Source organism: Dipteris shenzhenensis, chromosome 33, assembly GCF_047967505.1.
Source record: "Dipteris shenzhenensis isolate YYH24624 ecotype China chromosome 33, Dip_SZ_1.0, whole genome shotgun sequence".
In the NCBI taxonomy this organism is placed as follows: Eukaryota; Viridiplantae; Streptophyta; class Polypodiopsida; order Gleicheniales; family Dipteridaceae; genus Dipteris; species Dipteris shenzhenensis.
Genome location: NC_141628.1, coordinates 1,534,301 through 1,606,389, shown reverse-complemented (window position 1 = coordinate 1,606,389; position 72,089 = coordinate 1,534,301). Strand labels below are relative to the sequence as shown.

Below are 72,089 nucleotides of genomic sequence, written 5' to 3'. Positions count from 1 at the left end.
ATATACTTTTCGCTATTAAAATTTGCCTATAATAATACTATATTCCACACCTCTTGTAACACCCCGTATGTCACGAGGCATGTATCCTTGTACTTTTAAGGTAATTTCTTATGGCCTTAAGTTTCCTTACTTTTAGGTATTAGAGCTTTCAGTTAATAGATCAACCAAATTAACACCTAGAGGTGCATTTGAGAAGATGGATTACCCCAACACCCACTATCTAATTGCTATGCAAAATGACTTGTTCAAATTAGATGGGCCCACAATTTGACGAGAAAAAACCAATAGTGAATCAATCCTCCACTTACAAGTCTCTCCAAAAGCTTGAACATATGAGTTGCTCAATAGCTGTGTGAGAGCACGCCTGCATGGAAGTGGCTTTGAGAAATGAGCCAGTACTTTAAGAGTTAAAGAAAATGGACAAAACCATAAGGTGGTAAGAGATAGTAGAGACTGTAGGCTAATGCCATATGCAAGTGAATTCCTCTAAATGACATTTTCACCTATGGGCGCTGTTTGACTTCACACAACTACTTGTACACTTGTGTCATGTCTTTATAGGGAGATAGAGAGGTTGGGGTCTAGCCGAACTCCCGTTTCCTCTATCACAGGGTCCCTCTGAAATATTTGAATTTCCTAATTATCTTTTTGCTCACCACTCCCTGTAATTGTCGAGCCTACATCCATCTCAAAGGGTTCTTCAAGATGATCAGCCTCAGGCGGCTATGATGTGCTCGTTACTGGTTCACATCACCACTCCTGCATTTGGTTTTTGGCAACCCACGTAGTGGGATTTTCTTTTGAGCTGCATTGAAGGCAAAATCAAAGGCTATCCTATGGTCTCTCATATGTTTTTAGATTGGACGCACATTCTTTCACACTTGGGATGGAATAGAAGAGACTCTTTAAAGGGCAACTCTTTGCGAGCTGGCAACATCCAATAGCGAGTCAAGAAAAATGAGAACGAGTCATGAGTTGTCGTTTGCAATAGGCTATTATGATTTTTCACTAGGCTTAAATATTGATCAATTTTACAATCTTTTGGAGACATTAATGAGAACTATTTTCATAACTTTTACAAAATAAGCATAGTTTCAAACTTCTTTTAAAAAATAAACATATTGTTAATTGAAAGATGAAAAAGTTTCTACTTTTCACATCAAATGACAAATTGAAAAAAAACAAGATCAATGATACAATCTAATATTCTTTGAAACTACTAATAATTCATGCATGTCTACGTAAAGTATAATACATTACTTACTTAGAATTACAAAAATGTGCTTTTTCTCCTACAAAAACTTCATCCCAATCATTAAAGTTCATCCTTATCATTGAATTAGAGAATATATGTGGTGTTAAGATAAGCAGGTATATGTCAGCCATAGACAAAGAAGAGGCTTGTTGAAAGTAAATATTTCGATAGATGTAGAAAGAAAATCAAATATTTGAACGGTCAAATTTTAGACGATTGTGAGTAGTACAATTTAGTGGTTTACTTTATTTTGATCTAAATATGAATCATGAAGATCAAAACTGTTGTCCTTTTTAAAAATGATGTAAATCTAGATTTTGGAATCCACTTTGTTGTGTGTGATAAAGTTGAACGGAGAAAAATTTTCGTCAATGAAATAAAATTTTCATCCAAACAAAGAAAAATTTCTAACATGAGTGAATGCAAATCTCATTCTAATATAAGGAAAAACAATTCATCATGTAACACTTTCATTGACAAAATTTTATTTTCGTCAATGGAAACTTTTTTCCGTTGATGAATTTTGGGATTCCATAATCCAGTGGGATTCTGGAATCCCAAATGGAATTTATTTGGGATTCCAGAATCCCATTGGATTATGGAATCCCAAAATTCAACGGAAAAAAATTTCCGTCAATGGAAATAAATTTCCGCCGACGAAAATTTTATGTTGATGAAAGTTTTACATGAGGAAGTTTTTTGAATAATATTTTTGTTCATTCATACATTGAAATTCATCTTTTTTCATTTGAAATTTTCGTTCTATTGACAAAACTTTACTTTTTTTCAAACAAAAATCATTATGTTCAGACTTGTCAACATAGTGGATTCCAAAATCCAAAACTTCATGAATTTTTCAAAAATACAATTGCTAGCATACTCATGCTTCCAAATCTAGCCTTTTTAAACTAAAAGATATATTTTTGCGAGATTTTCGCAAAGGCTAGAGCTCTGAATCGAACCAATAGATCGAAACACAATAAAATAATATTGTACTAATCAAGACCGTTTACAATTTGATCATTTGAGTCGTTGGGTTTTTATCTAAATCTAGAGGCATGCTTGCTTTGAATAAACCTCTTCTATGGTCATGGACTCCATATATACCTACCCATATTAATGTCAAAATATAATAAAATTCAACCATTTGATTAACTGTGTATAAAAAAGAAAAGTTTTTTTGTTAGACAATGCACTAAAAGTGTTTCATCAAATTGTATTAGATCTTAAAGTCGCATCATTTTACGAATTATCAATTTGTGGATAGCATGCTATGTACAACAAGGATTCTAGAAATGTGTACTTATCCATGAGGGCAATGTTGTGGGCAATGTTGTTACCTATATGGAAGTCAATTCATAAAAAATTCTTTCAACCAATGGACTTTAGGGAACATATCATCTAGAGGTGCTTAAACAATGTGATAAAAGGGGAAAAAAAAAGGAATTCATCAATGTGTGGACATGCGTGATTTATAGGATTTAGTAATCCTTGTATATGGATTTGAGTTAAAAATATATGGGCACTTGCACGAAAAACAATTGGTATTTTAAAGCAAAAGCTCTAAGGACTCTCTTAGTTGAATGAAGGAGTTTCTTCTTCTTTGTTATTTGTCATGTTTTTCAAATTAAAGAAGAGAACACATTTTTCAATTGATAATAGTAGACATTTTTGGGTTCTAAAGTCAAATGTAACTAATATTTTATGCATTCTTTAAAATGTTTGACATGAAGTGTATATTTCATCGCTCTAATTTTGACAAAGTGCACATTTTTGGGGATTTTTTTCCAAAAATGGAGTTGACTTGTCGTTTGCATGATTTTGTTATCGTTTTTTTTGACTCGGTGTTATCCATTAGTCACGGGTTTTTTCTACTCCCTTGGCTTTGCAAGAGCCTCGACACTTTTATTGCAGATGTTATCAATGATGATGGTACTCTTTTGTCCTTCCCTTTGGATGCTGCAAAATATCTAGTACCGCTTTTAGAGCTTCAAGATAGGCTTCAAGATTGGACTCTTCTTACTTTAAACTCATCTATTCATCCTTTGAAGCTATCTCATATCACAATATCTTCTTTATATAAAGTTTTGATATCACCACCTTGGGTGGCAGAGAGAACCAATCAGATTTGGGCATTGCATCATCCACTCAAATGGTGGAGAAAGAGATTGAAGCAGATTTGGCACTCTAAGGTTCCATTACGCCTGCAGGTTTTTTATGGTGTGTTCTACAAGGGGTTGTAGCATCAGGGAAGCTTTTATCTTGTAGACGTATTGCTCCTGCTACATGTCATCGGTGTTTCTCTCCCAGGGAATCTGTATCTCATATCTTTTGGCAATACTCTGAGACACAGATTTTCTTAGGTAACCTTTGGGACAGATTGAGATTACAATTCTCTCAAGCTATTTTTGGCAACTATTTATGGTTGTTTCGGATATATCCAAATCGGCCAGAATTTGATTTGTTCTTTACTTGGGTTCGCTACCGGGCACTCTGGACTCTCTGGAAAGCTAGGAATCACAGAATCTTCGATGATTCAGTTTTTTCTACTTTTGTTTTCTTCCGTCGTTCTTTGCAAGAATCGCTCTTCGATTGTTTGCAAACTTAGTGCATAGATCAGGAAGTATATTTCTCCTACATGGACATTTTTGCTTGATGTACTATTTCAGCTTTCGAGTTTTTTTTGGATAGCTAACTGATTTCTCCTCATTTTGGAAAAGTTGATTTACCTTCGCAAGAGGTTATTACAACAAGGGAAAATTTATTACAGCATGTCACTCCAATTGTCTCTCATGCACAAGCCTTGGATTTAGAAGCTCCTTTCACTGAACAAGAGCTAAGTGATGATGTCAAATCATGTGGTAGATGGAAATCTCCTGGTTGGGATGGTCTCACACTGGAATTTTACTTGGATTTTTGGGATTAGCTAAAATTCCCTTTGCTACAAATGATCACTACTGCTTGGCAAAATCAATGTATGCCGAAGGCTTGGAAGAAAGGGTTGGTTAAATTTTTTTCCAAAAAGCCCAGTCATTAGCTGATTGGAGGCTTATTACTTTAATGCCGGTGATATACAAGATAATCACCAAAATGGTGGTTGATTGAATCAAGAAAGACTTATATGATGGCTTGGCATTCAGCTCAGTATGGCCATATTATAGATAACATTGCAAATTCCTATGTTGGGATTGAGTATGCCGAGTATACAGAGCAGAATGTGCTTATCCTGCAGGTAGATATTGCGAAGGCATTTGACATCATTCAATGGGACTTTATAGCTCAGACTATGCAGGCTTTGGAATTTGGTCAAAAATTGCAGCATGTTATCTTTTGGCTTTATCAAGATAGCAAAGCAGCATGCATTTTATCTGGAGACCTATTAGAGCCCTAGACACTTAGATGTTCAGTTAGGCAAGGTTGCCCTCTCAGTGCTATTTTGTATGCTATAGCCACGCATCCAATGCTTCAATATATAAATCCTTTGGTGGTGACAAATACATTACATAAGCTGGAAATTTCTGCAAGCTCATCAGTTGCTCAGCCTTATGCACATGATTCATTCTTCATGGTAAAAAACACTCCAAGAGATCTTTCTTCGCAAATGCAAGATCTCTCTTTGTATGGATGGGCTGCTGCTGCTACTGCTGGCCTACATATTAATTTTTAAAAATCCCACCTGTTGCCATTGCATTCTAAGGATTGGCAAAGACTACTCTAGCTAGGGGAAATTGTTCCACCAAATCAATTGATTCGTCATTTGGGATATCCTTTAAGTTGGAACATTACTCGTCGTCAAAAGATTGATTGGGTTCTTGCTAAATTGAAGAAAAAACTGGAATATTGGAAGTTGGCTACTTGGCCACTGCATGTCTGCCTTCGCATTGTTCAATCTATCGTGGTGGCTTATATTCAGTTTTACATGTCATTGATTTTCTTTACTAAGAAGGATTTGTCTTCATGTCCACCATTATGGAAATTTTTTGGCGGTCAAAGCATGGGAAGAAAAGCTTGCGAATTTTTCCAATACCCAAATTGCATGGAGGGTGGAATATTCTTAATATACATGTGCACATTTTAGCTCATAAAGGCAAAATGTTGCTTCAATTTCTTCAAGATGATCAGCCTTGGGCGGCCATGATGCACTCATTATTGGTTCACATCACCACTCCTGCATTTGGTTTTTGGCAACCCACGCAGTGGGATTTTCTTTTGAGATGCATTGAAGGCAAAATCAAAGGTTGTCTGATGGTCTCTCAGATGTTTTTAGATTGGAAGCACAATGTTTCACACTTGACATGGAATGGAAGAGACTCTTCACAACGCAACTCTTTGCGAGCTAAGAGCATCCATTGGTCATGGGTTTTTTCTACTCCCTTGGCTTTGTGGCTTTGCAGGAGCCTCGATGCTCTTGTTGCAGATGTTATCAATGATGACGGTACTCTTTTGTCCTTCCCTTTGGATGCTGCAAAATATGGTTTGTGTATGCACTATCATCATGTATGGCAAGTCATTACTCGAATGGTTCAGCCATTGCAGGCAGTACTGCTTTTAGTGCTTCAAGGCAGGCTTCAGGATTGGACCCTTCTTCCTTTATACTCATCTATTCATCCTTTGAAGCTATCTCATATCACAATCTCTTCTTTATATAAAGTTTTGATATCAGCATTTGCTTTTTGGTAATGCACATAGTGGGATTTTCTTTTGAGCTGCATTGAAGGAAAAATCAAAGGCTGTCCTATGGTCTCTCATATGTTTTTAGATTGGAAGCACATTCTTCCACACGGCATGGAATGGAAGAGACTCTTTATAGGGCAACTTTTTGCGAGCTGAGAGCATTCATTGGTCACGGGTTTTTTCTACTCCCTTGGCTTTGCAAGAGCCTCGACACTCTTGCTTCAAATGTTATCAATGATGATGGTACTCTTTTGTCCTTCCCTTTGGATGCTGCAAAATATAGTTTGGGTATACACTATCATCCTATATGGCAAGTCATTACTTGAATGGTTCAGCCAGTACCACTTTTAGAGCTTCAAGACAAGCTTCAGGATTGGACCCTTCTTCCTTTATACTCATCTATTCATCCTTTGAAGCTATTTCATATCATAATATCTTCTTTATATGAAGTTTTGATATCACCACCTTGGGTGGCAGAGAGAGCCAATTAGATTTGGGCATTGCATCATCCACTCAAATGGTGGAGAAAGAGATTGAAGCAGATTTGGCACTCTAAGGTTCCATTACGCCAACATATTTTTTTATGGTGTGTTCTACTGGGGGTTGTACCATAAGGGAAGCTTTTATCTTGCAAATGTATTGCTCTTGGTACATGTCATCTGTGTTTCTCTCCCAGGGAATCTGTATCTCATATCTTTTGGCATTGCTTTGAGACACAAATTTTCTTGGGTATCCTTCGGGATAGATTGAGATTACGATTCTCTCAGGCTATTTTTGGCAAGTATTTCTGGTTGTTTGGGATATATCCAAAACGGCCAGACTTTAATTTGTTCTTGACCTAGGTTCGCTACTGGGCACTTTGGACTCTTTGGAAAACTAGGAATCACAGAGCCTTCGGTGATCCAGTTTTTTCTACTTTTGTTTTCTTCCGTCGTTCTTTGCAACAATCGCTCTTCGATTGTTTGCAAACTCAGTGCATAGATCAGGATGTATATTTCTCCTACATGGACATTTTTGCTTGATGTACTATTTCAACTTATCAGTTTTTTTTTAGATAGCTAACTTGTAATATAAAAGTGTGTGTGTGTGTGTGTGTGTTTTGGCTTTTAGAAACACACACACTTGCATTCACTTCTTCAAACAAAGACTATACTCAAAAGTATATTATAAAATAAACATGACTCAACATGTGGAGTCTACATTATACACACAAAGGCAAGGATAACTCAATTTGATAAGCTTGTAACACGCTGCAAATGAAATTAAAGGAGCTCCACTTACCTGCATCCATCCACAAAAAAGATATGTTAGAACAAGAACCTTTTACTATGGGACTACACGCCTCTATGCAAAGCTCCACTTGTTATCGATGTCACAATATCGAATTCAATTACAAATCAAATCATATCAATATATCCTTAGCACAAGGTACGCCATGGTGAAACTCAGTGTTTGAGTCACCATCTTCAAGATGTTCCAATAGAAGTCATAAATCCATTAAGTCATCCATGTATTTGGAGATACATCATTCCCATGTGTCTACGGAGATACACCATTTCCAAGAAGTCTCCATTTATTTGGAGATACATCATTCCCAATGACAAAGCAATGTGATAAGCTAATATTCATCACCAAATGATTTCACGTGTAATTTAAAGAGTCAACACAAGGCCCTTTAGAGTTTGCATCATCAGCCATATGTTCCTCCCAAGTGAGCATCCAAGACCATTTTGAATGAGCCATCCACCATATATTGAAAGTTGGGTGCTTTCATAGTTATTTTCCATAGATAGAAGTTTATAGCCTCCATAGATCTATGGTCTTACCTTTTTTTATTCTATGTAGCCATTGTTTGACTAGGCTATGAGTGTAATTAATCAATTGAAGGCTCTATTACTATAAACATTCCCTAAAAAAAAAAAAACATAAGAAGCTTAGGGTGGTTACTTTGTTTATATCAAATAGCCGCGTACAAATGCAAGGCATCGCAAAGAACTGAATAGGACGAATATCAGCCATAGCCTGTATATTTAGCCGTGTAGGTTAATTATACAATAATACATCCTCTGACCTCACAACATGCTCTATTCCATATGCATGATCCCTGTAGTACCGTGTACTTGCATTTGAGCCTTTTTTAAAAAAATCTTTATGAAGCGTTGCTTAGCTCATGAGCCATTATGACGTTTTGAGCATCCCCAATCAACCACAATAGTGTGATGTTACCAAAAGTATCTGATAGATGGGATTGATTTCCATAATCATGACCTTGTTCTCACTTTTCACCACCATCAAGGGTTTTCAACTATTGTCGATTAGCCTGTCAGTACCCACGTATATGTGATGGTGCCTCCTTACTATATGTCGACATTAGAGATCCTCCAAGCCAGGGTCATGTCCTATTATCCATACAAAGAGTACCTTGGCATCACGCTTTTTTTTGCTTTTAATGGAACAATTTATGCACTTGTCAATGTGCATGTACCTCATTTTCACTTGCGCAAGGAACATTTTTGGCACAAGTAATTGTGCTAGTACCCCATCAAAATTTCCAGACGTGTGCGTGCATGCGTGCGTATGTGTGTGTGTGTGTGTGTGTGTGTTTCTATTGGCTTAGAAGTTAACTTCTGTGCATTTGAATTGACCTATAGGTTGTTTACATGAAAATTTCATTCACATATCTGAACATATCTAATGTCAAAGTAGATGCTCACAGAGATAATTGATTGATTCTACCAACCAAAAATTAATAACCATGCACCCCCACAATTTCCCTTTTGTTTTTTATTTGCTTTGACTTTTTCTTTCTTTGATCCAACTTCCAAGGTATGTTGCATCCCCTCCTCCTTGGAAATGAGGATACCTCATCTTGAAATGTTGGATACTCCCTTTTTACTTTTCTTACGTTAACCATGTTGCTTCCTCTAGGGGTACATTTTCCATTTAAGAAAAAAGTCTCATATGGCATGGTCCTTTAATGGTGTTTCTTTTGCTTCCAAGATTTCTTCGGGTTGCAATATTAAAAATACAGTCAACATTTATAATTTCATTTTCCTTTAATACACGACTCAAATTTGGAATGTATTTCTTTAGCAAACTCATATGAAACACATTGTGAATTTTATAACCATTGGGTAATTCAAGATGATAGACTTCATTGTTGATCCTTCATGACAAAAGGTCCACAATAACAGCGTTTCAATTTCTTTTTCCCTTCAAATTTAATCAAAGTCTTACTTGGTCTAACTCTCACAAAGGGTCCAATCCCTCTTAAATTATCTCACTTTTATGCTTATCCTCGTATTTCTTTTTTAGGTCAATGGACACTTTAACGTGTTCCTTAATTATCACGGTCTCTTCTTCCATTTTGTCTGGCATGTTCTTCGAGATTCAACCCTACTCATTGTATCACACCATCTATGGGTAAAATAAAATCCTAACCATAGAGGCCTCTAAAAGGTCGCATTTTAATGGAATCCTAGGAAGTACTATTATAGGTGGACACTACGTCAATAGGAGTGGGGCAAGAGAGCGGATAGGACACAAGGGATGCAAGTAAGGGGTGAGGTAAGGTTAAAAATGAGGGATTCTTTAGGTGCAAATGTGCATAATTTGAAGAGGGCAATCGCTTCGCATAAGTCTCCTCACATGTACAAATGATTGTTGCCTTAAAGGTTAAGCCAACCCCAATTCGTGAGTGAAGCATCTCTGTAGTACTTCAAAAACCAATGACTAAATAAATGAGAAATTATTATCAATACTTCATCAAATATTAGTTTCCGGAGCCTATCTCAAACAGTAAAATGTTGAAAAATGGCTATACTAGTCGAATGTGTTGCAATTCCAAGACTAAGGCTCTAACCTTTTGGGATGGAATCCAATTTCACTTCATGAATGAAGAAAAATGCAATAACTTTAGATTGAGTCTTAGTGCAAGGAGCCTCTTGCAATAAGAGCCAATTGACCCTAAGATCACATACTAGAGTCTGTAACTGATAACTGAGGGATGAATACATGAAAATGCTTCCCATGGAAAATAAATAAAGTTGGAACTAGGCATGTTTTTTTTGTAAAAATACCATTGTTGATAATACACCAAATGCCATCAATTCTTTTAATATTACCATATATAATATTGAATTATTGAAAATATATATTCCACCAATTGTGGACACAATTATGGTGGAGGTAAGGGATTTAACTGATGCTCAAACGTCGAGAAAAATGGGTTATATCATTATGAGAAGACTTTACAAATTGACAATGGATGCCAATGGTTTTTTCACTAACTTATTTACCAATAAAGGTTCATATATCGATAAATTGTTTTTAATCAATAAATTTCCTCAAAATTCATTGATAAACTTAAGGTGTAATTTATGTTTCTTCGATGTAACTTGTTAGTCAACCCAAACTCTAAATACAATTTATTTTGTATTTTTTTGCATTTTTATGACCATATCATGATGACATTGTGATTAACGAGGAAAACATGTGATTAAGCAATCCATGTTGGCTAGATGGCCCAACTCTCTTCATATGAGAGACTACTTGGTAGCTTGACCAAACCTTCTTGTTGAAACTCCACACCACTTAGAGTCTTCATGAAAGATAGTCGATATTTGAGACCAACTCTTAAGTTTCAAATCCGTCCTCCATAAGAAACAAGGCTGCTAACAATGTAGCTCATGTAACATGTTACCAAGCACCCTTGAGGAGCCACCTATTGGACTATGTAGGGCCTAATCCTTGGTCTCCTCTTGCTCTCATGGAAAGTAAGGTCCACTGTGCTTCACCTCCATGTCCACGACCATGAGACAACTATGTACACACAAAGTCTAGATGAGAACTTAGGCAAACTAGGCTATATTGGAGCAAGAGCTAGTGGTGTGCATAGAAGTTGGAATAAAACATTCCTCCCACAGATGGTGACCTTCTACATGTGGCTCTCCTCAAGGAAAAGATGACATGTATCTTGTAGTGTGATCTTCTTGTGAAGTTTATCGACAAGAGACTCAAAGAAGTTCCCATGTGAGATTGAGACCTCATGGCCAACTCAAGATCTTGTTCCAAAGGACCAAGCCGTGGGTCTCAGAGAGCTAAGATGGAAGATGGAGAGACATAAGGGCCAAGGGAGGGTGACAGGGATAAGTTAGCAAAATGACAAATGGGGAGTCATTGTAGATAGAACACGGCCTACACATAAAAAGAGAGAATCCAATAAGGACTATAGAATGCTAATCTGAAGCCTTAATACAGAAGGTAGATACACATTGGACACAAAGAGCTCATGAGTAAAGAAGATTCATGCTCCACCAATATCAACTTGAGTGTGAATGAGGCAAACATATCCAAATAAACGAGGACACTAGATCTTGTAAGCCACTATATATAAACAATAAGACAACTCTTCAAGAAAAGAGAGAATCCCAAAGAAGAGAGCCTAGGATATGCACCCACCTAGAAATCCAAAATAACGTCTCAATTAGGCAAGGATAGAAGAGCAATCAAGTCTACTCTTCTTCTTATAACTCCCTAACACCACCTCATTATATATTGTCCCCCCCAAGAACACCAAAGCTTACCCTCAAGATCAGTTCTTTTAAGTAATCTAGCACACAGACATGATGGTATAGCAGTCAATATGCATGTTGGATCGCATGATTAAGTGAGTAAGAACTGACAAAAGTATGCAGCTCCAAGAGCTGGCAATTGATTTAGAAGCTCAAAGCCTATGATAATGGAATCAACGCCTCATAAAGATGATATAAATAACCATGGATCGCTATGAAAGGAGAAAACCGTAGAACTTGAGGGAGTGGGAAGGGGAGCACGCAATGGGAAGAGGACAATTGTCATATCCATGTTATTTGGCCCACTTTATCGTGATTAAGAGTTTGCAAAGATTTCACTGATTGCTGATGCATCACAATATGCAGATTTAGCTTTAGAAGATTGATGATTAGGTCGGTTCTTTGGCTTTTGAAATTATATCTTTTCCTTAGGAATCCTGGAGGGTTATGCCTGAAGAGCAACTACGCTAGAAGCCATGCAATGATATCACTGACAGCCTACCTCAATGCTGTGACACCGTCTCATGGGCTCAGAAGCGGACATGGAGAGCACCTGATTCTTTCATATAGACCCGTTACCATGTTTCTAAATTTTTAACGTTTCTCTCAATGTCCAGAGCCTCAATCTCATACCATTCTTCCCTGTGTAAGAATTTTGAATGTTATTGACTACTCTGGCGGACATATGGCAGTCAAATAAGTATAGTTGCCTAACTCAATGCTGTGACATCAACATGAGCTCAATAGGGGGTATGGAGGGCCCCTAACTCTGATATATAGACCTTTCACCATGTTTTCTCTATGCTCTTTAAATTTGCCTCCATTTGCACTTATATTCCCCCCATGTACCAGCAATTTCCAGAGCTTCAATTTGATATCATTTTTTGTTGCGTAAGAGTTTCCAATCTTATCAACAGCCTGAACCAGCCAGACTTATATGAGCAACTTTTCATTGCTTCACCTAAGGATTTACAATTTTTCCCTGCCACAAATGGGCAGACTATAAATAATGGCCCCTTTAGTAACTTGACTAACTTACATTAACCGGTTACCAAACCATCCAACTCATACATGGTCTGAATATGTGGAAATTGCCTCAAGAACTGCTTCGGATTGAATCTCCTGCTGATAATCAGCAGGTGTTTCTTTAACATCCAAAGGATTGTCATCGAGCTGAGCCCACCTTTGATAGTCATTTAGCAAGTGTTCTATAAAAATGGGCACCATCCGATCCACCATTGCTTGCAATATTCTGCAAGAAAATATTGCAAGAAACTCTTTTAAGTGTCAAAGCCAGAAAGACTGGATGTCATACATAACTGTGCTTGCTTCTGAATTTTCCATTGATCATGCTACAGACCATTTTCTGTTCTCAAAACTGTGATTAAACCACATTCTCGAAACAAAGATTGATGTATAAAACATACACATTGCCTGGGGTCTCCACAGCAGACAAGGGAAGAAGTGTAAAAGGAAGCGTGTAGACCTGCAGAAAACAGAAAAGTTAAGCCAGTAATATGAAACCATATGACTGAATTTTGTGTCCACAATAAACTGTCCAGCGATAGTGACTTCTTGTAATTGCATCAGATAATGCCTCTTGCAAAGTAATCATTATATAATTCTCAGAACACAAAATCTCTATCTGTGGAGGGATGCCCATATTACTCCAATAATGACACCCTAAGAGTGCAAATGTTCATGTCTGCTTATATCCAAATAGAAACACAATCCAGATATTTCCTTGATAAATTAACGTCATTTGATAAGACACAAAATGACACACTAATGGATGAGATCTATTCGCTCAAACTATGCCAAAAAAAAACTCAAGTTAATTCCAACCTTGCCATTACCAAAACCTCCATCTAATCACTTCAATATGACTAGTTTGAAAGATATTCAAAAGGGATTTTACATTTAGACCCCATTCAGGTTCTAGACGACCACGTAAGTTGACACTGTAGTCAATTCTTCTACCCGGAACGCATCCGCAAATCTAGTGGTGGAAAGCCAGATCATAGAAGAGAGAGTTCATTGTCAGTGCTTCCCAGGTCATCTTGAAATAACATTGCAGCTCGACCAAAGCACATGCATTTAGCAAAATCAAGACAACTTTGGCTGCTCAGGATGCTGCGTCTGCTCCAAGCTAGTTCCCCCTCTCCCCTTTCTGCCTTCTTTCCTCCTCCATGCCCTTCCCTTCCCTGCTTGTTCCGTCTTCCGCACCCCCCTCTGCCCTTCCTCTCTTCCCTTTCTGCTTTCCCCCCATCAGCACATTTGTAGGACTGTTAGCAGCCCATTTCTTGGGCCATCGATCTGTGCTCACCGGCTTCCAACCCTTCCCTGGCCTTGGCGGCTGTTTGCGCCTGAGCGGTGCTGCCTGGGGGCCATTTCGCCTCGCCTGCACCTCTACAAGGGGTTTCCAGCCCATTCCATTGCTCCTACGAGCTGGTTCCAGCTCTGGTAACCCCCCTAGAGTCCTGCAAAGGCTTATACATCCCCTTTGAAACCTGCAACCTTTGAGTAGCCCGCCTAGGGCATCTCATCCTTGTTTTTCAAACCCTTTAGGCTGCCCCTTGACAGTCAATGAAGTCCTTTTCGGGTTCTTGTAGCCTGCTGACCCCCCTTTTGTATCCTCTTTCCATCCCTCATTTACCTTTTTCCATCCCCCTTCATCGCTTCCTCTTGCCTTCTTCCCCTTCAGGCTGCCTTAACAGCCAAGGCATTTTCTTTGTCCTCCCCTTTTTAACTTCTATGCTCTGGTTCCACTTTGGGGATTGCAATCTTGCTGGTGACTTTTTTGGTCTGGCCAAAGGGGCTCTCATGGCAACTCCCTCGACTCTCCCAACTATTCGGATCTCCCTTCCTCCTTCCTTCTGACTCCCTAAAAGGTCTTTTTTCATCTGCATATGTCTAAGCCCTATCCATAGCCTAGCGGATATTAGCTCTCACAAGCGCTAGCATCTCTTGCATCTGAACAACATAGATAATGGGACTAGGCACTTTCTGAGATACTCCAATCGTAGTTGAATTACTCGTCTATATCCATAGTTCCACTTAAATGGATTCAAATGTTTTCTATCATTTGTAGGCAAACTCCAACAATGACAACCACTTGTTCTACGTATGTTGCCTCAATGATGCATATCATATCGTCTAAAGTCTAGTTGACTCTCTTGAAGACATCTGAAAATTTTGAAATCATACACAGAAGATTAGCATGGCTCCTATGCAAGGATGAAAAGAACAAATCGAGAAATGGTCCAAAATTCTTTTGGATGTTAGTATTCTTTCTTTCTTTCCTTTTTTCTTTTTTCCTTCGTCTGACCATTCTCCTTTGGACAATCCCCACTACTTATTCCCAACTCAATCCTTAGTGCATCAAACACTGCAGTCCAAAAATATCTGGTAAATCTAGTATCCCTGTCTCGACACTATGGATCTGGATAATCCATGCAGACGAAATATATTATTAATAAACAAATCTGCTACTTGAGGGACACTAATAAACTCCCTAGTTGGAATGAAGTGCAACTTGGTAAGACGGTCAACCACCACAAGGATAGAATCATATCAACCTTGTGTTGTAGGTAGATTTTAACTATAAAGTCTCTAGAAATGATCTTGCATCTTCTTGATGGTATCTCCAAGGGCTGCAAAAGACCGAGTGACTTCACTGGCTCTACCTTACTCACTTGACACGAGAAACACCATGTCACATATTCATGAATATGCTTTTTCATATTTGACGAAAGGAAATCTCATTTCACGAGATCGTAAGCCTTCTCAATACCTAGATGTCCCACACGAGCTATCCTGGCACTGTTGAATGAACCTCTGCCAGAGATTGTTTTAGCATATCATCATCTATGTATATCGTGCATAAGTAGACATTTTTCCTATTTGATCACAATAGCCTTAGGCCAAAGGCTCTATATAAACTCACCCAATTTTTAAGTCTCTCTTATCTCGGTCATTAAAGCAGCCCCTAATACTATGAAACACATATTATGCATAATGTGTGACAACACATCAGCAATATGATTTTCCTTCCTTCTCTGGTACCGAATCTTTATATTAAACCCTTACATGAGCTCTGCCCACCTAGCTTGGCAGCCACTCAAATCAGGTTGTTTAGAAAAATACTTCAGAGTATTGTTGTCCACATAAACTCTAAACCATACACATCATGCCTTCATGCTTTTAAAGCATGCATAATAGCCTACAACTCTTGAACATGTACGTTGAGAGGGAGAAAGCATGTTGCTTTCAAAGGCAACTAGCCTTTCCCCTTGGAGAAGAACCACTCCTACCACATTGCCACTTGCACATCGATTTCTAGCAAAAAAGTTTCTAGGAATCAACAATTTTAAAAACCGGATTTGAGGCCAATGCCCTTTTTATAGTGTCAAAACTCTCTTGTTTAATCTGTCCCCATACAAAAGATACTTTATCTCAGTTACCTCAATCAAAGGTGGTACTACCTCACAACATGCTTTGATATGCCTTTGATAAAACTAGACAAATCCTAAGAATGATTGTAATACAGTCAAATTTTAAGAAATTGGCCACACTAATATTGTAACCACCTTCTTTTAGACCCCATCGAAGTAATAATGAACCCTAGATACTCAAGTTTAACTATCCACAACAAGGTTTTCTTTCTATTAACAAATAGATTGGCTTCCCTGAAAGGATTGAATACTTTCTTTAAATATTCATGATACTTAGCAATACTTTTGCTATAAAATAAGAATATCGTCATTAAATTTTACTATGAACTTTCCGATGTAAATCATTCATAAGCATGACAAACATAGCCAGAGCATTGGTAAGCTGAAATGGCATTAGGAAACACTCGTAATGTCCAAACCTACTCCTGAAAGTGGTTTTATGCACATCCTCAACTCTAATTTGAATCTCATGATAACCACTTAAGATTTATCTTGCTAAAAGTTATGGCTTCATGTAATGTGCCTAGCAAATCATCAATCAGAGCCGCGGATACCTGTGCTTAGTGGTGATATTGTTCAATCCTCTATGATCTATAAAAAGACGAAAGGTATCATCTTTTTTCTTTTGCAATATCACTTGCAAAGTGAAAGTTGAGAAACTATTACTCTATGAACTTTAGGGTGCAGGCTTAAGCTTGTGAAGACTCAAGACTGGTATTCACCTAAATGAGGCTGAACTTGCCGCAATTGTCTTAGCACCTTAACTTCTTTAGTAAAGATTAACTTATAAGGAGGCCTATTTATAAGATCTGCGTCGAGATAAGTTCAACATAACCTATAAGGAGGCCTATTTATAAGTTCTTCCTCGAGATAAGTTCTACATAACCTATAAGGAGGCCTATTTATAAGTTCTACCTATTTATAAGTTTAACCTTATGTTGAACAGTTCGCTCTTAGAGATAACCCATAAGGCAACTCATCCCTAGAGGAATCTGAGAAGTTCTTTGCAATCTCATCAGCCAACTTTGCCATTTTTCCGCCAAAGCATTGATCATGGTACCAAGGGGAGGTGTTGAGGGATATGGTGCCATGAGCACATCTGTAAGGGCAAAGGTATGGTGTAAGAATGTATTAAAGTAGCCACCCTAGGATGTGGACTACGTGATGTGAGGATGTAGATCGAGGACATCCACAAGGAAAGATGTGGATCAGAGGACCCCACAAGTGTTGACTATTCTAAAGGATCTCTCTATATAAGAAGCCCATCTTTGTATTGTTCAAGCACACATTGCAATACATTGAGTATGTCTACTTCTGTCTCCCTCTCATGTCTTGTTTAGTGTACTTTGAGCCTCCTTAGTTCTTCCAATGATCTGGTGTAGACTAGGCTTAGCACGATTCATATCTTTCTCAAGAGGTTGTGATCAAAGTGTATGTCGCGGTAGGTGGTGTAGGTGGGTGGTGTCTCGAGGCGAGGAGTGGTGATGCTAAACAAGAGATAAATGTGATCAACCCCAAAGGGAGGTGGTGACATTAAGACGCTCCGAACCTTGAAATGAAGATTGATTCTATAGAGAGAAGGAGAAAACTGAAATACAATAGAAGGAGACTTTCTATTGAATCAAAATCGTTTACAATCAATCCTGGAGTCACAATACTACCTCTGAAATCCTGAAGCTTCTGAAATATGCTACCTCTGCGTATTCTGAGTTTTCGACTTAATAGATCATAGAATTAGATCTCGACCTCTTCTATAAAGTTGTAGATCGCAATCTCAGCTTTCCAACAAAAAAAAGTGCTCCTCAATCCGAGTTCGGAATCAAAAATTATGGTCGAAATAGTGACTGATGTTTTTATCCAAGAAAGGTGCGACCTGCTTTTCCCCACTTTTAGCTAGCTTTTCCACTTTATCCTACTTTTCTTCCCCTTCACGACCAATTTACTCCATCCCTGGACCATTCTAGCAATAACTTTAGTTCTTTTTAAATCAATCACTCCTTTCCAAGTTCACCTTTAGAATCCGCAAAGTTGGACCCTCCTTTAAACCTGCAAACTCTCGATACAACTCCCATGCATATATATATATATTTTTGGATTTGTTAAATCTCAAATCACTTATTAGTATTTTCAAAACTTAAAATTGACCTGAAAATAAATTTCACAAATAACTACTACTAATAAAACTAGAAAGAAATTTATACACAAAATATGGAGTGTCACACAAAAATGTGGAGCGTCACAGACACCGAGAAGTTCGTGACGTGTGGTGTGAAGGTAGGAGATCCCAAGATATAGTCAACTATACTAAACCCTCCTCCATGTGCAAAATAGGTAAACCCACCCGAGGAGGGCCACCACTCAAGACCATTGTAGAGAATGAGATCATGTGCCATACCTAGATCAAGAAGTGCAGGTCCATAAGAGGTGATGGAAGCCCGCCTGTCAGCAGCGAACACTTGTGATATGCCTGCGTCAACAAGATCCATATTGAGTAGCAATACCGCATCCTCTCGAACGTCTGGAAGCGATACCTAGCGTGTTCTCGTCCTCGTGTTGAAGTCTCCAACTAGAAGGACTTCTCCGCGACTCAAGACATCAATGATATCCTAGTGGAGAGGTGCATATGGTGAAATATCGGCCTCCTCTCGCACTCCCCTAGCGAATGTGACGTCTCTAGTGGAAAGTAGCAGATAGATAGAGAGATCTCGACTAGCCATGCGTCGTATCTGGATCCAAAGGAATCTAGAGTGTGGGTCCCTCCTCTCAACTGAGATCGCCCCAATAAGGGATGATTTATATACTACTACCACTCCACCGGATCCGCATACTCATGTCTCCTTCGTCTCCTCCTTATAGGCTGATCCCCAAGTGTATCTGCTAACTATTGATAGGGGTCGCTCTGGGCACAGATGTGTCTGTGTATAAAAAGCTATGTCTCATCCTGTGTAGGACTCTGAGAAATTTGTAGGCTCTCACCATAATGTACCATTAACCCGTCCCTCTATGCGGAAAGGCGGTTAGATGTCCGAGGAGGGCCAGTGATGAGTCATCCGTCCTGCACTACCGCCCACTTCTCCTCCTTGCGGGCCACATCCCCCTATTGCAAGAGAATACGTCTCTCCTCTATTTGTAGAGATGTCAGGTCCTCATCCATGGATATCGAGGGGTAATCCTGCAAAGTTAATCTACGACGCAATGCTGTCAGGCGTGCCCGAGTGTCTCTGAACCATATAATGAGGGGTTGCTCTCTATCGGAATGTCTCCCAACTCGCCATGCTCCCACAATAGCATGGTCAAGGATCCCTAAAGTGGTAGCACAAAGGTCGCGTGCCATCCACTGGTATGGTCTCTATCCGTGTGATCCCGTGGACCCTGATGTTGAGAGCCGTATTGGCCCTCTGCTGCCGTTCCAAAAGGGTAGCCAAAACGATTGCTTTTGCAGGTTCCTGCTTCACCTCTGGATCTCGAATTGGAAGGGGACAGGTACAAAGGTGGGGGGGTGGGGCTGGATGGTGAGTGGCGATCGAGTGAGCTGAGCGGAGAGAGAGGAGATGTCTGAGACAATGATGAGGTGACCTCGGTTGAGTACTAGAACGGAGGCTTGCTAAGGGAGAGGGTGGAGAGAAAAGAGGACTACTGTGGGCCGATGTAGGTCCTTGGAGACTGCGAGGTAGGCGGTGAGCCTGGTGTACCAACTATACTAAGGATGGATGTGGATGTCGAAGTCAAGGACCCTGAGGGAGGTTAGCAGGCAGTGGAGCACGTTGCAGCAACAAGCGGAGAAAGGATTAGCAGCAAGCGGTGCTGCAGTTGTTGTAGCTGCTTTTTTTCACCCTATGGGGCTGGTGCATCCACTTGGATGCAGTGTCTCTTACTTCCTTCAAGTGTCACTCTTCCTCCATTGACTCGCATGGGAGATAACTGTGAGGTTGATAGCTGGTAGATTTGGAGATCCAAATGCACATATATTATTGATGGGTCTCAACCTTACCCAACCCAGCCTCTTAGTAGCATTGGGCATGACATTGTACACACTGTCATGAGTGATCTACGCTGCCCAAGAACCTGGCTAGGGTCGACAATGGAAGTCACGTTGCCTCTGAAACATGTTTGAGGTCTACCATCATTATTTTCTGCTTTCCTTCGTACAGTACTGCTCTCCTCTCTTTAGCAATCTCCATGATCAATTATATGCTTGATACAAATAGCTTAAGTTGGGAAAGTTCTTTGAGATATATACCTTTGTAAGACTAGAATCAGTCCAATCATATAAATTTAGATTTTTTTGTTGTTCTAAAGATCAAAAGTCTACACAGAAAATAAAAGAGAAAATGAAAGAGAAGAAAAAAAGAGGTAAACAAAAACTTTTATGAAAAACAAAAGGAAGACATACTTAGCAAGCAAAGCAACACTTATGTCGTCACGTCAGTGCCCAAGCATAAGCAGCTATACTGCGTTTCTAAAGACCCACGGAGTCTCTTGGGCAAACCCAGTGCTTACTAAAATACGTCAAATAAACAAAAGAGAAAGAAAACAAGAAATAAAGAAGAAAGAAAGCAGGTGACTAAGCTAAAATAAACAAGCAAGTCAAGAAACAAAATCTTCCAAAAAACTGGAATAACTCTCTCTCTCTCTCTCTCTCTCTCTCTCTCTCTCTCTCTCTCACTCTTATTTAAAAGATAAAAAGCTAAATGTCCCTTTACACCTACGTATCGTTTACTACAAAGAGGCAAAAATACATTTCTAACTTAGAAAGCACAAGCATACTCAAACAAACTCTCTTTTAAAAACGGGCTATTCAGCTCCCCGCTTTTTGTTTTCAGCTTATGTTCAATCATTCTAAACATGCCTAAGGCCGATACACCATAGATAAAAGACTTCATATCTAAGATTGTGCGTACTTTTTTCATTATTTTCCTTGGATTATACCTCTTGTGTAATAGTAAAGTGATCAAATTACTACATTGAGTGATAAAAGACTCCTTAGTTGTACAAAGGCGGGAAAATCTATGGAATTGGGAAGAAACGACTCCATATTTTGCCAAATCAGAAATGTTTGAGTCAATGTGAGGCATTTTTATAATGTGTAAACCACTATATTCAGGTTGTTCACGTTTATCGTATATATCAACCTCTAATCCTATGGTAGATTGAGAAAGTCTAAGATCTAAGAAAACACAAGAATCCCCTCTTGAAGTGCAGTTCAGTTCACAAGAGTCACGAGGATAGATTCCTTCTCCAAAAGCACTAGCGTCTTTGTACGTAAAGTCTTGAAAGTTAGAAATATCTGGTACAAATAAGTCATCTATAAGACGCCTAACTTATGTAAAATGATAGGGCAGGTATTGATAGAAATAAGACGTTGCATAAACTCAAATTCATAAGTTAAAAGATAAAAGTTTGCTAAAAAGACGGCACAATTAGTGCCCATGGGAATTCCTATAATTTGTTGAAACAAAGAATCACCTATTGTGATGTAAAGATTATCTAAAAGAAAATCTATCCAAGAGCAAACATCTTCCACACTTACTACCTTTGTGTATCTTGCCTTTTTAGAACCTATGTCATGATCTTTATTTTTTAGCCACAAAAAGTCAAAGCATAAGGCTGTTTTCTCAACTTTTAGCACTTTGAAAGATAGGTGGACTACATGCCTGTCATGGAACCACTGAAAAGCAGTCAGTAGGGAAGACATATAGATTAAACTAAGCTGCTAACTATTGAATATTTGCTCAAATTGGGTTTCATGTGTTTCAGTATTTATCTTGGTGAGATGAGCTTGTAATTTTCTTTTTGCATATCTTGTTCAACAAGACAAAGATTTCAAATCTGGGGCCAAGGACAGGAAAATAGTTGGAATACTATGCGAGAGACCACAAGCTACTTGGAAAGACCCAGTGGACGAGTTTACCAATCAGAAAGGAAAGGGGGAAGGTTAATACAACAGATTTTTCATCCAAAAAAGCTTTGCATAAATAAATTTCCTTTTCTCGTTTCTCATGTTATTTGTAGCAACACTCCCGATTCTCTGCAAATGCAATGCACGATTTTTATTAGTCCACTACGATCATCATCCCAGATGCAACTTATTTTTGTGCTCACTTTCTTAGGTCAGATGGATTCATTCAGCATTGCATGGCCATTTTCCCTATGTTTATGTTGCCTTTATTCAATGCTAGAGAAAGAAACAAAGAAGGCAGAGCACAGGAAAGGAATGACACCTCAAGGGAAACATTTAGCTCCACATTTGCCTCCAAACTATTAGTTTCAGAGCTTCTGTCCCAAACCAGCTGATTTCGCATACTTGCTGCAAATAAATAACATGATGTGCTCTTGATCTCAAAACAATTTACATGACCACTTTAATATTCAAATTTAAGAGCACTTTGCTGACATGGACATAATTGCCATTATATGGAAGGCTACCCACTAACTCGCAATTAGACAGCTAAGTTCACTATGCAAAATGCTATATTTCTAAGCAACTTCATTTGCTAGAAGTAGAATAATACATAAATCTTCCCATAGTAATGGATTGGATAAAACTGGGTAATAATTTTAGCCACAAAGATGCACAAATGGAACACGGACTAGATAAAATATTGCCTCCACAAAACTAATCACCAAGCTTACTTTAGAAATGAACAGAAATAGGGAAAGTCAATATCTTCATACCCAGTTTTCCGGAGGCATGAAAATGTGATTGCATTAGTCAAAATCTAAAGAATGTAGCCTAAGAATCTCTCAAGAAACCCAAAGTTTCATCCATTGAGCCTGTTGCCCAGAGCAAGACCAATGCAAGGCTCAAATTGCCTATAGATCTTTTCTGAGGAACGTTAACCTAGCTAATAGATAAACCATGGGTGTTGATGTCCAGCCTCAAAGCTACCTTGCTGTCTTGTTTGCAGACCCTGGCAAGCATATGACATATATGCCTACAGCCTATTTTTGACAGCAGCTTCAAACTCCTGGATCAAATTGACACGACCACGATCGCTCCTAGGAATCCAGACCTGCACACAAGCACAAACAACTGATCAAAGAACCACAAAGAGAGGCGCAGGCATGCTCACCACCCAACCATGATTCTCAGGGTCTAGGACCTAAAGGATCCGAGCATCCCCCGAGCCACAGGCTGCGCTGCTGGCACGAACATCTACATCCAACCAGTCCACAATCTCCTGGCGTCCCATACCACCAAAAGCCTCAAGACTACATTGGGAATCCAGGCGATGCTAGAAAGCAGGTGCGCATCCGCAACACGATCCAGGATCCAGACCAGCAAGGCAGAGCCAGACCTGTTCGGACTTGCATGAATGAAAGCTGAACCCCTAGGCCCTTTATATAGGCTCTAGCCCAGTGCCACTAGAAATAGCAAAAAACCTAACTCGTCCATTGCCCTTGCAAACCAATCTGAGAATCGCCTGCCTAGCCCCTAGCCTCCCCAGGCTATCAAAGTCCTATGCACCTAAGCACACGTCAGATACAACCCATGCACATTACATACTCCCTTCCTCTAAGAACTCACTCCTGACTTCAAAAGAAAGTCCAAAAACTCTTTTGAAAGTTTAATCAATGTCTCCCATGTACAGTCCTCCTCGACACAATCCTTCCACTTAATCTTGTATTCCGTGATCGTATGACGTTTCTAACTTGACGTTCACAAAATCCAAGAATACTCTCAGGCTCGTGCGGTATAAAGGTTAAATCTTCAACCTCTATAATTTCATGAGACGTAACTACCTGATCCTCAGCACCCAATACTTCTTTCAGTGTACTAACATGAAAGACTAGATGAATCCTTACATTAGGAGGCAAATCCAGTTCATATGCAGCTTGGCCAATTCTTTGAATAACCTTGAATGGACCACAGTATCTGGGGGATAATTTCCTAACCTGTCCAGTACTAAGACTCTTGGCTCTGATACCAACTGACACGACCACAATCGCTCTTGGGAGTCCGGACCTGCATACAAGCACAAACAACCGATCATAGAACCACCTAGGACCCATAGAATCCAGGCGTCTGCCCGAGCCACAGGCTGAGCTGCTGGCACGAATATCTACATCCAACCAATCCAGAACGTCTTGGCATCCCATACCACCAGAAGGCACCCATAGGGCCTCAGGACTGAGTTGGGAATTCCGGCTACGCTAGAAAGCATGTGCGTGTCCGCAATACGATCCAGACTAGCAAGGAAGAGCTAGACCTACTCTGACTTGTGTGAATGAAAAATAAACCCTTAGGACCCTTATATAGGCTCTGGCCCAGTGCCGCTAAAAATAGCAAAAATCCTAACTCGTATGTTGCCCTTGCAACCCAACCTGAGAATTGCCTGCCTAGCCCCTAGCCTCCCCAGGCTATCAAAGCTAGTCATGTGTGCTTAGGCACACGTTAGATACGATCCATGCACATGACACAAATATCTACATTTCGTTAAGAAGCACTGGTTTCTAAGCTCAAATTGGAATGTCTCTTGTATACATCTGTGCATATGCTTGCCAGGGTCTCCATGCAAACTTGGAAACAAACAAGACAACAAGGTAGCTTTGGAGGCTGGACATCAACACCTAGGACATAAGCTCCAAAACAATTGTATACATCTAGTTCCACAATGGCTTCTTGTGATTAGACTTCAAGGATTGTGATGTACATAAAGTAGTATACTCCCTTGAGTACATTTAACAGCATGCCAGACCTACCATATTTGGCTTACACTTTATTGCCGATTCAGAACAAGATTATGGACCAGTAGAGCCTTAAACCCTTTGATGAGTCGTAAGATGAGAGGATAGGCATTTGGAAACCAAGATCTACAGTGCTTGCTCCCTGAGCTCCTTTCCACCTACTAGCATCTCCGCCTCCCGCCAGCCAGACTAACTCTTCTCAGCTCCCCTCCTTCCGTTGCCTTCTTTTATTTCTAGCCTGGCTTTCCTTTCCCACCCACTATCACCTTCTGCCTCCATTTCCGCTCTCTCTTCCCTCCCCAGAACATTTTGGCTGCTTCTTTCTACCACATCATCCTTGCCTAGCCCACCCTACCTTCATTAGGTAGTCCACAGGCTGGCCATGAAATGGTTCAACAGCCTTGAGGCTGCCCCTGTACACAAGGTTCCACCGGGCTGCCCGCGGCCCCTACCTTCCTTTGTTTATGGTCCCTTTTTGGCTCTTCCTTGTCTCATAGCACCCCATAAGGCTCTTCCTTTGTCCACGGTCCCTTCTAGTTCTTCATTATCTCACACCATCCCGTAAGGCATCCCTTGCTGCACATTGTCAGCCAATGGACTGTCCTCTGGCATGCTCAGGAAGGTTTGGGGGTCTTATTGGCAGCCCCAACGCCCTTGCCTCAGCTCCTCTTTCACCTTCTCCCCTTGTCAGGTTTACCACTTCTTCCTTCCTCGTCCTCCCTTCATTCTTTGCCTGTTCACTAACCTCTCACTCCCTTTCTATAAAACTCATCTTCAGTCACCTTCCCCTCTCCTTCTTTCCCAGCTGTCTTCCTTTCCACCTTTCTTCCTTGTCCTAGTGCTAGAAAAGGCCACATCATCATATTTCTTTTACACCCATCTCTCTCCAAAAACTTCGCTCTCTCTCCCCTATAAAAATATGCATTTCCCAACTTGTTCAATTTCCCAATTTCTTCCGCAGTAGATTGCGATTGAGAGGAAGAGATCCAAGAAAGAAAGAATGAATGTTCACTAATGTCTACGAAAAACCGAAGGGTCTATAAGACTTAAAAAACCCAAATACAATCAAAGCTAAGGGGTGGGGCTACCCAAGCCCACGGTTGATGTCTATCGCTATGAGAGAAAGAAACCCAATCTTCACTGAGGATCATCAGTTCCAAAAGGATATATGGTGTTTGCAAAACAAAGATAGTAGCTTCACATAAACTAGTCCATGTCTATTTCCATAGGCTTCAGTATATCTCTCTCTTTCTCTTTCAGTTAGCATTCCATTAAGCGAGAGACTCTTAGCCCTCATTCCCAATACGATATGACGGTAAAACAAACCCCATAGTGTTGATTTTCTAGCTCAGTCAATTCGAAAGTTATTATTCAATGTAGCAACAGAAGACAACAAGAAGTGTATCCTTGCATCAATGCACCTCAGAAGAGAGGTAGTTATCTACTGGCATAAGATCATTATCGTGCAAAGCATGAGCAGCCACACTATGAGCGGACAGAGTTTTTGAAGGCATCAACGCACGTTTCCTTCCACCTCAGTACTTGGATTGGTTAGAGGTGCAGCTCTTTGAGCTTGACCCGGGACCCACAGAGCCAATCAACATGACTAGTTTATCCCAGTCCCTCCCTCGTCCTCCAAGCTAATCATATGAAAAGTGCTACCATCACTCCAGTGGTCTATCTTCCCATGTCAACTAATAGAGAGGAGATATTTGTGATGAGAGTCCAGCCGCGGTCGGGTCTGTCTAGTCATGCTCACCGAGTTTCTATTGTGTCTCGTCCCCTGCTCATGGCTTTGGTCACCGAAGATCGTTCTCCTACTAGGCTTTTATGGTTCCTCTTGTGCTCTCCTCTGCGCTTGCAAGAGTTGATCTCCACATCTCTGGGACTCCAAAAGAAAGTTGGCCACATGTCACTGATCAGGGTGTGCCAAGAAAGCTATGAGTCGGCTGAAACCGCTCCTAAATACACAGTGGTGTTGTCCGTGGATTTCATACTACATAAGACATCTGAATTCAAATTGCTTCTCTATCTCGATCTCGTGCGCATCACATAAAGTGCAAATCCTTTTCAAACATGGAATACCTCTGTCAATTCTGTCTCAACCCGTAGCCTATGAGAAGATACTCGAAACTGCCTAGGCGAGATCCTCGGTGCATGCGAAAGGGCACCAAATCAATTCCAAAATTGAATTGCAAGATCTCAAATAAACAATAGGGAACTAGACATTGCATTATTATTTCTTAGATAAAGATCGTTTCTAGGAAAAGCTTATTTCATGATGACGAATGGAGCAAGAAAAGGCTAATCAAAGAAAGTGAGGAAAGGCCTAGGAATAGAAAAAGTGAAGAGGATAAACATGAAAAGCCTGTGAACTTGGACGAATATATTATGGCAATTATGAAATTCCTTATTCTCAATTCATAAAATTAGAAAACCGAACTCTTAATATAGAAACTCAGTTGGAGTCTATTAATTGTTCATTAAAAATTCTAACTAAAGCCATCTCTAAGCTGCTAGATTCTCAATCTGTAACTCCAGTTGTAAAATTGTCAAGTCCTCCACATCAAATTGAGGCGTTCACCTCTCAACTTAGAAAAACCTCAAATAGTTTAGAAGACCTATTGATACCAATTTAAACGGGGAAGAAAAAGAAAGGAACAAGAATCTATAAATTTGCTCTTCCAAAAAATGGAAAGATTTCCACAGACTTAGGAATACTACTCCTTGAAAATCAAGTCATGGAATCCAATCTTTTCCCTGGCAATAAAGCTAAATGGTCGAGCCTTAGAGAGACTGATAAAATCCCAAATTATTAGACTTAGTTTAAACAAGTCTTTCTAAAATAATCTTCACCTAAAACCGAGCTTGAAAGGGAATCGGAAGTGTAATATGCTTAAAAATTCTCTAGTCCATAAAGAGACAATGCTCAGATTAAACGACATTGATGAGAGATTTTGGGAGGCGATTAAAAGACAATTATAAGGTCGAGGTGAGAAGAAATTCTCCCAAAACCTTTGAAGAAGCTAGCAAGTATCCCAAATACAATGGGGAGATCAAGAAGTGGAACTGTGGAACAAACTAGTTTTGTTCCTCAATTCAATAGGTTTTCCAATTTAAAAAGAAAGGGGCAGTTGAAAAAGATGGTTTCTCATGTCCAGCCTAAGAAACTCCAAACTCAAAGATATCCACTTTTGAAAAAAGATGATTATAAAAAAATTAAGTATTACCAGTTAAAGGTACTAAAAGTACACTGAAGTAGAGGTTTATCAAGAGGATAGCACCCATATGTGTTGCCTATCATCGGTAATGTGGCCGCCCACTTTTAATCCTCATCATGATTTAATGAAAATGGATGGAAATATTAAGGGATAAAAAGTGACGATAATGGTTAATGATTGTGTCACACATAATTTATTAAACTATTCGTTAGTTAAGAAATTGAAGTTACCTAAGAATCCAAGTCCCCATAAATATGTGGTCTCTCTTACAAAGGGCCGTGATAAGAAAGTTTAGGATGCCATGATAGGTGGATATTCAAGGCTATCTAAAAAGTACACTGAAGTAGAGGTTTATCATGAGGATAGTACCCATATGTGTTGCCTACCCTCGGTAATGTGGTAGCCCACTTTTAATCATCATGATTTAATGAAAATGGATGGAAATATTAAGGGATAAAAAAAGACGATAATGGTCAATGATTGTGCCACACATAATTTACTAAACTATTCGTTAGTTAAGAAATTGATGTTACCTGAGAATCCAAGTGCCCATAAATATGTGGTCTCTCTTACAAAGGGCCGTGATAAGAAAGTTTAGGATGCCATGATAGGTAGATATTCAAGGCTATCAAGATGCTTTGGATTTCTGAATTATGCATCTCGATAGAACAACTATTATTCTAGGTCAAGAATGGATGTATAGTCTTGGGCATAATGAGTGTATAGTCTTGGGCATAGCTTACGGAGAGTTATCTAAATAACTCCATCCTCTTCCAAATACATGGGGAACATGATGTATCTATTTCTCCACTTATTTGTTCAATGTAATTAAAACAACTTCTACACCAACGAGAATGCAAGTTATATATTTGTTAACTTGTTCTCATGATGATTTTATTTCTTCTACACTTGAAAACCATAATGACACGATTTTCCTACTTACTACGGCAGATCACAGGAGTTGCACCATCTAAATTCCACCCAGCCAATTCCTGTTGAAGCGTAAGAACACACAGAGAAGTCAAAATCCTAAATCACAATCCATACGTGAAGCTCATCTTCTCTCTCTTACTTACCTCAACAGCCCCATCTCCCTAGATGGATCTAGATGCCACATGTCATCATCATAGGGCCTTTCCTAATGCATCTTTTCACCCCTCTCTTGGGATACCTTAATTTCCTTTGCCCCTAGGCACATTGCTTGCATTAGGCCCTTAGCCTTAGATCCACCTAGTCTGGTGCTATCAGCCCTCACCTAGGACCTTGACATTAATTCCCTCCCGATCATTTACATGAAGCGCAAACAAATATATTACAAACGTAGATCCTTAAGGGAAATGTCGATTGATTCTTCCAAGGTCATGCTACCTTGGCTAGAGCATAACATTCCTTCCCTCTTCAGACATCAGCGTCCTCGATGATAAAGTCTGGGAACACTCTCTGCAACTGCTATACAGATTTCCATGTAGCTTTTGACAGAGGCTGACCATGCCATGCAACCAACACCGTGGGTATCTTCCGATTTCGCACTTGCATTGTTCCTCGGTCCACGATTATTGTTGGTTTGCGCCTTGCATTATCCTCTATCTTCTGAAACAAAACCACACCTTCGATTAGTGAGTCACCAGTATGCAAAAATTTATTTAAATCAGAAACATGAAATACTGAGTGCACCTTGCAACCTGTGGCAATTCTAATTTATAGGCTACCTTGCCTATTCTCTTTAGAATTAACCACGGCCCACAGTATCGAGGTGATAACTTAGCACACTCTCCTGAAGTTAATGACTTCGAGTGCGAAGGAACTCTGAGAAAAACTTTTTCTCCTTCATTAAATTCTCTTATAGATTGGTTTTCATCCGCATACGCCTTGGCTCTAATTATAGCCTAGCGGATATTAGCTCTCGCAAGTGCTAGCATCTCCCACATTTGAACCACAAAGTTCGCGGCACTAGGCACTCTCTGAGGTATTCCAACTGTAGTTGGATTTGCTGGTCTATAACCATAATTCAATTCAAACAGACTAAACTCCATAGAGGAATGTTTTCTATCATTGTAGGCAAACTCTAACAATGGCAACCACTTGTCCCATGTATGTTGCCTCAATGACACATATGCCCTCAGCATATCCTCTAAAATCTAGTTGACTCTCTCCGTCTGACCATCCGTTTCAGGATGATTCCCACTACTCATTCCCAACTCAGTCCTTAGTGTCTCAAATACCGCTGTCCAAAAATGATCGGTAAATCTGACATCTCTGTCTGACACTATGGATCTAGGCAATCAATGAGACGAAATATATGTCTAATAAACAAATCCGCCACTTGCGGGCACTAACAGACTCCCTAGTTGGAATGAAGTGAGTCATCTTGGTTAGATGATCAACCACCATAAGGATGGAATCATACCATCCTTGTATCATAGGCAGACCCACAATAAAGTCCATGGAAATGCTCTCCCACTTACCTAGTGGTACTTCCAAGGGCTGCAAAAGTCCGGAGGCTTCACCCGTTCTGCCTTACTTACCTAACACGAGAAACACCGTGTCACATATTCATGAATATGCTTTTTCATCTTTGGCCAAAAGAAATCCCGCTTCACGAGATCATATGCCTTCTCGACTCCTGGATGTCCCGCACATGGGCTATCATGGCACTATCGAATGACTATCTGCATGAGATCATTCTGATTAGGTACTACTACCTTGCCATTTCTTTTCAGCATACCATCCCTTATGGTATATCTTGCATAAGTTTGGCCTTTTCTGGATGCCAAGTCATCCTTTTCGTTTTTCCCGGGTTTTAACACATGAGCCTTAGGCCAAAGGCTCTGGACAAACTCGTCCACCTTTTGAGTTTCTCTAATCTCGGTCATTAGAGCACTCTCTAATACCGTGAAACTCATGTTATGCATAATGCATGACAACGCATCAGCAACTTTATTGTCTTTTCCTCTTCGGTACCGAATCGTCAAACTAAACTCCTGCATGAGTTCTGCCCACCTAGCTTGGCGGCCTCTCAAGTCAGGTTGTTTACAAAAATGTTTCAGAGTATCATGATCAACATCTACATAAAACTCTGATCCATACAAATAATGTCGCCATGTTTTCAAAGCATCGATAACAGCATACAACTCTAATTCATGAGGGAGAAAGCTTCTTGCTTTCAAAGGCTACTGGCCTTCCCTCTTGAAGGAGAACTGCTCCTACTGCAATGTCACTTGCATCGGTTTCCAAGAACAACGGTTTCTGGGGATCAACTATTTTTAACACCGGTCCTGTGACCACAGCTTGTTTTATGGTGTTAAAACTTTCTTGTTGATTCTGTCCCCATATAAAAGATACTTATCTGAGGTCAGATCAGTCAATGGCGATACTATTTTGGAATATCCTTTGATATGCCTTCTATAAAATTGAATAAATCCCAAGAATGATCGCAAAAGCGGTCAGACTCTGAGGGATTGGCCAAGTTAGTATCGCAGCCACTTTCTTTGGATCCATTTCTACCCCCTCAGGAGTAATTATGAATCCTAAATATTCAAGCCTAACCATACACAATGTAGTTTTCTTTTTATTTACATAAAGACTGGCTTTCCTCAAAGTACTGAACACTATTTTTAAGTGTTCACGATGCTCAGTAATACTTTTACTGAACACTAGAATATCGTCAATAAAATGTACTATACAGACATAGTAAATCGTTTATAAGCATGACGAATGTAGCTGGAGTATTGGTAAGTCCGAAGGGCATTACCAAAAACTCATAATGACCAAACCTGCTTCTGAAAGCGGTTTTATGAACATCCTCGGCTCTAATCCGGATCTGATGGTAGCCACACTTAAGATCTATCTTGCTGAAAATCACGGCTCCATGTAATGCATCTAGCAAATCATCAATCCGAGCCATCGGATACCTGTGCTTAGCAGTGATATTATTCAATGCTCTGTAATCTATACAGAGGCGAAACGTATCATCCTTTTTCTTCTTTAATATCACTGGCAAAGCAAAGGGTGAGAAACTTGGTTGAATCTGCCCCAACTTGAGGTATTCTTCCAGTTGTCTACGCACCTCCGCCTCTTCAGTAAAACTCATTCCATAGGGAGGTCTATTTACAGGTTCTGCACCCGGGATCAGTTCAATCTTATGCTAAACATTCTGCTCTAGAGGTAACCCATAAGGTAGCTCATCCCTAAAACAGTCAGAGAACTCCTCTGCTATAAGATTAGCCAGCTTGGCCATCTCACTACTTTGCACAACATCAGTGCTAGCCGAAGAATCATCAACTGGCTCTACCGATGCTGTACAAAGGAATAAAAACACTTCTTGAGCTTTTCAGATTTCCATCACGAAAACCAACGGTCCCTGAGGTACATCTTTCTCACCTCATAAGACATATAATACATCATTCATCTTGAATTGATATACGTGTTTTTTCCAATCAATGGCTGGATTCTTCCTAGAATGCCACGCCATACCCAGGGCTATATCTGCATGAGCAAGCTTGATCATTTCAAAATCAAGCTTCTCAGCATAGTCCTGAATACGAAGCTCCAACTCAGTAACCCTTTTGTCCCATACTTCAGTTGAACTTCCATCTGCCATCCTGACTGTATACGCATAGTCAGACGCCATACCCAGGGCTATATCTGCATGAGCAAGCTTGATCATTTCAAAATCAAGCTTCTCAGCATAGTCCTGAATACGAAGCTCCAACTCAGTAACCCTTTTGTCCCATACTTCAGTTGAACTTCCATCTGCCATCCTGACTGTATACGCATAGTCAGATGGGCTAGTCTTTAACTTCAGCCTCTTCACGAGCTTGGAGTTAATTACATTGTGAGTTGACGCCGAGTCAAACAACACAATGACATCATGATTGGCCACTTGCCCTTTCATCTTAATTAACTCCGTATCATTAAAGGCTGTATACCCCGTTGCTGCGGGCCTAGATAGGATGTTATCAGGTGCACTCATTACTACCTTAGCAACAGACACACATAACAAACAAGGTACTGACCTCTGAGAAGATCCCGCTTGCTGAATCTGCATCTGTTCCGCTCTAGGACTTCCCTCCATTTCCACATCGCATTCTGAGACTACCATCTCAGCCATCTGACGATCCTTATTTCGTGGACAATCCTTCCACTGATGAGGCTGAAGGCAACCAAAACACAGGCCTTCTCTCCTCGCTTTTTCTCTTTGCTCTGGGTTTAAGGGAGACTTTGACCAAGCCCGCGCTGCCATTGGTGTTACTTTTCTCTTCACTCCAATGGTGGTACTTGATTTAGGAGTTTCAGTTGGTTTCGCCTGCTTGGCTTGACCACTCGGCTGAGAATCACTCCCTTTACTAATCCACTTCTTCTTAAACCTAGATTTCTTCTGGTACCCATACTGGGTTCCGACCTGCGCAAACCCACTTGGCCTGCTGCCCTTGGCATCTTCATAGTTCAAGGCTATGGCTATTGCATCATCCAACGTGTTCGCATACTTAGCCTAAACTTCCATCTTAATCCGATCATTCAATCCAAATATGAAATCTTTCACTTGGATTGATTGAGGTAAGGGTTCATCAACCTTCATTACGCTCTCTCGAAACTTATCAGTGTATTCTGCTACTGACAAATTTCTCTGACGAAGGTTTCTATACTGATCCCAAGCTCAGGATGCTTCGTGAGGAGGTAAGAAGTGTTTTCTGAATTCTCTTTTAAGCCTCTCCCAGGTAGTGGATGCTATACCATCTTTCTGTTTCTTAATCTACCACCTATCCACTGCCTCACTAAACATGTGGGTGGCCTCGTGGATTTTCTTGATATCATTTCTAATTTCACAAATGGCGAACGCCTCGTCCCATTTGTGTAACCAGGTCTCAATGACAACAAAACTACGGTCATTCATCCGACCAGAATACTTTTCCGTCCTATAATTGGCAATATTAGGTACTTTAGCCTTCCTAGGCTCGACCGTATGGACACTAGACTCCGGTTCCATTGGAGCCTTTCCTTTTTCATCTCGAGAAGGTTTGGCAGACATACTGTGTATCACTCTTCTAATTTCAGACTGCCCTGCATTTGCCTGTAACTGTTGCGCTAATAACTGCACCAAGGCATCCTCAAGTAATGCAATCCTACCAGATAAGGTGTGAACTACTGGGCGCAACACCTGCTGGGTCGGCCGGACTCCTGACTCTACAGGGTCCATCCTGGAAGCTCCTTCTTCTGCTTCCATTCAGGTCAATGGGTGTTTTTCTTTTTTTCTTTTTTTAAATAAATAAACACCGCTAGAACACTGTATTTACAAACTAACACAATTCCCTATACTAGGGAATACCTGCAATCTGACAACTATACTGACTAGGTAATTGACACAGGCATATATCCAAATACCGCTTTTCCCTATACTAGGAAAATTCTTGCAAACAAACTGACTTTATCACAAAGGCATATGCACAAGTATAATCTCCCAGATTGCCCACAGGAATTTCAAGAAGTCAAAAAAAATCCCAAGTCTGCTATGTACCCTGCTATGGCATTGAACCTTCATGCAGACTAAATATTCTCGAGAACCTCTTCATGCAAGCGGAGCATCAACAAAGACTAAGGTCGGGAAAAAGAACATAGAATTGACGAATGCCAAAGAAAGCTCCCTATTTGTTCGCTCCTACCACCCGATTTGATACTGTGCCAGATCACGACGTCGGATATCAGCACTCGCAAAATCTGCAACCCCTAGAGTCTTCACGTAGCACAGATGTCCCGCTCTTCAAAATAGTCATGACGCGATACCAACGTGACTACGAAGTTGTGCCATCACCACGAACTCCTGCGCTGAAACGTGCCTTCATCGACGAAGCTTTCTCTTCTGATACGCTTGACACCGCCACCTCGCTCACGAGCTATTCGCGTCGAAGGGCCTCCTCGTTCACGAGCCACTGTTAAGCCCACGAACAGTCACCTAACACACAGCAAAATCCTAATAGCCAATGCAGGAGGACCACCGAATATCGGTTCGTCACCCTTTGACACGATCGCTTCAGATTAAGCTGCCATCACTAGTAGCTTGCGCTCTACATATGCAATTCTCCGCCCTCCATGAACCATTCGTGCTCCTGCTCTCCGCTCATGATCACTTAGATCAGACCCACGTCATGCCTCACGTCAATTCCCGCTCATGCTACGCTTCACGTTCCGTCCGATCACACAGATCCCCTCTCTCACCTAACCTGAGCTCTGATACCAAATGACACGATTTTCCTACTTACTACAGAAGATCACCAGAGTAGCACCATCTAAATTCCACCCAGCCAATTCCTATTGAAGCGTAAGAACACACAGAGAAGTCGAAATCCTAAATCACAATCCATACGTGAAGCTCATCTTCTCTCTCTTACTTACCTCAACAGCCCCATCTCCTAGATGGATCTAGATGCCACATGTCATCATGATAGGGCCTTTCCTAATGCATCTTTTCACCCCTCTCTTGGGATACCTTAATTTCCTTTGCCCCTAGGCACATTGCTTGCATTAGGTCCTTAGCCTTAGATCCACCTAGTCTAGTGCTATCAGCCCTCACCTAGGACCTTGACATTAATTCCCTCCCGATCATTTACATGAAGCGCAAACAAATATATTACAAACGTAGATCCTTAAGGGAAATGTCGACTGACTCTTCCGAGGTCATGCTACCTCGGCTAGAGCGTAACACGTAAACTTTTACTTGAAAAGATGAAAAGCTTCTTTTAATAAAATAATGGTTAAATTTAAAGATGCTTTTCCATCTGACTTGCTTGAAGCTTTGTGAGGGAAGTAGATCATAAAATGGATATACTTCCTAGATCTACCCATGTTTGTCTTTAGTGGCTGCACTTTGGAGCGACTATTGTGGTTTGTTTCGACTGTTGTGGTTTGTTATACCCCAATGCAATTTGTCAACTTGGCCTATCATCTGTCTTGCATGACCTTGTTTGTGTTGTGCTGGCCCTTTGTGCATGATCGTATACACTTTTGAAAAGACAATTCCTTTGACCTGGAATAGATAAGGACTTTCAAGATTATGTATTAAAATGCCAAAAAAACTAGGTCAATAAAGCTAAACTTTAAGGTAAGCAATCTGCAACATCTTTTGGAAATCCTATCTAGAATTGGCATATTTCCATGGATTTTATTATTGGATTACCTAGAACACAAGGGGGCCATGACTCTGTGTGAGTTATCATGGATCGGTTGACAAGATGACTCAATTTATTCCAAACAATGAAGAGGTTAAAACTCTTGAATTACTTGTGGAGCATAGTTATAGCTTATAGGAGCTACCAGCTAGTATTGTTAGTGACTGGGTTAACAGACATTTTTAGAGGGCTATATTTATGACGTTGGAAACTACTTTGAATGTGAGACTACGGATCATCCACAACGTAATGGTCAAACTAAAGGGTCAATTAGGTTATTCAGGGATATGCTTCAAGAATATAGATGCAAAAGGCAAACAAGGGGCCCCTTTTGTAGGGCCAAAGCGCCTTCCTGATATCCGACCAGGCTGGCCAACTTTTCCTGCCCCTACCCGCCGACTGGACGGGGAGGGCTATAAGTAGGCCCTCATGGTTCATTTGCTTGCTTCGGATGGCCCTGCATAGCGACATGGTTTCTAGCCATTGGCCCACGTAGTCCCACCCTTTATCCTTTGCCCCAAACCTGCCCGTAGGCCCCAAAACCTTTGTTGAACTGGTTTCCCTGTGCATTTCTATCATTTTAATGTATAGACAGCAACTGGATCCAGGTCAGCCCTCCATGGTGGATCTCCTCTGCCAGATACTTCCACACTCTCTCCGCTGCCCCCCTGACAGCCCATGTGCTGCCCATGTGGCAGCCCCATGCCTATTACTATTCTCTGTCCACCCCCCCCTGATGCAGTCCTCATTAGGAGGATCACATGTGGGGAGGTGACCAATCCTATTCCAACACGGGTAGCAGGTGCACCTGGCCTCACCTGAGCTTGTTGTCTATCACGGGATTACCTCCTTACTGAGGTGTACCAGAAGCAACAACTGCATCTCCGAGACGAGCATCCTCAAGATGTAAGGAAAACCCCATAGACTCTGTAAAGCTCCACAGGGAATAATTGCTGCCATCCAATTTATCCTCCTAGGCCAAAACTCCAAAGACATCTTTCAGGATTTGATTCCATTCTGAGTCACCTTCAAATATGAATGCACGAATAGTCCAAACAATTGATATGCTGTGATGAGCCTGCAATAGGTCAATTGGCCTGTACAGCTCCAAAATGCAAAACAGCTCTCAAAAACAGCAGAAAGGTTGGTGAAAATGCTTCCAGATGCTGCACCTGACAAGTACAACTGTATGGACTGCTTCAATACCTACACAAATCCCAAACTTCGTAAAAACGTTTGCTCCAGCAAACTTGAAACCCTAAAAACGGTCAAAAACTGTGAAAACACCTCCAGAGAAATTTGAAACTGTAGTAGAAATTGGAGAGCAGCTGTTGTGCAGTTTTCAACGCCAGAACTTCTACAAATAGCCTTGAAATCTGTAGGAAACCCCCAAAACAGCAGCAGAAACAACTGAACAGCTCATCCAATTGTCTATCTCCCCAAGTCAAAGAGTAAGAAGAAGAATCTCTTAGGTACCATAGTGTCCCCCTTTGCCCCACAGTATTCTACCTTTCCACTGCCTCTTCCCCTTAGCACACATGCCAGATTCCTTTGGATTCGGATCCAATGCATCTCTTGACAGGAGCTTTTCATTGCAATGTGTTGTTTCCCCCTAGAGGGCTCACATTTTGCTAGAGATCTCCATGAGGACCCTCACCATACATGGCCTATAGATCTAAACATCATGGGTTTCTCAAGCCACCGGGAACTATTTCTTGTTGGGGACCTCAACGTGCCAATGGCTAGGCAACATGTATCGCTTCTTGATTGTCGTAGTGATTATATTCTACTACTTGATGTTGATTTGGATGAGGCAGGGATATCCTGAGACTCTGCAGACAGGCGAGCTTTGGTCACCTCATATGGACACTCTTTCTTAGAATGTGCAGGATACATTATCTAATCATTTACAATGGTCTAGACCGATGGCCCTCCTCAAGTGATTCACATGTCTTTCACACGGAGGAGATCCAAACAAATTACTAACTCATGGGATCTCCTACCTTAGCTCCACACATCACTGACTTCTATGTTCCTCGTTGTCACCTGGAGCTGATCATAATCTTTTCTTTAGCATATCTATCTCCTAACACACGACACCGTCTACATACACCACATACCATGACATTCCATGCCTGGAAGATCGAGCCGCTCTAATCACCCGTTTCCTCCATACGGTCGTCCTCCACACTTTTCCACCACACATTCCATTCGTCCACCACCTATTGGCTCAGTCCCCTACAATAGGTGATACAATGATGAGTTCAAGGCATTAAGTTGCCAACTCAAATTTGAAACTAAGGATCATCTTTCGAGTGAGATGGAGACTATGCGCAAGTGTTGCTATCTGGTTTGTCGAAAGAAGCAAGCATTCGATCATCAAAACGAAGAGTTACTAAACATCTTGTTTGGCTACAAGTCCAAAGACTTCTAGCATAATATTCTCGAGTGACAAGCCCCAACTTTGGCACTCCTATGCATGCCCGCTATATAACATTGCTCACTAGCCGCCACCACCTGATCTCCCACAACTACCTCGCCACACCTCATGTGCACTATTCACCACCAGTAACGTCAGACATGCAGCTCTGAAGCTACATAATGGCCGAGCCAAAGATCACGAGGGGCTATGTACTGAATACATTGCACATGGACTAACCCTAGCCCTAATCTTGGCAAAGTTTTTAACAAAGTAGTTCCAATTTTTACCAGAGCTAGTTTCCTTAACACTATCATTTCTAATCACAAGGCAAGGGATTCCACGAGTCCAAAAAACTACAGGATCATCATCATTGAGCACGTCATGTCCAAGATCCATGCATCACTGCTCGATACACAAGTTAGCCAATTTGTAAATCAAAGTTGCTTGACACCCAGGCTTCTGCACTGATCATGCGACTCTAGATCAAATCCTCACGCTCAGAGGTGTAATTGAGGAGGCTAGAGCATGGAGACAGAGGTTTCATTATTGCTTTATGGATTGTCACAAGGCTTTTGACAATGTACCGAGGGCTTGTCTCATCAGAGGCCTGTAGGATTTGGGATATGCTTAGGAGATTACTTGGGCAATCATGGCACGTTATGAGAGGGTGTTAGATAGGGATCGTATGGCTATAGGATGGCCGAAGGAGATCAGGAGTATGATTAGGTCAAACAAAGTTGTCCATTGTCACCAATTTTGTTTGGCCTCTATATCAATGAGCTTAAGACTTTCATCGAGACACTACCCTCCTCTTCCATTGAGGGCCTCCACGACACTTGGATGCTCTTCACACCTTCTGTGAGACACATGGACTGAAGGTTGATATATGACTAGGACCTCATCGGACCGACACGGGCCTGTTACACCATATGGACACGCACTCCTTGACTTGGGCAGGATGCATGATCTCATCATCTACAACGAGCTCGACCTATGTCCCTCCTCAGGTGGTTTTACTTGCTTCCCACACGGGGGGGGCAGTAGTGTAGTAGATTACATCATGGGATCCCCTACCTTCACTTCATGTATCACCGACTTCACTGTAGCACCACTCCCTCCAGGAGCTGATCACACATACCTATTCTTTACTATCGCCACCCCATGCTTAGCCACACCACACACACCACATAGGAAGCACGACACCTACCACGACATACACTTTGATCACAGCCTCTCACCGGCCTACTCTGGACGCCTAAACAGACTCCTAACCTACATCGATCACATGCCACTCATAGAGGACCGTGCTGCCCTGATTAGTCGCACACTCCACAAGACTGCCCTCCAAATCTTTCCCCACACCACACAGTCCACTAGACCACCACCTCTTGGTTCTGTCCCCTTCAACAATTGGTACGATGCGGAGTGCAAGGCTTATCACCGACAGCTCCGACTTGAAACCAGATGTCACCTCCTGACTACACCAGACACGGTACGCAAGTACCGACGTCTCCTACGTCGGAAGAAGCAAGCTTTTCTTCGTCAAAATGAGGAGCTGCTGCACATCTTGTACAGCAGCAACTCTGAGGATTTTTTGCGGAGATTCCTTGAGCGTAGGTCCCCATCACCCCTCACCAACACAAGAGTCTGGCACACGTATGCACACCATCTATATGATGTCCCACACCAGCCCACTCCAGACCTCATACACACACCTCGTCCCACCACTTGCACGTTGTTCACCAGAGGGGGAGTCAAGGACGCAACATTGAAACGGCACAATGGCCGAGCTAAGGATCACGAGGGGCTATGCACTGAGTTTATCGAATATGGAATCGACACATTAGCCCCGATCCTAGCAAAGCTATTCAATGACGCTGTTTGCCTTGGCTTCCCCCGCACTTGGACACTCAACACCATCACCCCCATCCACAAGGAAGGGGATCCCATGGACCCGAGTAACTACAGGACTATCATGATTGGACATGTGATGTCCAAGATCTATGCAGCCGTATTGGATGCATCGGTCGGCCTATTCGCAGAGATGAGAGGGCTCAGACCAGAGGGTCAAACCGGTTTCAGGCGAGACCATGGGACTATGGATCACATACTCACACTCAGGAGTGTCATTGAGGCCAGATCACGGAAGGAGAGGGTATACACTTGCTTTGTGGATTTTCGCAAAGCCTTTGACACAGTACCTCGAGCTCGTCTTATCACACGCCTACAGACACTGGGATTTGATCAGGAGATCATCTGGGCAGTCATGGCACTGTATGAGAGAGTCTCAGGCCGAGTTCGTATAGGCGCAGGTTGGACAGATGAGATCCTGAGTACCATAGGTCAAACAGGGTTGTCCCTTATCACCGACCCTGTTTGGCCTCTACATCGATGAGCTTGAGACTTTCATGGGGATGTTCGAAGGGACCGTTGCTCACTTACCGGGATCATCATCAGGATTCTTCTTTACACCCGTGGGGCTCCAGCGACACCTGGATGCACTGCAAGCTTTTTGTTTATCCCATGATTTGAAGGTCAACCTTGGCAAGACCAAGGTCATGATCTTTAACACCTCTCGAGCAAACATGCAACGGAAATAGTTTACTTTTACTTTGGATGGGTCACCAGTTGAGATCGTATCCTCATACACTTACTTGGGGGTCATCTTCTCCAGCCCGATCTTCACAATGAGACCAGCGATGCAGGCCAGACTGAGCAGGGGATACGCCTCACTGGCTCGGCTAGAGAGAGAGTGCTTTCACTCCCACTTCCAGGACCCTTGGACCAAGGCTCTTCTCTCGACTCCTTGGTCCAACCTGCCGGCATGTATGGCAGCCCTTGTTGGGGGCCTGACATGTCAGTGATAGAGTGGACACGGGTGGAGTGCTTGCAGATCCTCATGCTCTCACGGATGATCCGGGAGAAACCGTCTGTACCACATCACATCATTCAGACCGAGTTTGGTGCCTCTCCACTCCAGCTAGATGCAGCCTTTCAGACCATCACATATCTACACCGGGTTAGATCATATGGGGACGGCACATCAGGGAGACAGACGTTGCCATGGTTGGCTCTCAATTCCTCCATGAGGTTGGCAGCAGAGGGAGACGAGCGATGCTGGTATGCGGACTCATAGGTGGTTTGTGAGACTAGGGTTCCACATCGATAGGATACCTCCTGTTCAATATAGTTTAGATGCCCCTGCGGTACTCCCAGCCACCATCTCGATTGGGCCACATACCAACCAGGTCATTCGAGAGGATCTCCTGCAGCTACACACCTTTAGGACCTGGTTGGAGTCGAGGGAGCTTCCAGTGAAGCTAAGTTTCTACAGAGATTACTGTCTTCGCATTTCGGAGGAGGGATTCATCACACCACCGGGGTACACTGAGCTTCATATGCCTCACTCACTAGGGATCTCCATCGGATAGTTTCGAGTATCATCACACCGCCTCTGCATAGAGAGTGGCAAAGCAGAGGGGATTCCTGGGGAGCATCGTTTATGCATATTGTGCGACTGTCAGGAGGTTGAGTCGGAGGAGCATTTTATTTTCAGGTGCCTAGTGTACTACGATATCCAAGGTCGCTACCACTGCCTCTTCAGAGACGGCTCCGGGCTCCTTTCCAGATTCCTCGCCTACCCAGATCAGAGATGCCTCACGGCCTTCATTCAGGAGGGAATCCGACATAGAGAGTACTTACTCAGGGGACAGGGCTTGGCCACATCATCAGACACCTCTCAGAGCAGGATCACAGAGTTCTTCCCATCGAGTGACATTGATCATCCAGTCTCTAGCCGCCGACGTGATAGAGACCTCGACCCGACGATCGCAGCACGACACACGAGACATCGAGGGGACACACAGATCACTCTGGGGGACCTCCCGTCATTGTTTAGACCCGGGATACGTCCCACGGAAGTCATGGTGGCTCTGGTCTTGCGTCGAGCCTCGTCCAGGAGATCGAGATGCACGGCACCCCTTGACGGGCACCAGCGTCCCATCACCGGCTATGCACCAGCTAGGGGGACATGACATACGGAGGATTCCACTCCGCTCCAGTCCTTTTCTTTTCATTGTTACATCTAGATGTATTTGATTATGTATGATCTCGTTTCAGTAGCTCCACCCTTACTGTGATTTGTATCAGGTTTTCTTTCAGTCTCATAGACCCATCGGTCTTCCGAAGACTCTAATAAAATTTCTTTCTTTCTTTCTTTCTATCCTCTTGGTTCATCCAGATCAGAGACGAGTAGCGATCTTCCTTCACGAGACCATACTACAGCTGTTCAGAACAAAGAGACGAGATCGTGAGACCCAGCCCGAGTCCACTTAGAAGGTGATTACTGATTTTTTTCGGTCAGCTAGCATGGACTAGCAGTTCCCAAGGAGCCAACGCAGCCAAGACTCAGAACGAGAGACAGGATGGACCCGCGAGCGGGTTGACACATAGATGAGGCTGACAGTGTTTATTGGACCACGAACGTAGTCGACAGGGCTGACAGTGGCACTTGTTAGACAGAGAGCTACTGCGAAGAGACCACGCATGTTGATCGGTATCAGCACTCTATCACGGGTTTTATCCCTCTGCAGCACCAATCCCAACTGGAGCCTCTGACTGTGAAGATCCTCCTATCCATCAAAGTTGCCCAATGGACCTAGTTCCTCAGACAACATACAGAGAATCGCCACTGAGATACCTTGTTGCTGATCTATCTTTCTTCGTATGGGTCTTTATCTATTTTTTTTAGTTAAATTTTAGAGACAACACAGATACCAATGTGGATCTGTAGGTTTTGCGTAAAGATCCAATCTCTACTTCTGTGTCATGTATGCCTTCTGGTGGTTTTGCCCATTTCCTGGTTAAAGAGGCTCATACTCCCTGGATGGTGTGCTTAAAATACCAAAGGTTGTGTGAGTTTCTTGCTGCTTTGGTGATTTGGGCCTCCCTTTTTACCAGTGACATTCTGAAAACAATGCAAGGGTCCTGCTCCTGTCCTATAGCTGCTTCTGCATATAGTGGACCTCCTTTCGAGCTATCCTACATCTTTGGAACCTGTCCACCATGATGCTGTGGCCTTCTATTGCCTACAGGTAGACCTTTGAAGGATGACTTTAAAGAGTTCCATTCACATGTGGGAGTCGGTGCTTGCATGGTTGATAACCACAGCTGATAGGTTTGCGTGGTAGAGAGTTGGGGCTGCTAAGTTTGAGATGGGCTAGAAGGGGTGAATACTTGCTGGTCAAGTGTCAAATTTTCTAAGGATTAGACAGGCTGGAAACTAGATGGTGTGAATATGTGCTCGACTTTGCACATATTCATGCAATACTAGGGACATTTGTCACTTGTTTGCTGACTTGCCCTAGTTTGTATTACGTCACTTGTAGACTCTCTCTTCTTGTATTAGTCTATACTAGTCATCGGAGGCCTTGGGGTATCTCCCTTTCTCTTCATATTTGATTGCCACTATTAAAAGGTCCTTTCGGGGAGAAAAAATGTCAGCTAGCACCTGCGCTGGAAAAATTATTTTCTTGTGTCCCTGACTGTTTCAGACCCTTGCATTCAGGTTGATTTCAAATTTTATTGATATGAGCTCAGCAGTAAATCATGATGATGAGTGTTAGGTACCTGAAAAGCGTTCATTTTGTCTCTCAACTGCTTCAGATCCTTGGAACTGTAATATCAATCCCCGGCATAGATATGAGAACTAAACATATGCTTTTATGGGTTGACAGAATAAAAGCTTTAAAAACATATGAAATATGCTTACAGAAAACATAATCTGTCAAAGCTTTTATCACCTTTCAAAATCCAGTATTGAGGAGGCTTTACATCTTCTTTTGACTTGTAATTAGGCCTCATTTCTTTCCTCTATCACAAGTTTAATTTAGATAAAAAGTGATCTTCTGCACTATTTCTTAAGCGATCTAAAAACACAAACAACTTGAATAGGAAGGCAAAGGGAAGTTAAGAAGAAGAAGGAAGGAAGAAAACGAAAACAGGAGTGAGGAGGCAAGGCTGCTTATAGGCAGCCAAGAAAAGGGGGGAACCTGGGCAGGAGAGGAGAAAGAAGGGGGTGACAAGGGCACTGTGATGGCCAAATGCCTTCAAGAGGCCACCGGATTGGGATCATGGGGGAAGGAGCCCAGAAGGAGCTGTGGGCTGGGAGACGGAGGAAGAAAAGGGTAGACAAAGGGGGCCTGAGAAAGTCCCCCTACTAAACCAAGAGTGGTAGGGGGATGCGGGGGACTAGAATCCCTATGGGATGCTCTCAGCAAGCCCACGTGGCAGGAGACACCAGGGTTAGGCAGGCAAACAGCAAGGCAGCCTATGGGGGTAGAAAGGAGCCAACAGGGGGAAAGAGACGCGAATTGTGAAGGCAAAAAACAGGAGCAAAGCAGCAGAGGGAAAGGAGATAGAATGGTGGGGTAGAAATGGGGAAGAGAAGGAAGGCAGTCAGGTGGAAGACGCAAAGCAAACATAGGGAGAAGAAGAACAACGGGAGGAGGGAAGGCCATGGCAGCAGAAGCAAGCCCAGGAGGAGGAGGCTGCTGACGAGGAGGTCGCGAGGCCAAAGGAGGAAATGAGGGAGGATCCATGAGCTAGCATGCAGGCAAGGTCTCAAAGTCAAGCTCGAGCAACAACAGCAGGCTCGTTATCACATAAGCCACTAGATTTTGATTGGATCATCTCCTGAAATTTGAGTTGCTTCCTCTTTGGAAATTGAACACTCCTCTTCCTCTTTTTTGTGGTTCAAACCCCACAAGAATGGATTTCTATTAGTTAAAAGCTGGCCAAATTGCTTTCTCTATTATATCTCTCTCAACTTTACCTTGGTATTACTGCTTCATAAAGGGGAATGCCTGACACATGTTCCTAATGGTCTAGTGCCTCGCGTTCCAACACACATGCCAATGGATAGAATCCATCTCTCTAGTAGCCTCATCCTGTTATCGCTCAAGTTGAGATCTAAGACTGGACAGCTTTCTGTCCATGCAGCCTTTGCCTTATTCCTCTCTTGCTTTAACTGGGCCCCAAATAGTGGATACCTGCCCTCCAGAAGACCCTAGAATAAAAGACAGGCACAGCTTGACTCAATTTATCAGCCAAACTTGGGCAGCCATCACCTTCTAATGAGTAAAATTTTGCATCATCTTCTCAATCTCTTGGCCAAATCCTCCTCTTTGTCAGTCCAAACTTCAGCAGCCATCAACTTGGACTACAATGAGTAAATTTTTGCATCATCCTCTGATCTAGGTGCAGTAATCGTGTGAACTATGCAAAGCAATCATATATCGTCATCTCATCTATATGCTGAATTGCTTGCGATGTGCCCCCCATGGCTGATTGAAGAGCAGGGAAAATTTCATGAACAGGTGGAATTGGCTTCTCGATGGTAAGTTTGTTGTGTGGCTTTCATCCCATAATCTCTTCAACTCATATATGAAATAACTTTGTGAAGTAGATATCCAGATCCTATCCCACCTCTGCATCTTCCACACTAGGTCAAGATTGGCTCATCATAGGTACATAAGTCTCACCTTGGAAGGGTGAATATGTCATGTATGCTTCCATTTCACCTTTCTCTTCCAAGCCTACTTGATGTTGTTTCCCCATAGCCAAGTTTATGATAAGCCAAGCGGCAGCCAATGGCTATGCCAAAATGTCTCTCTCCCACCCTTGAACCACACAAGTAGCTCAAAGCCGTGGTCAGCTTAGCAAAGGCGGATAGGAGCATTCAGAGTTATGCCCACCATGAAAAATTTGGCAAGCATTGTGACTCCACCAAATGGCACAGAATACGGATGTACTTGAAGGGTGCACCAACCATGAAAACAGCCAGCAAGTATCCCCAAGCTCACAGGCTATTCAAGAACTCCTCCCAGTACCAAGCATATTCATGGGTGAGCACATGACGATTCTTCCCCCATGCTGAACATTTTCATATAGGATAAGACATTGGTCTCCTCGAAGACTTGAAACCTACAATATAGACACTTGAAATACCATTGGTCACTGGTCCTCAGCCCCCTCCATGAAAGGCTTCTACTACAACCAGCAAAAAGATGAAGGTCGATTAAAATGAGGAGTCCAAGCACAAATCAGAGTCACCAAAAGCAGTAACAAATATGACAGCGAAACCAAAAGAGCTTTTCTTGGTGACGACTCGTAGGGTTGCTGAAATAAAGTATGGAAATCTAGGTGGAGCTGCATTCATGTCTGACATCGAGAGATGTTCTAATAAACCAGGAGGACAAGAAGCCTTTGTGAAGGTGGATGACAGCATTGGTTGCACTTATTGTTGTTCTGAAAATAAGGTTGACACCACTTGCTCGAATTTTTGTTCTAAGAACAAGGCTAACACCACTTGCATGAAGGAGGTCTTTTTGGAGAGACTTCCAAGATCGGGATCAGAGGAATATAGAGACACTAAAGATGGCAGTATAGAGTTACACGTGGATGCTGTGACTCAAGGTGGTAGCTCGCTTGTTTTCAAAGAAAGCGATGTACAAGTGGATCCAGCTGTGTAGATATTCTCTATGCATACGTAGTTTGTTTCCTGAGTCTTCCTTGCAAAATGTTTGCCTTCTCTTTCTCAAGTGTTGAGAAATGGAGGATGAAAGCCTTCCTTGCAAGCAGAGGGGAAAGTATTGTTTTGCAGAAGCCATCAAGGACAGCACTGACTGCTTTGAGGAGCGCAATTTGCTAATATGGACAAGTGTTTCAGAGGCTTCTTCAAGGCTTAGCACTGCAGGATACTAAAAGTAGAAAGATGAGCCTGTTGAACCCTTTATGGTGGAGATAGGGACATCAATAGATCTAGAGAGTATATTGTTGCTGGTGGATTACTCAGGTGTGGGCTCATTTGGAGCTTGTGGTCCAGATGGTGCCAGAATGATAATAGGTTGACACAAACATTGGAAGCATGTCCTTGGCAAGAACCAGGATGTCCTTAGATTCTAAGGGGGCTTGGCACGAACCAAGATGCCCCTGGATCTAAGCGGGATAAGTGGGATGTACCTGATGTGGGGACAACTAGATGTATGTGATGTTTGTACCAACATTGCTCAAGAACGCTAGGGTGTTTGTGATCAAGCATGGTGACACCATGGACGGTTGGTGCTACCTCAATTGTACCTATGTTTCGGGATGGCTTACCTTGGTGGAGCTGGACCTAGAGGAAACAAAAGTTGCGGAATCGAAGACTGAAGATCGAAGACGTCCATGACTTGTTCCTCTATGGAAGCCGATGGAGCAAGCGACACAATGGTTGTTGGCCCATAGTGGAATGGTGAGAGGGAGCATTGGGTTTATAGGAGTCACCTCCCACTCGTGAGCCCCCCCATGAGGTGGACACGGGGGGACATAGACCAGTAGCATGTTTGGTATAACACAGTGGCCACGTGGACAAATCTGAGTGTGCATGGAGCCTCAGATGTAGGACAGCAAGCACTGGTCCATTCAGAGACCTACATCTAATCAACAGCAACCTGGACATATGGCTGGAGTAGCCACATGGCTGCAACATGGAGCAGGCCATGCAGGCAGCACACGGAATGATGGGATATCTCAAGGTGTATGCCCCAGGCACACCTTGGTTTCTATGTGTGTGTGCTAAAGGCACAGTTAGGTGTCCATAAGCACTGTTAGGTGGTGGTAGAAGCCACATAGGATGATTGAGAGAATCTAGGAGCAGATTGAGGAGATGATTGAAGCTCAGAGGTCATCAGTGATGTCAATGATCATGTAAGAGGTGCCTACTTAAGGACCTCACCTTTCTTCATTCCATAAGCAAGAATTCTCAGTTTGTGTTCACTCCATGCTTTCCTTTCAGTTTACCAACATGGTATTAGAGCACTTTGATCCTCCTTGAGCCCACTTGTGCCACATCATCTTCTTCTTCTCCATCTTCTTCTTCTTCATCTTCACCATTTCTTCCCTTTCTTCCCAAATCTTGCTAAAGCTTGTTCTCCCTCAGTTCTCCGCCATTCTCCAAGCCCTTCCTACTGGAGATACCCCTCGTTTGGACGAACTTTCACCTGCAAGCAATTGAAAAAAAAACGTCTCTACTGGCTGCCATTCTCCAAACAGCGCATTTTTTCGTCATTCTTCTGTTGCAAAATACTCCCTGCCTGCTGCACCATTGCTCGAGCCCTCTTAGGAGTAGATGGGCGACCTCAAGACGAACGTTTTGAGTCACTTTGCAGCCCATTTGATTCAGTAACGAAGGAGAAAATGTCAAAACACAGGTTCAGCCTGTAGCAACTCCCCCGGGCAATATCGTGCGCCATTTCGCCCAACCTCTGTGTGCTGGATCTTCTCTGATATATGAGCTTTCTTTTGCTTCAGAAAGCCCTCTTTTCTTTGCTTTGAAGAGTGAGATACAAGCCCTCCAAGGTTCAGGCCTCTGTTTTGGACAGTTTTGACAAGGTTGTGAGTGTGATGCTACATTAGATGATACTTTAGCATTTCTGAGGTTTAAAGTTTTGAAAAGCATCAGTACAACTGTGGCTACAACTTTCTTTTAAGTTGCTATACCTGGATTTGCTTGAAATACTTTCATTTAGTCACCTCTATGAAGCATGCAAGTGAAAACATCATTGATTTGTAGTATGAATTTTGGTTGCAAGCCTTTGCTACTCTGAATGCTTGTATTTTGAAGCTCTTCAACTCTTTCTAGCCTTGTAAGAGAGTAGACACTGCCCATTCTGGGTTAGACCCTCTCATGGCTAATTCTGGGTTAGACCCTCTCATGGCTACCATCTTGAATATGGATAAGTTCAATGGTAAGGGCTTTCACACATGGCAGATGAAGGTTAAATTTGCATTGATGAGGGAAAACCTCTGGGGGCTTGTCACCGGCTTCAACTTCTTCTTCAACAGCCTCCAATGCTGGAGAATCCTCAGCTCCCACACACCCGGCAAGAGATCCTGCTAGAGAAAGCCTATGGCATCATTGCTCTTGCCTTAGGAGATGACTATATTCATCACATCTCTGACTTAGAGTCTCCTTCAGAAGCTTGGCAGAAGCTTGACATTATTTTTGATACTAGCTCTCACATCTCAAAATTGTCACTTAAGATTGCTTTCTTTGAATTGAAGATGGTTAGTGGCACTCCTTTGGCTACCCACGTCAATTACATGCAGAGTCTCATGACTCAACTTGCTTCTATCAACTCTCCTATCACTACAGATAGAAGCAAAACATAGGGCATCCACTAATACAACCTATAAGGCTATTTGGGTGAGGAGGATCTTGAATGCAAGTGGACGTATTCAAAAAGATCCAACTCACCTATTGACCGATAATGAAAGCTCTATTAAATTGGCCAAGGATCCTGTATTTCATGCTCAGACAAAGCACATTGAGGTGCAATATCAATTTATACCTGAAAAGGTACAGCAATGAAATTGAGCTTATCTACTGTTCGACAAAAGATCACCTGGCTGATATATTTACCAAACCTCTTGCAGAATTAAGCAAGGGAAGTTCTCCAACCTAATGGGCATGAAGTCCATTATTCATCAAGGGATATGGAGTTACTTTACTAAAGTACCCTTGGGTTGAACTTGGGTTACGATCAATTAAAGGTCAAAAAGAGTTGTACGTAAACCTTAGGTCCTAGGTTAGGGCATCTCTTGTAGCCTTGCCACTTGTCACACAGCCATGCACTTACCATCTTGCTTAATTTAGGGCAGCCAATCAGATGCAAGCATTGCATGTCATGTGTTTGATGCATTCTAATTGGGCACACTGTGTGAAATGTGCCACATAGGATGGACCAAGGAAGCAGACCCATCAAGCTTATAGATGAAGCTCCAAGAGTAGAACGAAGTGACTGCCAGATTGCATGAAGGGAGCAAAGAAAAAACAAGGCATGCCACTGCAGAAGTTTACTATTGAGAAGAAGTGCAAAAGCAAGGAAAACTCAGTCACAATACATAGAGGTAAAGAAACTTCCCTAAGGAGCACGAATGGGGAGGTCCACTATCTGATAGGAAGAAAGGGATAATTGGAGACTTGATAGGTGTTAATGATTGTGGAAAAAAACTTTAGCTGTCCAATTACACTATGGGGTTCTCCTTTTTCCTTGAAATGCATATAAATATACTGTCCAATATGCTGTCATTTTTAAACAGTTGATCCTGCCTACCTTACAGGATAGCATCTCAACTATGCATTCATGTTCATTCGTAACAACACACAGGTCAACCACGGGAGCAACTGCAAAGTTCAAAATCTCCAACTTTGGCAGAGTGCACCTGGACACAGAGCAACAATGAAAAAAAGAAATCAATGCTATCCCCTGCTAAAGTATTATAAATTAAAAAGGACAATCCAGCTGCCTTCATGACAAGTCAATATTGAGTATGTTCACAAGGGCTGGAATCTGTAGTTTGATCATCATTACGTTTCACCAAGACAAACTGCAACAACTATAAAGGAGTTATTCAGCACATTCAAAAGTGAGTAGATTATTGAGGTTAAAAGCAATATACCATACATGATGTTTGCAAGACAATAATCCTTTTCTAGAAACAGCCATACACAGATTCCTCTTGTTCAATATGTTGCCCCCTGCCCACCCCCTTCTGTGAGAAATCACTCAAATAGCATAAATTAGATCTGCAAGGCTGAATATTCTTCAAAGACCGGATTTCAAAACATGCACAAAGTACAAAGAAAGTCGGACAAGATGGACACTCAAAGCTGAATGCATACAGCAGGAAAAACTCAAGTAAATTGAGGAAAACTCTCCGACACGTAGACTCATTTGGAGGACTCAGGAGTTGAATTACTGACATTAAAAACCCCTCCTAATGCCCAAACCAAAGATTTGGCTTTAGGTATACATATAGCATCCTTGTTGGTATGCCTGAGATATAGCAGCCCAATTCAAACTTACATGAGGGGTGTGTTCTTGAAAAGCTGCACTGTTTTCCCTTTCCAAAGTATGAAGGATTCTGATAATGTCATTTTCATTTGACTCTTCCCATTTTCCAGGATCTTTGTCATAAAGAAAATGTCAAAAAAGTGCTCATATTTTCGTAAGTTTATAAATCTTGGCTGAAAACCAAATTGGTGTTAGTTAGAAACACTCGAAACTGACACAGGGGAAGAGTACATGTCATGTTTCAATCATGTTTGAAAGAGCATGGGATCAGGAAGCAGATATTGGTGTTTGACACTGCGTAACAAATGGTGTTGCTGAAAGAAAAAAACTCATTTTCGTAGTAATCACCAGTATATGCTTAAGAATAAGCAATTGTCAAAGGTTGTTATTGAAGCCATGCATATCATAGCCAGGTGTCCTACAAAAGCTTGGTGAATTTCACTCTGTTTAGGTGTGTTTTTGGTCATAAGCCCAAGGTCATCCGCATTAAACTGTTTGAACCAGTGGCAAATGCTTTGGCTTGTAAGCACACCTCAAAGCTTGATGGAAAACAAATGCTCTCTTGTTGGATATGCTAGCGAGAGTATTTTTAGACTCGTGAATTGCAATACTAGACAATTATAATCAATCGGGATTTTGTCTTTCAGAAGAGTGACAGCACAATAGCACACAGCGCACTCTTGGGATGGAGAGTGGGCAGAATCCTTATCGACGATTGGAGACTCTCCATCCCAAATAGTGGTACCCGTCCTATGAGAGCGTTAGCAATTTATGAGTTGCTTTGTGAAATGGAAATGGAACTTTTTGGTCCTCACCAGGCAATTTCCACTAAGACTTTCCAGGGGAAAGATCTTGTATCACCGAGACACACAAAAGCCTAGACAGGGTCGATAGGAGTGGGAACACTATACCACTCACATCTCCAGAGTCAAATCATAGTCACAAGCGCATATGAGCATGCTCAATATCTGTGGATTCAAGTTAGGAGACCGTCGTCATAGACATAAATATGGCAGCATGCTACTTCCCTCCTTCAAGCAATATCATCGAGCTCAATCAAGGTATGTGATGATTTGGAATGTGGTGTTAGTGTTTAGAGGTCGTGGTGTGAACTCCGTGAGTATGATATTATGTGGGATGCACTTCTTCCCTCGGATTATCATGCAAGAGAACGTCATAACTTCTAGCATCTCAAAACCAATCCACTCATTCTCTTTGAGACTCTATTGCCCGGTAGCTGGTCAGAATAGAAAGTCGAAAAGGAGGGACTTAGTATTGACATGCTGAATGTTTGAAGTGTACCTAGAACCTTGGGCCCAAGAAAATGGACCTCAACATACATAGGATCTAACTGCAGAACCGTGACTATGCTACCTGAAAATATTGTGACCCAAATGTTCGTGGCTTTGCAGAGAGTTCGTATTCAGCATTGATTCCATTCCTGCTGGCTGACACAGAAAATCACGTAATGGTTTTGGTCTTCCAGTTTTATCAACATGCGTTGGAAGTGGAACTTTTTGCCTTCGTTGCACACAAAGGTTGGCCATTCTTTTTTGTGAGCCATTCTGATCTCCAGCATTCCGGATTTGATATCTCCATCCTGCTCTCCTGCAAGTAAGCGCAATAAATAGCAGTTCAACGGATATACTGATCATAATTGGACAAAAGTACGGCCAGCTCCAAACTAGCATGGTACACAGGAGAGTAACCTTTTAGGTGTACGCAGCAAACTGCTTGAAAACAGCGAGTCATTGGAAACCATTAAAGGCAAGGAGCACATCCTATCATCGACGGATTTTTCTGGCAGCTGCATGCACCCAACTTCAGTAAACTTTGTCCATCCATTAGTTTGAGAACTCTACCACTAATGCAAGGCAGAAAGCACAATAAATGAGCCCTTGAAAGGGTGCAATAGTATTTGATATCGCTGACAAGGCGAAGGTCATCCTCTCCGTATTAAAGGATTACTACCGAACTGATCGGACATGCTACAACGCTGGCTACTGGTGTGGGTTTCGACTATGTAGTAGTTTTGCAACCGACAGCCAAGGAATTTTAAAAAAAATCCATGGACACAGGACTGGCGAAGAAGCACAGCAGCAGCAAAAGGCAAGGCCATCGGACGTCGAATTCAGGGGCATTACCTGAGGAGGACGAGACGAGGAATCCAGGTGAGAAAATGAAGATCGAAAGGATTCCTGGGAAGAAGGTAGAAAATTCGCGGACAGAGCCATGAGGAAGCTACTGAAAAATCCTCTCACATGCGCCGAGGGAGAAGAAAATCCCCAACACCTCAGCTGGTACTTTGAATCCGCATTGCGGATGCAGTGAAAAGGCAAGAGCACTGACGAGAACTGAGGACTGTTTGATTTGGGAAAGCAATACTTGGGTGTTGCTTAGCGGCCTACATATACTCGAGTAGATTCCCTCGAATCTTGGTTACGGCCAATCATCCACCTGTTACAGATCCGTTACGGAATCCATTTCCTGCCACGTGGCAGCCTCTTATCTAATAATTCTGATCGCCGTTTCCCCAGCCTTTTGTGGTGCCTGTTTTGTTTCCACCGGTCGCCAATGCGCGCACCCACCGCTCCACTGCCTGCGTGACGGTGTTGAAAGATGGTGGTGGCGGTTCGAGCAAACGCGTATCGCATCTCGTATTTCGTGAAATGGTCGACTCATTCCAGCACCCAGGTCGTTGAACTTTGAAAGAGACAACTCGGGCTTTCGAGATGCCTGATGAGCCTACCTCTGCTCCCTCGGTCGGCTCCTGCTGTTGAAACGTTTTGGGTGCCTCTGCTCCCTTTCCACCCAAATACTCAGCAACCTGCTCAGCCCGCGTCGATCAACTGTGGAAACAGGCCCTGCCCGCACTACTGGGACTGCTCAAATTTTAGCAGACCTCTTGCCCTGCTAGCATTTGCAAAAAATGTAGCCCCATGAAGGTTTACCTTTTTCCAGCGTCTTCTTTAATGAGGCTCAATGGAAGTTTTGCGAAGTGTGACATCCAATCCCGTGGCCGTCTGAATGTTTGGGCACTGCAAGGCTAGGCCAGCATGCTCAGCCAGTCCTGGCCCTGCATTGGGCTGTAAGACTTGCCCCTGCTAGTGGGGCTAGTCTAGTAGCCTACATGGGGAAGCTCTCTAAGGGCCTTAGGCCAATTACACATTCACTCGGTATCCTCGGGGTTGACTGTCCACCAGTTTGAGCAGATTGTTAACATCGTCGTCCCATGCTTGCTTTCACAAATGGCGGACAGTTTGTGATATTAAAGAGTTGAAGATTCAAGCTAGGATTACCACAGATAGTACGTTTACCTGGTCAGTGTCAGACTTGTAAATTGCCTTTATAAATCGGGAGACCTAGGTTTGAACCCTTCGACAAAAGGTAATTCGTTGCAATCACGTGAAAATACTCTTGGGTGGGGGGCCCGACTTTTGCTATCTTCCGAGACATGACTCAACTTGCCACCTATTTTTTGGACTTTGGGCGGGGGAATGAATGTGAAATAGACTTTTGCTTACCACACTATTTCATTGGCCTATTAGTCCCCCGATCCATGAATGTGAAACCTATCTTATGTCATGGAGGGTAAAATGGGGGGAAGTAAGAATGGCTATTTGGATGTTTTTCCCATGGAAGAGTATAGTTCGGACACTTTCCCTTGGTGCATGCTATAATGATACAATGGAAAATGAGCTATAAAGAGATGTCACGTCAATAATTCTCAAGGGTGTGGAAAATAGCACCCTGAGGTCTAGAGCCATGGGCCCTCCTATTTTCGATGTATTTCCCCTGTACTTCCCATGGTACATTTTGCATAGCATAACGAAAATAGCTATTTTCCCTCTTTTTCTTCTCAAATGACATAAGATCCTAATGTTGCCTCCATAAGCCCTCTCCCCCTTTGATTGTAAATTTGTAAAAAACTTCCTTGGCCCTCCTAAGGTTATTAACTTTTTGCTAAGCAGAGCTGAAACCCCCTTTTTCTTTGCTTTTCGTCAAGCTAACCCACTTAAGAAAGTGGTTAGCAAATAATGCCATGTTAAGAGTTACTAGTTTTTAAGCATTTGTGTGGCATCTACCACTCTTACTTTCATTAAAATCAAGTAGGCACAAGTTCCTCCACTTAACGAAAGTGGTTAGCAATAATGCCATGTTGAGATTTGATTGTTTTTAAGCATTTGTGGCATCTCAACTACTTTTGGGCCATAGTGGTTGTGCCAGCTTGTTTTAATAGATATAACTCTCTTTTTCATTCCCACTCACACACACATGGCAAACTTGCATATTCTCTTTAGTGTGAGCCATTCTTGTGCCAATCTCCATGTGGACACCCCTTTGAGATTGTCACCAGTGCCATTCTCCACAAACTCACATGGGTTAGAATGGCACTACTGCCAATCTCCATTTGAGTTTGTGGAGGATGGAATTGGTGCCATTCAGATGAGAATGGCACTGGTGCCATTCTCATCTGAATGGCACCAATTCCATCCTCCACAATCTCTAATGGCACTAAATTAGATTGGCATTGGACCCAATCTCTATTTTGAATTTCAAGAGAATTGCACATGTGTGATTGTCATATGGAGAATGGCACCAGTCCCAATCTAATTCAGATTCTAGTGAGTGGCAGTGCTGTCATTCTCCATATGTGTCAATCTCCATGTGAGTTTGTGTAGAATGGCAGTTGTATCATTGTCCACATCCGTCACATGGAGAATGGCACCAATGCGGTTCTTATTTCAGATTTTCTAGTGCCATTCTCATTGCTATCTTTAGAGAGGTGATAGCACTCTTTTCAATCTCATTTGAAGACCAGAAGCATGGCACTAATCTCATCTGAGGAGAGAATGGCACTGGTGCCGATCTCCATTTGAGTCTGTGGAGAATAACACTTCTGCCATCATCCATGTAAGTCATATGGAGATCTTTAGAGAGGTGATAGCACTCTTTTCAATCTCATTTGAAGACTAGAAGCATGGCACTAATCTCATCTGAGGAGAGAATGGCACTGGTGCCGATCTCCATTTGAGTCTGTGGAGAATAACACTTCTGCCATCATCCATGTAAGTCATATGGAGATCGGCACATTGTTTTGGGACAGGTTTGTACTAGTATTAGTCTCTAGAATATGGTTTTCAAATTTATAAGACAATTGTTTGATGTAGAGTGGCATTGGTGCCAATCTCCATATGACTTACATGGACGATGGCAAAAGTGTCATTCTCCACAGACTCAAATGGAGATCGGCACCAGTGCCATTCTCTATTTCCTCAGATGATATTTAGTGCCATTCTTCTGGTCTTCACATGAGATTGGATATAGTGCTATCACCTCTCTAGATCCTCACAAGATAGCAACCAGAATGGCACCAATGCCCCTCTCCAAAATCTGAAATAAGAACAGCATTGGTGCCATTCTCCATGTGGCTGATGTGGACAATGGAACAAGTGCCATTCTACACAAATTCACATGGAGATTGACTCATATGGAGAATGACAGCACTGCCACTCTCTAGAATCTGAATTATAATGGCATTGGTGCCATTCTCCATATAACTGACTCAGACAATCACACATGTGCAATTCTCTTGAAATTCACAATAGAGATTGGGACCAGTGCCATTAGAGATTGTGGAGGATGGAATTGGTGCCATTCAAATGAGTATGGCACCAGTCCCATTCTCCACAAACTTAAATGGAGATTGGCATCGAGCCATTCTAATCCATGTGAGTTTGTGGAGAATGGCACTGGTGACAATTTCATGGGTGTCCACATGGAGATTGGCACTAGTGCCATTATAATCCATGTGAGTTGGTGGAGAATGGAACTGGTGCCAAATCTCCATGTACTTGATACCAGCAAGATTGGCACAAGTGGCCTTCTCCACAAACTCACATGGAGGATGTGCTTGATACCAAAGAGATTGGTACCAGTGCCATTCTCGACAAACTCACATGGGGATTGGCACTGGTGCCAATCTATACATGTAAGTTTGTGGAGAATGGCACTAGCACCCATCTCCATGTCACATGAAGATTGCATTCTCCACAAGCTTACATGGCGATTGGCACCAGTGCCATTCTCCACGTGGTAGTGCCATAATCCTCTAGAATCTGAATTAGAATGGCACCATGTGACTAATAAGAACAATGGCACAAATGATGCTCTCCACAAATTCACATGGAGTTTGGCACCAGTGCCATTCTCCAAATCCTTGAATGAGATTGGTACCAGTGTCAATCTAATCCTCCACAAAGTCACATGGAGATTTGCATTGGTACCATTCTAATCCATATGATTTGTGTAGATGGCACTGGTTCCAATCTCCATGTGGTTGACATCAATGACATTGTTACCAATGCCAATCTCCATGTCACATGAAGATTGTATTAGTGCCATCTGCATGTGATAGTGCCATTATCCATGTCCAGTCTCTAAAATTAGATGTAGAATGGCACTAGGGCCATTATCCATTGATATTCTCCATAAATTCACATGGAGATTGGCACCAGTGCCAATGTCCATTCTGTAGGTCCTCAAATGAGATTGGTATCATTGCCAATCACGTGAGTTTGTTGGAAATGGTATTGGTGCCAATCTCCATGTGACATATAGGGAGAATGGCACCAACCCCATTTTTCACAAACTGGCATGGAGCTTGGCACCAATGCCATTCTCCATGTGAGCTTGGCACCAGTGCCATTCTCCAATGCAATTCTAATCCATGTGAGTTTGTGGAGAATGGCACACGTGCCATTCTAATCCATGTGACTGACGTCATTGAGCTTGGCACTAGTGACATAAGTGAGCTTGGCATTAGTTTCATTACAATCCATGTGAGTTTTCGGAGAACAGCACTAGTGCCAATATCCATGTGACTAGCACTAGTGAGATTGGCACAAGTGCCATTTTCCATAAAGTCACAACGAGATCGGCACCAGCGACATTCTCCATGTGATAGTGCCATTATCCATGTAGACAATGGCAAAAGTGAAATTCTCAAGAAACTCACATGGAGATTAGCACCAATGCCATTCTCCAGATCCTAAAATGAGATTGGTACCAGTGCCAATCTAATTGAGAGGAGAATGACATTGGTGCCATTCAGATGAGAATGGCACTAGTGCCATTCTCCACAAACTCACATGGATTAGAATGGCACTGGTGCCAATCTAATCCATGCGAGTTTGTGGAAAATGGCACTAGTGCAAATCTCCATGTGACTAACACCATTGAGATTGGCACAAGTGCCATTATCCACACTGAAGCTCACATGGATTGGAATGGCACGAGTGCTAATGGAACTGGTGCCATTCTCCATGTGACTGACAATAGTGAGCTTGGCACCAATGCCATTCTCCAGAATCTTAATTAGAATGGCATTGGTGTCATTCTCCATGTTATTGGTAAGGACAATGGCACAAGTGATATTGTCCACAAAAACATCAACCATGGGTTGATCTATTTTCTCTTTTCCCTTTCATCATACTTGCATACCACTATCTGCATCGCTTTGAGGAGATTCTCCTGATCCCAATCTGCCTGTGTCCATGGCGAAGTATGTGAACCACTGCTAGAGGACACTACAGGTCCACTAATATTTTGTGATTGCTGCTGTGAATTCTGTGCAGCATTACCATTTGGTGCATCTACATCATCAAACACATTTACTGGTTTATACCAGCTGCTCATCTCATCAAAAACAACATCTCTGCTCATTGTAAACTTACGAGTAGAAGGGTTATAGCATCTATATCCTTTCTGTTGTAGAGAATAACCAATAAAGATGCACTTCTCAGCTTTTGGATCCAACTTGGATCTCAACTCATCTAGCACATGAACATAGGCAATGCAACCAAAAACTTTCAAATGAGAAATATCTGGTTTCCTACCAATATACCTCTCCTCTGGCGTCATGCCATGTATTGCTGCAGTGGGAGTCCTGTTCATTATGTAGACTGCTGTAGCAACTGCTTCAGCCCAATAATAATCTGGCAGGTCTTTTTCGTTGAGCATGGCACAAGATACCTCTCCACTATGCCTATTTTTCCTTTCTGCAAGTCCATTTTGCTGTGGGGTATGACTGCATGAATATTGCTGCTTTATGCCATGCTCCTGCAGGAACCTTGCAAGCTCATTTGAGAGGTACTATCCCCCTCCATCTGACCTTAGGCATTTTATTTGCAGGCCTATTTCTTTCTCAACCATAGCTTTAAAATCTTTGAAATGCCCAAACACTTCACTTTTCTTTTTCATAAAATACACCCAAACTTTTCTGCTGTAGTCATCAATAAAAGTGATAAAATAATGACAGCCTCCAATAGATGCGGCTTTAGTAATCCACACATTAGAGTGGATTAATTCCAATGGCCTCTTACTCTCTTAAACATGTCTAGGAAATGGTTTCCTTGCCTGTTTTCCAAATTGACAGGCTTCACATACCTTATGCATTTCTACAACCTTGAACTTAGGCAATCCTGCAACAATATTTTGGGCCTGCATTAATTTAAGTCACTGTACATTAACATGAACAATGCGTTTATGCCAGATATCAATATCTACAACTACACCGGTCCCATGTGCAAACATTGCTGCACTCAATTCAGGCATGTTCGCATCCAACATAAACATCCTGCCTTTCTTCTTCCCTTTTGCTATCAAGCGACCTTTATTTTTCATATCCTCAACAAAGCATCCATGAGGATTAAATCTGACCTGCAAGCCCTGCTCAACCATTTGACCAATAGAAACCAGGTTCTTGGTGATATTCAGGACATGAAATACATCAGACAGATATTTCTTTGTCCCATCCTGCATAGACAAATAAATTTTACCAATCTGCACAATAGGATGTGCAGTATCATCACCAGTCTCCACAAATCCTGGTCTTTCCATTTTCCTTGCATCCTGCATCCACTCTGCATGACCTGTCATGTGGTTTGACACACCTGAGTCAACATACCACACATCATCATCTCTCTTCTGCACTTGTCATAGAATTGGTCATGTGTTGCACCATAAACAAATGCTCATTTCTGTCATCACCCTGTCTACTAGAGGATGCATAATTGCCTTGCTGCAATTTTCCATTCATGATGTCATTCTGCTTTTTACAGTAGTCTTTAGCCATATGACCCATTTTTCCCTAGTAGTAGCATTCAACATTGCTGTTTGCATTTTGGCCTCTCTGGCATCCACCACGACCTCTTTGGCTCCCCCTGCCTCTAAGGTTACCACGTCCTCCTCCATAGGACTGGTTTTCTTGAATTTGCTGCATATTCTGATTTCTGCCACGGCCTCCAGATCGGCCTACTCTACCTCTGCCTCTACCTCTTCTAGCATTTGAGTAGAAGACAGCCTCTTTTGAAGTTCCTCCTGAAAAAGATGCACCACCATTTCTCTGCTCTTCATAAATTAGAAGAGCAATCAACTTCCCAAAATCAGGAAAATTCTCACGGACGGCAATGGATGTCCGAAACGGTGCATAATCCTTTCCTAGACCATGCAAGGTCACAGAAACTAAATCATCATCTTCCACTGGCGACCCAATGGAAGCAAGTGCATTTGCAATCTTCTTCACCTTCATGTGGTAGTCATTGATGCTCATATTTTCTCTTTGCACATTATGCAACTCCTGCTTGAACTACATTTTCCTGGCTTGCGTATTTGTGCTATACATTTTTGTCAAAGTATCCCACGCCTCCTTCGGCATGCTTGCATCCTGAATATGCACAATCATAGAATCTGAAAGACTGATAGACAGCCAGTACATAACTTTTCTGGCTCTCCCATGCCAGCCTTTAAATGCCTGCAACTCCTATTGATTGGGAACTGAGAGTGCTCTCAACGAAAGCAAGAACGGAAGAGGGAGAGAGAGAAACAGAGAGCCACACAAGTTTTGGTTGGTGCAGAACACCCTAATCTTCTTTTTCATTCATTTATATATGTGTTTGAGTATTGTACATAACCGGGGTAAAGGCACAGTGACCTTTAACCCCCACAACCTCCCACTTAAAGGACAATGTGCCTTTAAGGGAGAACAACCAATGAGCATACTATCCAATGCCCATCAATACATGACAATACTCAAACCGCTGACTAGGTAGACTCTTCGTCAGCATATCTGTAGGGTTATCATCTGTATGAACCTTGACAAGCTCTATGCGCTTGTCCTCAAGTACCTCCCTGATGAAATGGTACTTGACCTCAATGTGTTTGGTCTTTGCACGAAAGACCGGATTCCGTGCTAGCTGAATAGCACTCATGGAATCACTATGCAATGTCGGTACACCTGTATGAATCCCCAAATCTCCCACTAGCCGATCAAGCCATATAGCCTCCTTGCAACCCTCTGTGGCTACAACATACTCAGCCTCTGTGGTAGACAAAGTAACGCACTTCTGTGTGCAAGACATCCACGACACTGTACCACCTGCAAAGGTGAACACATAACCAGAAGTGGATCTCCTACTATCCACATAACCAGAAGTGGATCTCCTGCAAAGGTGAACACATAACCAGAAGTGGATCTCCTACTATCCACATGCCCTGCATAGTCTGAATCTGTGTACCCAAGTACACGCATGTCTCCTCTACCAAAGCAGATGCACATCTCCTTGTACCCTTCATGTACCTCATGATGCACTTAACTGCCTCCCAATGCCTCTTTCCTGGATTAGCCTTATACCGGCTAACAACTCCCACTGCAAATGCAATGTCTGGTCTAATACTATCATAGCATACATAAGACTCCCAACTGCTGATGCATAAGAAACCTTGGCCATCATGGCCCTTTCCTCATCTAATTTGGGACTATCTGTATGACTCAGTTTCACATATGGAGGCAATGGAGTACTCATTGCCTTCCCCCCCTCCATATTGAAACGCTGCAATACTTTTGTAACATTCTCTTTTTGTGAAAGCCAAAGGAGTTTCCTACTCCGATCACACGTGATGCGCATACCAACAATATGACGTGCAAGTCCCAAATCCTTCATATCAAAGGCCTCATGCAACTTGGCCTTTAATGCATCTAGCTCACAAGTATTCTTGCTAGCCAATAGCATATCATCCACTTATAGTGCCAAGATTATCAGGCTATTATCCTTAGCCCTTTTAGTGTAGAGGTAGTGATCAATTTCACTCCTCCTAAAACCCTGGGACCGAATGAAAGCATTAAACTTCTGATACCATTCTCTAGGCGCTTGCTTAAGACCATAGAGACTCTTCTTCAGCTTGCAAACTAAATGCTCTTTGCCCTTTTCTTGAAAGCCTTCCGGCTGTACCATGTAAATTTCCTCATGCAAATCCCCATGCAAGAAAGCTGTCTTGACATCCATCTGCATAAGCTCCATATCCTCTGATGCCACTAGTCCAAGCATGCATCTAAGTTGGTCATCTTCACAACCCGGAGAGAATATCTCATCAAAGTCCACACCCTTCTCTTGCTTTAACCCTTTAGTGACCAAACGGTCCTTGTACCTAGGCACATCATCACCTGGGACCTTCATTTTGTAGACCCATTTACATGGCAATGCTTTCTTTCCATGTGGCAAAGAAACCAAGTCCCAAGTCTTATTCTTCATAAGTAAACTCATCTTTGATTGCATAGCATACTCCCACTTGCATTGATCCTCATGCATCATAGCCTCTCTATAGCAAGAAGGCTCCCCGCAATCAGTAAGCATCGCATAGTCTACTCCTGGAACAAACCTATCAGGCGGCCTAGACACTCTAGATGATCTTCTCAAGGGCATTTCAGCTTGCTGTCCCACCTGCATATCAACCACATTTGGCTCATCATTTCCACCAATAGATGATCCATCATCTACCCTTGATTGTATACATGTGGGAGTACTTGGTGGTACCATTTCTTGCACATTTGGTGCATGGACAGCTTGATGTCTATCAACATATGTAGGTGGTTTCACATCCTAGAAAGTGATTCTCCTCATTTCCACATCCCTCATGGGTGCCTTATGCATCTTCTTCTCATTGAAGACTACATCATGGCTGCGTATGATCTTCTTTGCTTCTGGATCCCAGAGACGATAGCCCATCTCTCCACTTTCACCATAACCCGAGAAAGATGCATTTCCTAGACTTAGGATCTAGCTTCTTTCGAAGCTCTTTTGGCACATGTGCATATGCCTCACACCCAAATATACGCAAATGAGAGTAAGAGGGCTTCTTGCCACTCCATGCCTCTTCAGGAATACCACCATCCAAGCTCTTACTAGGTGATCTATTGATCACATGCACTGCAGTCTTCATTGCCTCAGCCCAAAAACCACCAGAAAGACTTGCATTGGAAAGCATGCATTGCAACCTTTCTTGAATGGTACGGTTCATTTTTTCTGCAACTAGATTTTGCTCTGGAGTACGAGGGGATGTGAGCTCCCTCTTAATCCCACGTGTATCATAGAAATGTTGAAAGTCATGAGAGAGATACTCTCCACCATTGTCAGTCCGTAGGCATTTAAGCGTTCTACCTGACTGATTCTCAACCAAGGCCAGCCATTTCTGAAATACTTGGAACACATCACTCTTCCGAGCTATACATAAGCCCACACTTTCCTTGCATCATCAATGAATGTCACATAGTATTCAGCCCCGCCTAATGACCATGTAGGCATGGGACCACATACGTTTGAATGCACCAAATAAAGCTTTTCAAACTCTTTCTTTCCCCTTCTTTTATGGGCTGATTTAGTCTGCTTCCCATAGAGATAGTGTTCACAAAATTCAAAATCAGAGAAACTCAAATGCGGTACATAACCCAAATGGCATAAGAGTTTCATTCCATTCTGGCTCATGTGCCCCAACCTACAATGCCACAAAGAAGTGCTTGGCTGCTCGGTTATTGCAACAACATGATCAAATACCCCTGATACATGTAAGGGATACAAAGTCCCACACTTGGCACCCCTGGCCAAAAGCATAGAGCCCTTCTGAATTTTCCAACGTTGAAAGCCAAAAGTGGTGTGAAAACCAGCATCATCTAGCTGACCCACTGAAATAAGACTCTTGGTCAACTTAGGCACATGTCTCACATGTTTCAAAATAAATGCAGACCCATTTGCAAAAGAAAACTTTATGTCACCTACTCCCACTATGTGACATGCATAGTCATTTCCAAGATGCACACAACCTATCTTTCCACTGTCATAAGTGGAGAACCATTCCCTATGGGGAGTAACATGGAATGAAGCACCAGAATCCAAAATCCAATCCTGGGAATATGCATCATCTGAAGTGGTAAGCAACTCTGCAGATAAACTAGACATGAAGAGAATGTCATTGTCACTATCATGTGTGACTGCATTGATCTCCTCGATCTTCACTTTTCCTTTGTCCTCCCTTGGACTCTCTTCCTTGATTTGCACCCCAATTTGCATTCTTTTTCTTATCCTTTTGCTCTCTTTTTAGCTTGTAGCAATCCTTTTTCATATGGCCCTTCTTGCCACAGTGGTAACACTCAATGTTTTGTGCCCTGGATTTGCTACGAGACTTCCCTCTTTCTTGGGACTTCCCCCTAAACTGTGATCTGCCCCTTTGCACATTTAAGGCTGCATCCTGCTTGTTGCCATCCATAGACTTCCATCTAATCTCCTCGGCCAACAAGCTACCCACAACATCATCAAATTTCAGTACTCCACTAGGTGCAGAGTTACTGACAGCTGTATGGAAGGTATCCCATGAGGATGGCAATGAACATAAGAGAAATATTGCCTTAGTCTCCGCATCAAAATTCATCTTCTGAGCCTAAAGCTGGCTGAAAATAATATTGAATTCATTCAAGTGAGAAGCAATGGAGACCCCTTCCTTCATCTGCAGCTCAAACAACGCTCAAACAACCTCTTCATGAGGTAAACTTTATTAGAGGCAGTTTCCTTCTCATAAGTGGCAGACAGTTTCTTCCACAAATCTTCCGTAGTCTGCTCATTTACTACTGTCAAATAAACTGACTCTGCAAGATGAAGTCTAATAGTAGATTTTGCTAATGCATCCAACTCATTCCAATCATCCTCAGACATATTTGCAGGCTTAGCTTCAATCCCTGCCAAGGGTTTAATCTACTTCTTTTGAATAAGAACATCCCTTATTTGTTCTTTCCACAAAGAAAAGTTTGTCCCATCAAACTTTTTAATGCTGAAAAACTCCTTTTCAGATATGGAAGAGGATGCCATGATGCAATGAAGCAAAATCCCAAATGCTAGTGCCTGTAAGAGAGAATCACACCAAATACCAAGTGCACCCAAATGTGTATGCCACAATAGAGTGAAATATCACCAAAACTCATGTCTCAAAGCATCTGACTCATGTGCATATACTATGCATCCATATGAGCAAATCTGGCCCAAAAGAAAATGCCAACTGCAATGGCAATCCAAAATGCTAATAAGTGCCAAATGACTCAAGCATAAACACCGTCCACTGGCATATGCATTAATAATATCTCATCCAAGAGAGCATAGCACTATCAGTGCATCGCCTGCAATGTGTCATAGCTGTCCCTCATCATAAAATAGCATCCATGTGCAAAGCGTTCATAAAAATAGCATCCCACAAGGCAATTTGGGCCTATCAGCGCATCCAATAAGGACCGCAATGCATCCAAATGGCCTATAAATCATCCACTGCAACCCAATGCACACCACGAGGTATGTTCAAGAAATTATAGTCCCACGGTAATGACCGCTACTGAAAATAGAACCTAAGATGCCTCAAAACATGGGCGCCATTGCATAATTGGACTTAGCAAGAAAATCTGCAAATATCTGTCTTCTGTCGGAACTCCAAAATCCCAACCGATGAGTGAGAAATGGAAGTCAACACTTATCCACTGCCATGTGGCATAAATCTAAGGTTTCAAAACCTTAGAATGAAAAATGCATAACAGAGAGACAAAATCGAATACACAGAGATCTATAACTCTGAAAATCCTCCACCGAATCGCGTAAGAACTGACAGGTAGGGGTTTTTGGGCATCCGAAACGCAATGGCATAGACGGTTTTGGAAACCGTGGTCTCAATCACTTGGTCCAACACACGGATTGAAAAACGTTTTTGGAAACAGAGCTATTTGTAAACTCCACCGAAGTGTGAATGATGAGCAACATAGAAGTTTTAGGACCTCCTGAACCCACTGAAACTGATAGATATGCAAATGGTTGCTCCAAACTTGAGTTCCAACACCCGGGCAGAAAAACGCAAAAACTGACACAGTGAGTCAGAAATCCAATGAAATGATCCCAGATTTAAGAATGAAGGTGTTTCCAAGCTCCTGAAGTGAAGTGGACACCAAAACTAAGCAATAGTTGCCTCTATAAGTCAATACGGAGTCTCTGTCATCGAACAGAACAGGGAAAAGCTCAAAAAACGACTTTTTCTTTGAAAACACTTAACAGGCTCTCAAAACCACTTCGCAAAGCCAAAGTGACTTTTCCAAAGGTTCCTCCAAGGTCTCTACACACTCGGATGCAAGTAAAGTCACCCACAAAGCTTCCCACAGAGCTTCTCCTTCCTCCCACAGAGCTGCTGAGCTTCAAGCATTCACGCACGCTCAGCTAGATCACCCGGGCTCTGATACCAGTTGAGAGTGCTCTCAATGGAAGCAAGAACGGAAGAGGGAGAGAGAGAAACAGAGAGCCACACAAGTTTTGGTTGGTGTAGAACACCCTAATCTTCTTTTTCATTCATTTATATATGTGTTTGAGTATTGTACATAACCGGGGTAAAGGCACAGTGACCTTTAACCCCCACAGGAACATTAGGAATAATTGGTTCTTGTTCAGCTCCAGTAATGAACTCCCAATAGCCTTTTCCCTTAAGGAAATTCATCATTCTAAACTTCCATGCTGGGAAGTTGTTCTTGTCAAGCTTTTCAATGACTATCTGTGAAACAGCATCAGATGCCATTACAGAACACTGCAAAAATATTCTATCACTGCAAAAAACACAACCTCTGCCTCACAAGGGCAAATCTGCAAAACTGACGAAAGTGGTATTTGACCACAGACACTTCCTAGTGACGATTTTGCATCAACAGGCAATAAGAATGATTTTGTCACTCCCAATATCTCTACGCATAGGCATACGATGCAATTTCTGTGGCAACTTTTCACCGACCTGCAAAACAGTGGTCACACAACAAAAACAGGGCACCTTTCTGAGTGCTTGCAGAAAACTTCCGCCACCAAAACGGGCTTCGAAATGGCCTCACAGCATATACTGCCCTCTCGCCGCACCGCGAAGGGCGTCCCAATCTGAGACAGTGCACTCTTGCACTTTCCAGCTGTGCTACCTGCAGAGATTTTCTCCCAAACTCGAAAAAGGAAAGCAACACTGATCCTCTTACCAAGACACCGCAAACTTGGTTTGCTTCCTTGAGCTCCTTACCACGTATTGAGCTCTGATACCATGTGAAGAGAGTGGGAGAGAAGTAAGGAGTCTCACTTGCAACTTTCTCACATACACAATGGGGGAATACACACAAAGGTGGAGGCTGAAAATAGTTTTCCTCTTCTTAGTTGTGAAAGCCAAAAGAACTCTCTCTTAGTACAAAAGGAATAGATGAACCCTATATGTGGGTCTTAAACCAAACTTAGCTAACTAAGGTGGCATACTAACTGAGCCACTAACTAGAGTACATAAAAATAGCTATCATCTAGCTATTATTCATGGGTGGTATACCAACCGCATCTACAGCTAACTAGTCGGTGACATAAATGCACAACGGTCACCCTGGCATATCACGAGTGGAGCTCGATATCTCAACAATATCCCATAGACATCGTGACTTTCTAGAGTCTAGTGTCACACTATATAGTGTTGTACTTGTCTATTGTCTATTACAACAGTCAACCTCAAGCTATCAATACATTGTGAGTATTCTGGTTATTGCCTTGCACTTGTACTTTCTTTCGTTTCCATTCTGCCTTTCATTATGCTTTCCATATTTCCATTCCATTCCTAGCTAGCTTCCATGTCTCTTCATATGGTATCAGAGCCTTCCTTCCTCCTTGCTTCTCCATGAGGTAGAGGGTGGTCGGAAAGAGAAGCTGCCCTCTCTTCTCTTGGAGGAGGTCCCCTTCCTTACTCCTCTCCATTGAAGGCTTTATCAACATTGGGATTCTCCTCCAATGTTGTCTTCTCCAACTTAAGCTTCTGCCACCTCTCTTCCCTTTCCTTGGTGAGCTCTTCTCCTTCCTTTAGCTACAAAGACGTCCTAGAGTGGTGCTGTTTTTGTTGCTCTCTCAGTGACCTACGAATGATGTGACGCTTCTATCTAGAAATGAAAGCATAATCATGACTTTGTGTCTTCAAAAAAGTTGTAGAGAATTTGAGTACTACAATTTTCGTTTTTACATCATTGCAATCCAAGTTTTCTATGAAAAGATGTAGCTCTTGCAAAAAGTGACAAAAATTATTCCTGCACGCAGATTTTGTTATTGAGTTCACGGGATGATAGTTTCTAGACTACTGTCACTATCTTGATCTCCACCTCCATCTTTTGCTGCTCCAGTTGGTGCCCATGAAGCTAAGCTGTAGCTACCCATGCAGCTTCTCCTACTGCCCACATAGCTATCCTCTCTGCCCGCCATCTAGTTGCCCACGCTGTTGCTCCTGCTGCTCACGCTTTCCTATTGCCCATGAAGCTATATCTTCTCGCCATTCGAGCTACCACATTGCACACCTCATCCGCCTTCTATAACGGTGTGTAGACTCCACACTAATTTGCAGTAAGAAGATAAAGAAAAATGATCTTGATGTGAGGTACGGTTACTTCCTGGCTTCTCCGATTACTTCTCTGATTGCCCGTGGTGGTAGGCTTGCATATTGAGTGACTCTACTAGTCCTTGTGACACCTCCAGCCTCTACATCAACTTTTTGGTGACTCTCCATCTTCTATTTTGAGAGTCATGCCATGACCGCTCCATGTAGCTACCCCATGGACTTCACCGACACATATTTTGGGGCATCCATGCCTAGTGCTTCATCGACATCATCATCGACTCACAAGGATGTGCACACATGTGCAGTGGCCACTTGGAGGACATCTCTTACCCCTAAGAGATCTATTTTTATTATTCCTACAACTTGATGTATTTTGGGGTCCTCTTCCTTGGGTAGTCCCCCTAAAATGATATGTAACTGAGTGTTTGGTTGTCATTGAGTCTAAAGGTCCTCTGCCTTGGATAGCCCTCCTAAAAAGATGTATTGGTTTTCCTATTTTGGTGTGTGGCTTCCTAACATGTCCTGTTATGAAGCCAAGGGGGGATGTACAATGGGAGCCATGTATTGGCATTGATAGGTCTATTTGTTTATCAGGCCTCGCTTGAAAGTTCTAGGATGTTGGTGCATTGGTCTCCTAGACCTCTGAGTTGATCATGCATCCATGCATGATGAGCCTTTGAGCCATTCTAGATGAGCTTTCTATGTTATGCTCACTAGCCTCTGAGCCATGCTCACTTGCCTCTGAGATTGTGTGGGAGCCATGTCTAGTTCTAGATCGGCATGAATAGTTTTGATGACCGTCATTGTCATGTTCTGTTATTGGTTCCATTCCAGTAGTCTCTCACCTTGCCTTCATGGGGGGGTGTTGGAATATGAAGCCAAAGTGAGTCAAAAATGTGTGTTCTAGGTGGTCTAGGTGGTGTTTTATAGTCTAGTGAGTCCTAGACATGCCACGTTTCATATTGGGAGATATCCCATAAACATTGTGACTTTCTAGAGTCTAGTGTCACACTATATAGTGTTATACTTGTCTATTGTCTATTACAACAGTCAACATGAAGCTATCAATACATTGTGAGTATTTTGGTTATTGCCTTGAACTTTCTGTCCTTTCCATTCTTCCTTTCATTATGCTTTCCATATTTCCATTCCATTTCTAAGCTAGCTTCCATGTCTCTTCAGTGGAGAATGGCATTGGTGCCATCCATTCTCCAAAAAATCACATGGATTAGAATGGCACTAGTACCATTCTTATCTGAATGGCACCAAACAAAATCACATGGATTAGAATGGCACTAATGCCATTCTAATCCATGTGATTAATATCATTGAACTTGGCACTGGTGACATCAATGAGCTTAGCACCAAAGTCAATCTCCATGTGAGTTTGTGGAGAATGGCACTGGTACCAATCTCACTGGTGTTAGTCACATGGAGAATGGCACCAATGCCATTCTAATTTAGATTTCAGAGAATGGCACTGGTGCCAATCACATGGAGATTGGCACCAGTGTCATTCTCTAGAATCTAAATTAGAATGGCACTGGTGCTATGCTCCATGTGACTGACACCTATGAGATTGGCACCAGGCCTTTCTCTACAAACTCACATAGATATTGGCACCATTGCAATTCTCCATATCCTAAAATGAGATTGGTACAAGTGACAATCTAATTCATATTATGGAGAATGGCATTGGCGCCATTGTTGCCATTCATATGAGATTACCACAAGTGCCATTCTAGTACATGTGAGTTTGTGGAGAATGGCACTGATGCCCATCTCCATTGTGACTAACCCCAACAGATTGGCACCACTACCATTCTCTATAAAGTCACATGGAGAATGGCACTAGTACCAATCTCCATGTGAGTTTGGGGAGAGTGACATTGGTGTAAATCGCAATGTGACAATCAAATAAATCTCTCACATTTTCCCTATCTCTATGTGACAATCTCCATGTGACTGATAGCAGTGAGATTGGCACTAGAGCCATTCTCCAAAAACTCACATGGAGATTGGCATTGGTACCATTCTAATCCATGTGAGTTTGTAGATAATGGAATTGGTGCCAATCTCACTAGTGTCAGTTGTAGCGAAATTGGCAACAGTGCTATTCTTTTGAATCTAAATTAGAATGTTACTCGTGCCATTCTCCATGTGATTAACACCAATGAGATTTGCACCAGTGTCATTCTCCACAAACTCACATGGAGATTGGCACCAATGCCATTCTAATCCATGTGAGTTTCTAGATAATGGCACTGGTGCCAATCTCCCTAGTGTTAGTCACATCGAGATTGGTACCAGTGCCATTCTAGAGAATCTAAATTAGAATGGCACTGGTGCCATTGTCCATGTGACTGACACGTGAGCTTGGCATCAGTGCCATTTTCCATAAACTCAGATGGAGATTGGCACCAGTGCCATTATCCATCTCCACCCTCTAGAATATGAATTAGAATGGCACTGGTTCTAATCTGCATGTGACTGCTGGTAAGGACAATGGCAGAAGTGACATTCTCCACAAACTCACATGGAGATTGACACTAGTGCCATTCTCCATGTCCTCGAATGAGATTGATAGAAGTGCCAATCTAATTGAGATTATGGAGAATGGTATTGGTGCCATTTAGATGAGAATTCCATTCTCCACAAACTCACATAGAGCCTGGCACCGATGCCATTCTAATCCATGTGAGTTTGTGGAGAATGGCACTGGTGCTCCACTAGTGCCAATATCCATGTGATTGACACCAACAAGATTGGCACTAGTGCCATTCTCTACAAACTCAAATGGAGAATGGCACTAGTGCCAATCTCCAGGTGAGTTTGTGTAGAATGGCATTGGTGCAAATCTCAATGTGATAGTCAAATAAATCTCACACATTTTTCCTATCTCCATGTGACAATCTCCATGTGCGTGACAATAGTGAGATTGGCACCATTGCCATTCTCCACAAACTCACATGAAGATTGGCACTAGTGTCATTCTAATC

At 42.2% G+C, this 72,089-nt stretch overlaps 1 protein-coding gene, 1 non-coding gene and 1 pseudogene across 3 annotated transcripts; 1 reads left to right on the top strand and 2 right to left on the bottom strand.

The window, feature by feature from the left end:
* Nucleotides 1–12,086: 12,086 nt before the first annotated feature.
* On the bottom strand, nucleotides 12,087–54,374 carry LOC147879524 (DUF1997 family protein, putative (DUF1997)). 2 transcript variants are annotated; one of them, XM_087371738.1, is made up of 8 exons: nucleotides 53,490–54,372; nucleotides 53,055–53,152; nucleotides 52,720–52,953; nucleotides 50,605–50,713; nucleotides 44,078–44,123; nucleotides 22,178–22,263; nucleotides 12,930–12,988; nucleotides 12,087–12,754 (listed from the first exon to the last, which is right to left on the bottom strand). In XM_087371738.1, the coding sequence occupies exons 1-8, from the start codon at nucleotides 53,577–53,579 to the stop codon at nucleotides 12,568–12,570; spliced, it is 909 nt and encodes a 302-aa protein (XP_087227864.1). In that variant the 5' UTR covers nucleotides 53,580–54,372; the 3' UTR covers nucleotides 12,087–12,567. The 2 variants fall into 2 exon arrangements, with proteins under 2 accessions (XP_087227864.1, XP_087227865.1); XM_087371739.1 differs by having other exon boundaries at nucleotides 12,567–12,754; nucleotides 12,937–12,988; nucleotides 53,490–54,374.
* On the top strand, nucleotides 14,672–14,775 carry LOC147879526 (U6 spliceosomal RNA). The gene has a single exon (XR_015540700.1). It is a non-coding gene; the product is annotated as a U6 spliceosomal RNA (small nuclear RNA).
* Nucleotides 20,705–21,387, bottom strand: LOC147879525 (uncharacterized; annotated as a pseudogene).
* Nucleotides 54,375–72,089: the final 17,715 nt, after the last annotated feature.

Bases quoted from the DNA above. Each gene is read 5' to 3' on its own strand.
- LOC147879524 (XM_087371738.1), bottom strand. From the start codon at position 53,579: ATGGCTCTGTCCGCGAATTTTCTACCTTCTTCCCAGGAATCCTTTCGA. The intron at 50,714-52,719 runs GTAGCATAGTCA...CTCTGTGTCCAG, and splicing joins TTGGGTCACAATATTTTCAG to GTGCACTCTGCCAAAGTTGG. The intron at 12,755-12,929 runs GTATGTTTTATA...ATTTTCTTGCAG, and splicing joins GTGGAGACCCCAGGCAATGT to AATATTGCAAGCAATGGTGG.